Source organism: Equus przewalskii, chromosome 4 (assembly GCF_037783145.1).
Source record: "Equus przewalskii isolate Varuska chromosome 4, EquPr2, whole genome shotgun sequence".
NCBI lineage: Eukaryota > Metazoa > Chordata > Mammalia > Perissodactyla > Equidae > Equus > Equus przewalskii.
Window position 1 is genome coordinate 65,039,139 of NC_091834.1, and position 57,086 is coordinate 65,096,224.

General features: G+C 37.8%; 1 protein-coding gene across 1 annotated transcript; it reads right to left on the reverse strand.

Moving 5' to 3' along the window:
- Nucleotides 1-317: 317 nt before the first annotated feature.
- Nucleotides 318-55,934, reverse strand: TBX20 (T-box transcription factor 20). Its single transcript, XM_008523702.2, has 8 exons — nucleotides 55,227-55,934; nucleotides 51,605-51,863; nucleotides 50,344-50,508; nucleotides 46,400-46,508; nucleotides 42,345-42,503; nucleotides 33,077-33,153; nucleotides 6,534-6,646; nucleotides 318-5,259 (listed from the first exon to the last, which is right to left on the reverse strand). The coding sequence occupies exons 1-8, from the start codon at nucleotides 55,351-55,353 to the stop codon at nucleotides 4,919-4,921; spliced, it is 1,350 nt and encodes a 449-aa protein (XP_008521924.1). The 5' UTR covers nucleotides 55,354-55,934; the 3' UTR covers nucleotides 318-4,918.
- Nucleotides 55,935-57,086: the final 1,152 nt, after the last annotated feature.

Sequence of the window (57,086 nt, forward strand, 5' to 3'; positions counted from 1 at the left end):
ATGAGTGAAGGGGCCTGGGTGTAGGAAAATGGGAAACAGGAACTGGTGGGGACTTGAGAGCAATGTCTTCTCCAAAAGGCTTTCAGTGCCATTAAAGACAAAACCCAAAGCCTGTGTAGGAATCCAGTGGGCTGTGTCTGGCCTGGGGAGTGCCAGTTGTGACCCCTGATCTTACTAATCCTCTTCTTTTTTAGGCGGGGAAACAGGTACCAAAAGTCACGAAGCAGTGTGTAAGATAATGAAAGGTGTAAATGTGTGCATATATATCAAAAACACACCATTTTTAATGAAAGAAATTAATATCCACACATTTGTACTTCTGTACAATTTTGGGTAATATATAATTTTAAGCTGTTTACAAATAACATGTAATGCTTCAAATATTACATAATGTTGATAATACATTTCTAGCAGAAATAAATATATTGCACTTAAAAAGAACTTCATTAGATGTTACTTCATAGTATTAGGCTTATAACTTCTTTTCTCATAAAACATTTCCCATGCCCTTCCCCCCACCCCCCAACACACACACTTCATTACAGTGACTGTTCTCACGCAATTCATTAAGCAAATGACACAGCAAACAGTAGATGTGTGAGAGAGCCCACTAAGGAGGCCACATCCAATTTTATCCTTTAGGAAATAAAAGACCTTCTTCTAGGTTTCTGAAAATAAGAAAAAGCAACAACTAAATACAGTATTGCAATGTACCAGAAGTAAAATACAACAAATTGTATTTTTTGTCCAGGTGTATTATATCACCAAAATGTTTTTATTTTCTTATATCAAAGGAGGGGATTGGAATCCAGGGAGGAACAGAGAAAGAAGGGCCACAAAATACTTATGGATCATTTGCCTATCAAATATTTATAAATGAACTGTTCCATATTTAAGCATGCTGAAGAAAGATAAGTATTGCCATATTTTATAACTGGCATGGAATATGAAGAAAGGATTTTATGGTTTTCTAAAGGTTTAAGAGTTTGTAACCTTCTCTTTGCTTGTTTACATAAAATCCTTGCATTCTGAAATAATACAAAAACATATAAAATCCATCCTCCACCCAAGCCGGGCTCTATAAAGGAGCCAACTGAAAATCTTTTCTGCCCAGTGCTTTATTTCTGTCTAGTCTAGATTTAGGGTATATTATTGTTTTATTTGTAATAATTATCAATTCCATACACACTTAAAATGAAAACAGTTTTCTTTGCTTAGTCAATGGAAGATTGAGTAAAAAGAATGCTTTTCTTGCAACATGTGTCCCTGTATATTACATACTGAATTTTTTGAACTTTAGATGCTGAGTCATGGCTAAGCATGACTGCATATTTAATAGGGTGGTAAAGTCACTCCACCCATTTTATTTGAAGTTTATTTTTCTCAGTATATAATTCAGCTTAAATATAAGCAGGACAGCCTGAAAAGCTAAAATGAAATTCAGAAATGGGATAAATATCCTAACATCTCTCGGAAAAAATCACTGACATTATGGGAATGGGGATCCTTTTCTTTAAGAATTCTTTTGTCTTTGGCTTTTAGAGGGTTCCCTTTTTATTTTTTTGACGGGGGAATGTTGTGGCTGGAGAAGTACAATGACTGAGATGTGGATGGGGTGGGGGGGGCGGGGTCTTGGAATACCAATATAAGAAGTCAATGTAACTCCTATAGTATAACCCTACATAGGCTTTTGCTAGATGATAAGTATAAGAAAACTTAATATCTCCTACTCTGTGCCCTCCTACTAAGAATGGAGGTAGGCCTTCCAGATAATGTATCATTGTTATAAACTCAAAAGGACCAGCAATGCAATATAAATTCATTAATGTAGATCTTGTTACCTAACAATTTGTGATATGTTACACACAAGCTAGATATGTTTATGCTGCTAAGGGTGGACAGAAGAGAGAGGAAGATTTACTTTACTTTTAAAGTAAATTTCAAGCAAGTAAAAGAAATAATTGAACTTAGAATTATTGATAAATGTTTTAAAAATAAACCACATATGCAAAACCTATTAAGTTATGAATTAATTCTTTTGGGTTAGATAAAGCAGTTCTGGCAGCAGTGGCTCTTTTTAGCAGCACTGCATGTTAGCCGTGCTTTTTGATCCTGTAATACACCTGGGGGGAAACCCTGAACTTATTCCAAGTATATTATAACTCATACTCTTTATTATTCCATTGGCTTTCCCACTAATTATCTAGTTCTTGCAATTACTTTTGGTAGAATAGACTTTAGACTTTTAAATCTGAAATACCCAAGGAGTTACGTAAGAATCAACAACCAGAATAGCTCAGAAAGGCCCACGCAGGGTAAATATCTACTCCTGGTTCCCACGGCTAGAGTGACTCTGATCAGTTGAAGCTCCATATCACTTGTACTTTTTCTTTCTGGTTCAAATAATACCAAATACTTAAAAAATATATCCAATTTAGAATTTCAGGTGTGATTTTTCCAAGAGCACTCTTTGATACCTTAGTCTTTGCTTTTCTCTAACCACTCTACTTTTTTTTAGTTTTATATTGCTTAGTTACAAAATAAAAGTTATGAAGTCAAGAAATACTGGTGTAAAATCATATTTAACAAAAACATACAAACCTACTTTGAGACACACCAATTGGGGAAAATGTCAAAATAGTATTAAAATGTTCCTTTCATTCTCATTGGAAAGAAAACTGAGATACAGATTCACTTCAGCAGACCAGTAATTTACCAGGGTATTCAATAGCATCATGTAAAATTGCATCTACTTTTGTTATTCCTGCTTTAAGCAGAAGGACTCTGTACTAAAAGGAGCACTGGCAACAGGCCAACTATTAAATCAGCATCCTAAGGTCTATGGATACTTAAGCATTACTCATAACTGCTTTTTTAAAGAAAAGCACATCTGTGCTGTGTTGGAAAACAAACTACCTGTGGATACTATAGAATAACATGGAGAAAGATAGGAATTAGCCTACAGTGTCTGCCATAGGAGTTTGAGATGCTTGGTTAACATAGCCCATGCTTCTCCAGAAGTACCCTTTGGGATACAGGGGAGAAAGGCAAGTGCAGAATAATCCAACAACGGCATCATGTAGACAGGCTGTGCCATTATGCCTTGTTTCACAGGCTGGGCGTGCCGAAGAAAGGCATTTGATATGGAAAAGCCTACCATTAAAACAACCAAATAAAATCCCACTGGAGTCTGATATGATAAGCATATTGCATTTACTCCCAAACACACCTCTACTCTCAGCAGTGGTAGTTCCCATCTCTTTTAAGATTCAATACTTTTGCAGTCAGAACAGAGTAGAATGAATATTATATACAAAATTTAAATTAAATTAAAATAGAGTTTTGGGGAGCCTTGTGAAGAAGACAGGTTATATCCTGTAGCTAGAATACATTATATCTAAAGTTGAAGGACCATAAACTTCATTAAATTTCTGTTATTAGGGAAATAAACTTGCAAAATGCCAAATGTTCTACCCTGACTGTAAATGTTTAGATATATGTTGCCCAAAAATAATATACAGATTATATATAACTAAAATATCATTAATACTATACTAAACATTAAAGGAAGGCGTGAGAAGACAGCAAGAGCTGAAAATAAAGTGGATGACTGCTTTAGACTTATTTATAAGCACTGCCAATGTTTCAGCTGGGGAGTCACTGAATTAACATGAAATTTCATGTAATGGGCTAGAAAAGTGGTAAAGGAGTCACTGAATGTAACACAGTAAGAAAAAAGGACAAATCAGATATATGGACACATAACTTCTCATGAACATAGGTTAAATGATGGCTCTGTGGGCATTCAGAATGGTCATTCACAAATCCTTGTCAGTCAGTGGCAGCAGCTAATCTAAGAACAAAGCGGATTTATTGAAAAGGAGAATTTGGCCTGGTACATTTAAACATCCATGAGGTCTCCCAAAGCTGAAGTAAAACTGAAGGGGCCTTTGGCACCCGTGGCAGAGAAATTCCTTTCACAATAGGGCAACCATCTTTTTATTGCAGCTGTAAGTAGAAGAAAGCCTCTGCGTCACCATGTAGAGGCTTTACCTTCCTCAGTGAGTAAGTCAGTAGTGTATTTAGAATGCAGCCCAGAAAACTAAAACCTCAGTTTTGCCATATAACACACAAAACCTCTTGCTTCAAAATTGTATATAGAAGATTTTTCCTACATAAGTGACAAGTAGTCGCAAGAAAGAGAATTAGGAAGAAAGAAGACAAGCCTGTGAAAAAGAGCTTGTCAGGTACTGGCCCTTCAGTATTACAAAAAGAACTTTGTGAAGTCATTACCACCTATTCATCCACAAAATAGGATGTATGGGCATTATCTCAGCTCCTTCCCCAGCAAACTAACACAAAGGAAAACTAAACATGCTTAGGCTACAGCACTACAAATATTTCTCTATTGGCTCTCATTTTCTACAAGGAGAAATGGACTTAAGTTAGTCGTTATGCATTATGGTAAGTATGTTATACAGTATTGCCTCTTTGAAGGTTTTTTTAACCTGTGGAAAGCAGAAAGAAAATCTATACATGTTGATTTTATACATTACTGCATCAACACAGCATTTTTAATCACTAGGAATGATGCACCTTAAGATTCATCTGCCTTGTATTATTAAACTTTCTGGGTAAATTGATATCCTATTAATTGTAGGACTTTGGCTGCCTAAGAACTTTACACTGATTCTTTCTCGAACCCAAGAGCTGTCCCCCAACTACAGATGAATCCTGGTCCATGGTACATTCCCTCAGTGGCAGGTTTTACTGTGAGTCCAGCTCTCCTCTGTAATAGGTCCCATGTCTCCTGGAGAGCCCCTGCTCCAACACCCCACATCCCACCCACCCGACCCTGTCCTATATTTCCATACCCATTTGCACATTCTGGATTTGGATTCTCCTGTTTTTAGAAGAGTCATACAAATGGTGTCATCACAGCCGAGGAATGGCGCAGTCCTTGGATAGCAGCATAGGGCCCCTGCTGAAAGTAGTGATGGTACCGAGGCATGTGGAATGAGGGGAATGTTGGGCCACTGCCCTGCATGGAGCTGGCAATGGCTGATGGGGTCAGAGGCATCCCAAGTCGGCTATATGGTGGCAGAGAACCCTGTATGGGGTGAGGAATGGGTGTTGCTATGGATGCTGTGCTGGTGCCAAGAGCAGTCAGGGACTGTGGGTGCTGAAATCCAGGAAAACTGGATGAAGATGATACCCAGGAACTGAGAGACAAATTATCAGATGTTGTAAAGGCTGACCCTGAAAGGAAAAACAACTCATTAGGCTGGAAACTCTCTTTCAATGTGGAAATCAAGAATTACATTATCCGTAAGGATTAATTTATTTTTAAAAATATATAATAGATCTGCAATTTAAAAAGACAAACATGTCAACCACGAGGCAAATCTACCTTTCTAGATAAGAAGACATCATTTAAATCATATATGGAAGAGAGAATTTACTAAATAGAGAAAGACTTAACTTGTTAGGTGGCCTGTGTACCCCCAGAGAGCACTAGTACCCTGCCTGAAGGCAGTCACCTGATTCCCTTTAAAGGAGCTCCAAATTGCGGATATCTTTGCTAATCTCTGCAGCATCCCTGTAAGGAAGGCTGGACATACCAGCCTCAACAAAGCTACTCGGTTTCCAAAGCCATTGTGAGAACCCACAAGAGTGCTTTTCTTTTCCTTTTTTTTTTTTTTTAGCTTCCATAATTCTTTATTAAATATTTGACAAGTTGCAAAAGTTTTTTTTTACATCACAGCATCTGGAAGTTTAAACAAGAGTTGACACTGAACTTTCCAAATGTATAATTACTAGTAACTCATTTACATTAGTTATAAGAGATGTCCTATCTTTTGACTGATTATGCTATTCCATATTATGGACGTAAAAATATGACAGAGGGCTCTTTGCCCATTGGAACATCCCTGTGCCCAGGATTGGGCACCCTCTGGTCTCTTTTTCTCTGGACTCCCAGGTGCAGAGGGCTCCTCCCTGAGCCTTTATGACAAAGGAACTTTTCAGTACTGCCCTGTTCTCACCACTGGGGCCACCATCTCTACGTAATGCCCTTCACTAGAAGAATCTTCTTTTTAAAAGTGTTTTCTGTTTCAGTCATTGATCCTAATAAGATATTCCTGATGTAAGTGGAACAGATATATTCACTGACTTTCAGATTATAAAACTGAGGTTCAGAAAGACTAAGGAACTGCCCCCTAAGTCCAACAGCTCTTTGGTAGTGGATCACAGACAAGTAACTCCTGAGCCCTGACTCAGAGGCTTGATGTCCTTTTACTATAAAACAAACCCCAAGAAACCTTCAGTAGGCAGAATCACTTAAGACTCAAAGGCAAAATAATGAACTGTGTGAAAATCAGCCTCAGGGGCTGTGCTTTCCTGAAGAGGCTCCTGAAATACTTTTGGGGCAATGGGTACCCTGAGGATTAGAAGTCTCTTCTAATCCTGCCTGCCTTCATTCTCCTTTAGGTGCTCTTGCTCCCAGCAACTGCAAAATTCAGAAGCTGCCTTACCTCTGTTTTGTGTTGTCTGAACCTCATCCCCCAGCACATCCTCTTCTCCTCCATAAGTGCGAATGGGTGAGCGGGCATAGGAATGCTTTTGAATCAGGCTCTCCACACTTTCCCTAGGTTAGAGAACGACGCATCTTGAGTAAACTAAGAAGTTAAGTACTCAGAGATGGAGAGGGGTGTAAAAGGTAATTCACTAGTCAGTAAAACTATTTTCTCAGCCAAAAGACCACCACTTCAGGGAAAAATGACATTCGAAACATGTAACTTTATTCCATTGTAGACTCCTCAGAAAGGTGACCTCAGATGTACAAATACAAGCAAACATAACTGGATATGATGGGAACAATTCCCTGAAATCCTGCAAAATGAGGAACAAAGAGGTGGACAAGGAGCTACAACATCTGATCATAGGAATATAGAGTTTAATGATGTGAAAAATGAGTGTGTGATACAACATCTGATCATAGGAATATAGAGTTTAATGATGTGAAAAATGAGTGTGTGAATTAACTATGAGGAGCTGCAATGAATCTTCTGACTTCATCAGCTAATGAGTGCAAAACTACTCAACTGACACAAACTGTGTTGACTCAACATCTGATGAATGTTGGCAAAAAGTTCAAAATATCATTAGTCATAAAAAGATTCAATGTTCACTAACAAACCCAGTAAGTGCACAGAGTATATGACAATATGGGTAGTTTGAATAATGAACACTTTGAGATTCTTGTTACTTTAAGACTGAAAATTATAGAAAACTGTGAAGGACACATAAATGGCCATTACGGAATTTAGGTCCCCAAATAAATTTGTCCATCGTGTTTGTAGATGGTCTTTCTCTTGCAGCATAGCTTAAAAACTAAAGACTGTGGTTAACTTTAAAAACAAAAATTATTTTCGTATTGGCCACTTTGACCTCCGGCTATTAAAAAAAAAAAGCCAGCAAGAGTTTAGCCAAATAATTTTTTTGCCAAAAGAGCAAGTAACAGGTTAACTTACACAGTATACATCTCCAGAACAGCTGTGGCCTAAAGACGAATACGAATTAACCACCAAAGGACCAAAAAAAGATTAAAAACATTTGTGTTGAATGAAAGACAAAGCAAATACCAAATTTCATATTGAGAGGACAAGGAAAGCAAATAAAGTGTCACGATAACTTTCCAAAATGTAACACTTGTCAACATTTCACATAGATATACAGACTTTACCAGTGAAAAAATACTAATTCATAGTGAATTTGGTGTTCTAGAAAGCTTGTATGTTCACATAGATGAAAGCATTTTGTCATATTACATAGCATGCAAATGAGGACTTAAGGGTATGCCTAAAAGAAAAATAAATTCTAGAAACTATTCAAGTTACATCTTTGCTCCCAAAAGATTTTAAAATAAGCATATAGTACCACCTCATGTACTCAAAATTATTGGAATCAGACAAAATTCAGATCCAATGGATTAACATATAGATGTTAAAAAAATGAGACTATTCCATATTTATTGAAAAGGAATGATCTCCAAGACACAGTAAGTGAAAAAAGTTAAGTACAGAACAGTGTATAAAGATGCCCTTTTTGAATTTAAAACAAGGAGTATTTATGTTCATATATGCCTAATACTTCCAGAATGTTCCAGTTTCCAGAATAAGAAACTGCCTAAAATAGGTTGCCTCTGTAGAGTGGAACCAGAAATCTGAGGGATTGGAGCAGTGATTCCCAAACTTGTCTATACATATGAATCACCTGGGGAATCTTTAAAAAAAAATCCAACAACTACTATATTGAGGTACAGTTAACATACAGTAAGTGGCACATTTAAAATGTACAATTCGATCACTTTTGGCTTATGTGACTGGTGACACCATCACCATAAGTAAGATAACAAACATCTAATACCTCATGCCCCTCATGCTTCCTGGTCCCCATCTCAACAAACTTTCCCAAGGAAACCACTAGTATGATTTCTGTCCCTACCAATTAGTTTGCATTTACTAAAATTTTATAAAAATGAAATTCTATCTTATATATTCTTTATTATCTGGCTTCTTTCACTCAGCATAATTCCTTTGCGATTCATCTTGTTGGAGCACGTATCAATAGTTTATTCTTCCTTATTTTGAGTAGCATTCTACTGTATGAATATATTATAGTTTATCTATTCACCTATTGATGGAATATTTGCCTTCTTTCAAGTTTTTGACTGTTATACGTGAAGCTGCTATACATATTCATGTATACTTTTTGAAAAATAGACATATGCTTTCGCTTCTCTTGGAAAAATGCCTTAGAGTGGAATAACTGGATTGTATGGTAAATGTGTGTTTAATTTTTTAAGAAACTGCCAGATGATTTTCCAAAGCAATTGTACCATTTAGCATTCCCACCATCAGGGTATGAGAGTTCCACTTCCTCCACATTTTTGCCAACACTTGGTATGGCCAATCTTTCTAATTTTAGCTGTTCTAATATATATGTACTGGTATCTAATCATAGTTTTAATTTTCATTTCCCTAATGACTAAGATGTTGAGCATCTTTTTATGTGCTTATTAGCTTCTATATACCTATTTTAGTAAACTGTTCAAATATTTTGTTAATTTTTAAAAGTAGATTCTTTGTTTTCTTATTATTGAGTTTTGAGATTTCTTTATATATTCTGGGTACTGGTCCTTATAGGACATGTGATTTACAAATATTTTCTCCTGGCCTGTGGCTTGTCCTTTGATTCTCTTAACAGTATTTCTAAAAAGCAGAAGTTTTTAATTTTGATGAAGTGCAATTTATCCATTAGTAATTTTATGGATTATGCTTTTGGTTTCATATCTAAAAATCTTTGCCTACTCAGGACCAGAAAAGTTTTCTCTTAAAATTTTTTCTAGAACTTTTAGGTTTTACATTTAGGTCTATGATTCATCTTGAGTTAATTTCAAATATGTTATAAGGAATGAACTGATGTTCATTTTTTGCTATTGGATATCCAGTTATTCTAGCACTGTTTGTTGAGATTACCCCATTTCCACTGAATTATCATTGCATTTTTGTCAAAAGTCAATTGTCCATGTATGTGTGGGCCTACTTCCAGACCCTGTACTCTGTTCTATTGATCTATTAGTTGATCTTGACACCAAAATCACACTGTCCTGATTACTGAAGTTGCATAAAAGTTTTGAAATTAGGTAGTATTAGTACTTCATTTTATTTTTATTTTTCAAAGTTGTTTTGGCTATTCTAGTTCTTTTGCATTTCCACATGTAATTTAGAATTAGTTTGTCAATTTCTACAAAAAAGCCTACTGGTATTTTGATCAAGATTGTGTTAAATCAGTAGATCAATTTGTGGAGAATTGACATCTTAACAAAATTAAGTCTTTCTACCCTTGAACCAGTATATCCCTCCATTTAATTGTCTTCTTTAATTTCTCTGAGCAATGTTTTTGTAGTTTTAACTGTATAGGTCTTACATTTCTTTTGCCAGATTTATCCCTAAATATTTCATGTTATGGTAAATATTGCTTTTTAATTTCAATTTCTGATTGTTCATTGCTAGTACATCAAAATACAACTTATTTTTGTATATTGATTTTGTATCCTGTGACCTTGCTAAACATACTTATTTCTTCCGGTAGCTTTTTGTAGATTTGGATTTTCTACATAGATAATCAAGATGTCTATGAACAGAGATGGTTTTACTTCTTTCTTTCCAATCATGATGACTTTTAGTTATTTTTCCTGATTTATTGCAATGCCTAGAGCTATTTGTTAAATATTGAATTAACAGTGGTAAGAGTGGACATCCATGACTTGTTCTTTATCTTAGAGACAGCATTCAGTCTCTCACCATGAGATATAATATTATCTCTAGGGTTTTTTGTAGATGCCCTTTATCAGACTGGGAGATTCCCTTCTATTCCTAGTTTTATGAGTGTTTTTAAAGTTGAATTTTGTTAAATGCTCTTGCTGTATCTATTAAAATGATCATGTTATTTTCTTTTTTAGTTTCTTAATATGGTCAGTTGTATTATTTAAGTTTCAAATGTTAAACCAACCTTGCATTCCTGAGCTAAACTCTAGTCATGATATATTATCCTTCTCTTTGCATTAAGTTTCCTAAAATTTTGTTTAGAATTTTTCCATCTACATTCATGAGGGATGTTGGTCTAGAGTTTTCTTTTTTTGTAATGTCTTCTCTAGTTTTAGTATCAAGATAATACTGATCCCATATAATTAGTTGGAAAGTATTCCCTCCTTTTTAATTCTCTAAAAGAGTTGGGGTAAAATTGTTATTATTTCTTACTTAAATGTTTGGTACAATTCACCAATGAAGTCATCTGGGCCTGGAGTTTTCCTTGTGGAAAGGTTTGTAACTACAAATTAAAAGCTCTCAGATTATCTTTTTTTTTTTTAATGAAATTTTGGTAGTTTGTGTCTTTGGGGAATTTGTTTATTTGATCTAAATTGTTGAAATTATAAGCATAAATTTTCATAATATTCCCTTATTATCCTTCCTTTATTATATGTAGAATCTGTCGTTATATTACTCCTCACATTCCTGAAAATGGTAATTTGTGTTTCTTCTCCTTTCTTCATGATCAGTTTAGCTAGGGATTTGCCATTTTTATTAATCTTCTCTGCTTTTGGTCCCCCTAATTTTCTCTATTGTTTTCCTGTTTTCCATTCCATTGATTTCTGCTCTGATATTTATTATTTCCTTTCTTCTACTTACTTTGGGTTTCATTTGCTCTTTTCCTAGTTTCTTGAGATGGAAGCTGAGCTCATAGATTTGAGACCATTCTTCATTTCTAAAGTAGGTATATAGCATTATAAATTTCCCCTAATGTTTTAGCAGCATCCTGTAAGTTTTCGTATGTTTTATTTTCATTTTAATTTAGTTAAAAATATTTTCTAATTTCCTTTTTGATATCTTCCTTGCTCCATGGGTTATTTAGACATATGTTATTTAGTTTCCAAATATGTGGGAATTTTTCAGATATCTTCCTGTTATTGCTTTTTTATATAATTCCATTTTGGTCAGAGAACATACTCTGTATGACTTGAATACCTTTAAATTTATTAGGACTTGTTTTGTGGCACAGAGTATGGTCTATCTTAGTAAATGTTCTGTGTGCACTCGAAAGAAAGTATATTCTGCTGATGTTGGATAGAGTGGTTCATAAATGTCATTTGGGTCAAGGTGGTTGACAGTGTTGTTCAAATCTTCTGTATCTTTACTCATTTCCTGTCTACTTTTTCCCCAGCCTCTGGTAGTTTCCTCACATGCATGTGCTAATCAGGTCTCAGCTGAACACTCAAGAGGTACCCTCTGTAGATCTTCAGAATTCTCCTCTTCTGTAGTTTGTCCTGTGGATTCTCACTGTTTTTGTCTCATCAAATGCTCAGTTCTGATTGCTCAACTCAGAGAGTCAGCTAGGCTCTGCCTGTATTCTCCTTCCCTGTGCCATGGTCTAGATACTGTCTCAGACTATAAGCTGGGGCTGTCATACAGCTCACCTCATTTGGTTCCCATCCCTTGGGGATTATTGTCTTCTGTTTCCTGGTGTCCAATGTCATAAAAAATATTGTTTCATATATTTTGTGTTTCTTAGTTATTTAAGGCAAGAGGGTATACTTGCTTGTTGTTGCTTTACCTTTACCTGAAGCAAAGTCCCTCCTGGGAATCTTCTAAAAATTCCAAAACCTAGGCCACACCCACAGGCCAAGTAAATTACAAGCTCTGGGAGTGAGACACAGTGTTCCGTAATTGTTAAAGCTCTACAGATGATTCCAATGGGCAGGCAAGTTTAGGAATGGAGAAGAGGCATGTGATGGATACTTTTTACCAGGTACTCCTCTGTACCGTTTGAACTTTGGACATATTTATTATTTATTCAAAATTAATCACAAATTATAAAATATCATGAGAAATGATAACCTACCAATGAACAAAAGGAAAATAATTGCTGGTCTAACACTGATACTTTGGGAACTTACTATGATGAATTGATAAAAATTGTCATTATCATGCTGATGTTTATGTCAACATAGTAAATGCATTGGAGGCAGTGTGGTATATTGGAAATACCATGGGCTTTAAAGTCATTCGTCAAATGGATGAATGGATAGATGAGTAGGTAGACAACCTAGAACCATTTTCACATTCTAGTTTTGTTACTTCCTTAAGCTCTCTTCGTCTGTAAATTGGGGAGCATAATACCTGCCTCACAGGGCCATTCACTCAACCAAAAAGAAATATTTCTTGAGTACCTATTATGAACATGAACAGGCACTATGGAATTGTGGGGAGAGCAATAAACAAAACATAAAAATCTCTGCCTAATGGGGAAGAGGTTAGAGGGAAGAGAGAGACAATATGAAAAATGTGTAGCATATCAGATGGTCATGATAGTGCTATGGAAGAATAAAAATAAAGCAGGGTATAGTGATAAATGTAAATAGGAGGATTAAATGAGATAAGGCATTTGAATTGCCCAAAATAGTGTCTGGCACATAGGAGCTACTCAGTAAATATTACTGCCTTATAAACGTATATCTAGAGCAGGTAAAAATATTTTATTCTCTTAGATTATATTCTTTCCAATTTATTCTACCCATCTGAATAATCCTAATTCAGAGTAATGTGATCCAAATAAAAGAATTTTTCTTATAAATTGAATGCTAAAGTCAGGAGAGAATTTGACTAGAATGTTACTTGCAGCTCTATTATAAATTATACCTATCATAAAAGATAAAATATTAAGCTTTAGGGCATCTGTATCACTCATTTAAAAGTATAACCTATTTTTAAAAATCCCTTGAACAGACTTGTTGAATCCCTTAAGTTAGACTTGTTGAAATTAAAAGATTTTCTCATTTACTAAGAGACACCAGTAAATATATTAAATGTAGAAGTTAATGGAAAGGATAATTTGGCATGGCATTGACCCTAATTAGTCAATTTGCCAACTGTCATATATTTTAATCTTTACATGCCTGCTCTCTGGTAATGTTGGACCCCTGCAGCCTTAACAGTCAATGTCAAGTATTTAAGGACTTAATTCTCTACAGTATTAGAGAGTGACTATCTTTTTCAATAACTTGGGTCATTAAGAAGTAAATCAAGTGAGCTGAGCAACCCTTAATAAAATGACAACTATAAAATACATTCAAGTTGATGTCCTTTTAGGTCTGAGCCATGTGTCATACTGCTAATATTTAAAATGAACTTAGAAAAGAATTAGGTGTTATTTTCACATGAGGAAGGAACTCGCTTCAAATACCCTAGAAAATATTTTCTCTTTGTCTAGTCATAAAGGAGTGACCATCAATGGGCCCAAATTATGGATGATGTATTTCTAAAGTATATTTTTCTTCCCATCCTATGCACATAAACTGCCAGTCCAAGCATTTGAGTTCAAAAACAAAGTGTAGTATTTGCCTCTCTAGAAGTATCCTTATATAAAATGATTTAAACATGCTTCACATACACACACAAGAAAAATCATTTTCCAGATAACACAATGAATCACTGCCTTATGAAATATTTTGGTTTTCTATAAGAAGTACATTATATCCATTTTGTCCTTGGTACATCACTGGAATCATTACTTATTCTAGTCTCTAGGAGGGAGAAAAAAGGGATTTTATCAAAGTGATTTACTTGTCTCAGGCCTGCAAGTGAACTGAAAGCAATGGCAGTTCTTATATAAAGGACGGTATAATTGAATTATTGCCTTTTAAGTGATTGAAAACTGGTGCATATCAGGGCCATCTCTTCGAAGATGTTACAAAGAGTAGACAGCCTATGTTGTTTACTTTATGTCTAATCCCTGTTTCCAGCAGAATGAAAAGTGCAAAGAATTTGTTTAGCCTGGAAGCCAATTGCGAGGATTTCTACAGTACTGTACCCTGAAAAGTAAAGGATGACTCACCTAATTGGTTAAGTGATTTAGGTATCACAAGCTACAACAGTGCCTTGTAATGTTTAGTTCTGTTATATTCCAAAGCAAGAGACAGTAGTTTTGGTAGACTTACTTTGGATTTAATAGATAAATAAAGTGGGTACCATTAGTAAAGGTCAGCCTTTCTAATATGTAACACTAAATTATTTTTCAAGGCAAAGAGAGTATATTATTACCTTGGAAATCTTTAAAAGATTTCTTCTGACTACTACGTAACCATTAATTCCAAGAATAATATACATGTGAAAGGTACAATCATAGCCAGAAGGGTGGGCAAGGTAAAGAGTAGCTACAATGATTATGCTGATCCTGCCAAAATGTTCAGAATTATTTGAAGTCATTTGAACTATTTGTTCAAACCAACAAATATAAGATATTTGTTTGCTTATGTAAGATAAAACCAAAACCAACATACTCTATCAATATTGGAACCAATTGCCCTTCTTCTGTCTCTGAAACTAGAGTGCAAATTTCTCGATGCTCAAAAAGCAAAAACTTCCCTTTTCCCTCACATTCTCCCTTGCACAACCACTATACCTAATATATTCCTCTTTTACTGCACTTACTAGATTGATGTCAATTATATGTTCACATGACTGTCTCTCCTACTACACTGTTGGCTTCTGAACCAAGGAGAGAACAATGCTTTATCTAGGCAGTGGTTCTCAAACTTTAGTGTGTGTTGTGGACTGAATGTTTGTGTCTCCCCAAAATTCATATGTTGAAATCTTAACCCCCAATGTGATGATGTTAGGTGGTGGCATCTTTGGTAGACAATTAGGTCTTGAGAGTGGAGCCCTTAGGAATGGAGTTAGTACCCTGATTAGAAGAGACAGGAGAGCTCGTTTGGCTTTCTGCTGTTCAGTCATGTGAGGACACAGTAAGAAAATGTCTATGAACCAGCACCTTGATCTTGGACTTCCCAGCTTCCAGAACTGTCAGAAATAAACGTCTTTTGTTTAAGCCACTCAGTCTATGGCATTTTTGTTATAGCAGCCCAACAGACAAAGATACCGTGCATCAGAATTACCTGGAGGGCTTGTCAAAACACAAATTGTTAGCCCCACCCTAGAGTTTCTGATTTGGTAGGTCTGAGGTGTGGCGTAAGAATGTGGTTTCCAGTGTGTTTCCAGGTGATGCTGATGCTGCTGACCTGGAGGCCACACTTAGAGAGCTTATATTGGTGCCTGGCATATAATAAGTGCTCAATAAATGTTTATAGATAACAAAATTAAGTTATTGTTATTATTGAATATCAAGATCCTGTGCTCCTAAAGCTGGTTACATAATCATTTTAGATGAAACTGAGAATTTCAGTTGCTATAACTTGCCATGCTTCATTTAAACCATCCCACAATATACATGTCAGGGAGAAAGTTAAATAAAAATTAAATGTTCAATTTACATTCTAACTTTGTCTCCTAACTGTAGACCTGGAAAAAACTGTGTTCAGGGAGAAAATGTCAAGTCTATTAAAATCAAATCTAATTTATAGGAAACAAAATATTTTGGGGCCGGCCCCAGTGGTGCAGCAGTTAAGTTTGCACGTTCTGCTTCAGGGGCCCAGGGTTCGCTGGTTCGGATCCTGGGTGCGGACATGGCACCACTTGGCACGCCATGCTGTGGTAGGCATCCCACGTATAAAGTAGAAGATGGGTACGATGTTAGCTCAGGGCCAGGTGTCCTCAGCAAAAAGGAGGACTGGCAGTAGTTAGCTCAGGGTTAATCTTCCTCACAAAAATAAAAAATAAAATAAAAAATAAAATAAAGTTATTCTTGCTCATCAATTTGCTCATGTTTACATCATGTCTTACTGGGCCTTTGTAAATAACTCCTTGTCAAAATATTTTTCTAAAGATTTATGCAGATAATGTTATAAAAAACTGGAAAACAATATGTCAATATTTGTAGCTGCCACAAAGTACTTAATAAATTAAAACTCTAATAACTTTAGATAATACAATTTGAGATGTATTATAAATTATTAATTTTAATTTGAGAACTGAAATATATTATGCAATCCATTTTGGAAGAACAAAATAACTAATCTTTTGAAAAGCTTTTAGACTTTTTTATCTTTATTTATTTGACTTAATCCTACGCGTTTTTCTTTTCAGAAGTAATATATATTTCTGGTTTTATATTATCATTAGCAACTTATATAAGTAAACTATACCACTAAAAAGCCTAAACCTATTATGTTTAGTTTCCTAAGTCTTATGGCTGTGACAACGAGAACAGCCTCATGCAAAGTACAAATTACTCAGCCTCTAAATAAACTTGAGTAAATTGTGAGGCAGGGAACAAATATCCTTCAGCCACAGATAGAAGGAAAGACACAAGCAAGAAAAAAAGGAGGACAGTTTACAACTGTAAGTCAATTGTGAATAACTCTGCTGCTCTGTCAGATTTGCAGGTGTGTTTGACGCTGTTTTGTAAAATAAATGCTCCCTCTCAGAAGCTGTGGATCAGTGAGTAACATTTTAAGTGCAGAAACACAGCTTGCTAGTTAAAGGAATTTTGGGTGACTACTTCTATAATTTGAAAGAAATTTAGTTCTGTTAAAGCCATCTCTTCCTTTTTGTGGTTGTTAACAGCCTATTTTAATTTATTAAATTAACAGATTTTATTTTAAAAGCAGACTTTAATCCAGTTACCAAACAAAATTGCTTTCATTTTATGCATGCAGACTTATACTAAGTCTGTCTTCATTGGAGATTTTTAAAAAAGTTTCTTTCCTAAGAAGCTGTGCAGATTCCTTATCTGTATCTGGGCTTTGATTTACTTGTGGGCTGGGTTAGATGATCTTTGAGATTTATTATGAGTCTAATGGTTATGAATCTATAAGTATATAAACAAAAGTAAAAATTTAAAATAGCTTTTTGAAAAAGTCCAGTACTAGCTGCAAAGAACCCTGGGTTCTAAGCCCAAATCTTCTACTAATCATATAACCTGGGCAAATCACTTGCACTCTCTGGGCCCTAGTTGCCTCATTGGTTAATGACAGAGGTAAACTGGATGGCTTCCCAAATAATTCTAGCCTCAAAATAAATACTTTCTCCAAAGTGAAGTTTAAATTTCTTTTGGAAGTTTAAACACAAAATATCAGAGCATGCTTTAGTATGCATAATATAATTAAAAATATTTGTCTTATGCTTTAATCTGTATTGAAGAATAAACTATGTACCGATAATTAAAGATAGTCATTTTCATTTATACAAGATTGAGATATTGTATGTTGCTCAATAATCACAGAGATAAAATTCAATTTTGAACTCCTTGATTTCTGTCTCTTCATTCTGAGCAACATTGTCTTCCTGGGGCCTGTCGCTCCAAGCAGAGGTGATGCACATGTCCTCTGTCCTCCCCTATCTCAGAAGTCCTGGCCTGCTCTGGGGCTGTTACAGAATGTGGATCCAGGGGAACACTACAGGTCAATGGAAGCAAAGGCAGATCCAGAGGGCAGAGACTATTGTTATTAGCTATCTTTAGTATTTTTACTTTAGAGTAGCTCCCCTTTCATATAGTGGCTGCCCTTAACATCTAGGTTTTTTTTTTTAGCAGACTGTATTGAAATTATATTTCACTTTTACTTTATTATAGACACTGCAAAATCTATTTTGTAAGAGTCTCCAATACACTCAAATATAGTTGTATTTATGAAAGATTAAGGGAATTAGCAAACTAAATTATGAGCCATAACCATTTCACTATTCACTAGGCGGAAGTTTAATCTATTTATTTTCTCAGCCAGTACAGTTCCCCTCTCAATATATAGGTATTTTCCCTCCTGCCTAAATCTATTCTACTGGGTTTCTACTAAAGATAGGATATAAGAGTGATATGAGAACTTACGTTGCTGGCAATTTGGGTAACAACTATTAGATTGGATTGATCAGTTCATGACATGCATGACTTCTTCAGGAGCCCTGAATGTCAGAATTTTCTTTTTTCCAAAGCTAGCCAGAATGCTTAAGAGAAAGCTCAGATACCAGCAGATATCCTAAGCAGGGGAGGGTGAAGATGGAGAGGAGAGATGAACTAAGTGCCCGAAAGTATCCTGCAGAAAGTCTTATTCTGGACCAGACCTTAAGAAAAAAGTGATTAATATGTCCAAAATTCAAAGGTAGGGGAGGATTTTTAAAGAAATGCTTCTACTATAGGACATCTGGACAGAGTACTGAGCATGACATCCATTCAGCTCTCCCGCTGAGTCCACCCAAGTGGTGCAAGTGCCAGCTGTCTGGATAGGACCCATGATGTAGAGAAGGGAAATCCACATAATCCTCACATTTCATTTCACCCATGAATTTCCTCCTCTCTGCCTCTAAAGTTATGAGCAAAGCTTTGGGGAAACTCACTAGAATTTACTGTAGAGAGAGTCTTGGATTGTGCTCCAAGGATTACTCATTATAAGGAGTCATGAGGTACAAGAGGATCAAACGACTAATGTGGCAGAGCACTGATGCCACCTTCTTTCTGTCCCTTCACACAGAGAGGCGACAAGTTCACATAATCCTCCTCTGGGAACTGGGGATCCCCCTCTGCGCTTTCATCAGGGACAATAAGAACAAAGGAAAAAAGAAGGAAATCTTTTGGTCATTCCAGAAAAAAGACTAGCCTCTTATGTGGGAAAGAACATTAGATTGTCATCAGAGTTTGACAGCCACAGTTTATTCCAGGAGGCAATGAAGTAACAACATATTTAAGATACGGCAGGAAAGAAAATGTGAGGCAAGAATCGTATATCAAGTCAAACTGACTTTCGCAAATAAAGGCCACAGACAAACTGTCATGTTCATGCAAAAGACAAGGAATACTGGGCCCATGAGCCTTTCTTGAGGAATCTAGTAAAGAGTGAGCTTCAGACAATCAAAACAACTAGAGAGATGTTGACATAAGATATGTTAAAGAGCAGTAAATATGTATTTACTTGTAGAATGAAAACTAAACCACGGTTATAAGAATAGAGTATGCAATGACTATATATTCTGACAAGGTAGATGAAGCACAATTCTCAAAAGTGAGGGAGAATGGGGAGAGAAGATAAGAAGAATAAGGTTGTTGATTATATTTATTAATGGAGATTAAAGGGATATTACTTCAAATCAGATACTTAAAAAGGGGGAAAGGAGGAAGGAGAAAAAAGAAGTTACTAGTTAATTTCAATATTGCTTATAGTAGGGGAACCTAGAGAAAATTAGGAAGAGGAGGGGTAGGAGTTTTTAAAAGATGCTAGTGTAAAGGAAAACATTAGAACAAGAGTATGAACCTTGCTAGTTACCAAAAAAATAGTACAAAAAAAGATTGCTAACAAAATAGTCCACATAGTAAAAAACTATTTATAGAAAAGGCTTGCATATCTATTTAAATATAAACAAAACAATATGATACAAGTGAACCCAAACATATTAATATATACATTACATATATATTATATTCCCACATAGTACAGATTAATATAAATTGTATGTGAAAAAAACAAGGTGAGGAATTGTGAGAGTACGTTAAAATTTACTTAAAAAGAAGAATATATAGGGGCTGGCCCCGTGGCTGAGTGGTTAAGTTTGCGCGCTCTGCTGCAGGCAGCCCAGTGTTTCGTTGGTTCGAATCCTGGGCACGGACATGGCACTGCTCATCAAACCACGCTGAGGCAGCGTCCCACATGCCACAACTAGAAGGACCCACAACGAAGAATATACAACTATGTACTGGGGGGCTTTGGGGAGAAAAAGGAAAAAAATAAAAAAAGAAGAATATATAAACATGTATCCTCTTTTGTTAAAAAACACAATGGAAAGATAAACAATACTTTTTTAAATGGTTATCTGTAGGAAAGAGAAGAAATATGGTGGAGGGGATAAGGATAGAATCTTGACGCCTCTGAATAAGCCAGTGTTCTGTAGATTTGTCTTGAAAACATAAATCGGTTATTAAATAATTATATAAGAAAATTATATATTTTTTAAATTCCAAAAAATAGAAAATAAAATAAAACAAATGAGCCTAAATGTGTATCATTAGGCTAGTGGCATGACTACACAGGGGGATGATTCCAAGTGACTTTAAAACACTCTAGAATAAAATAAGGAAAAAAACCCCTAAAAACAAACGCTCTAGTAGAATCTTTAGTAGAATCTATGCTAAAGACAAAAAAAATCACAGAAAGATTGCTATTTTTAGTTGCCACCTGGTTAGAGATGCTGCTATGCATATTCTGAGACTGCTGTGCATCTGTAAAGCATGAGAGAAAGCAAATGAGTCGTGATGGAATATTCTGGCATTCCCACTGTCATTGAGCACTAGCCTCTCAGCATGAGAGAAGAGAGATACAGGTGTGAGGCCAAAGAGGTTAGTAAAAACCTTAACATCCTGAATTTAAATGGAAAGTATTAGTATGAACTCATGTAGGATTTTATCTTTAAAGCACGTGCACATTCGTGCACACACATCCTTGAAACTGAGAGTAGAGACTGTCTCTGGAGAGGGCAATTCTGAGGGGTGGAGGGTCATATTTTACTTATTTAATGTTTGAGTACTTGATTCTTACCCATTTCAGATATATTATTTTGCCATTTTAACATGCAAATCTGAGAAATATTAGAAAAAGTATTTTCTCATTCCTTAACAGTAAACAGAATGATGTTTTAGGAGTCTTTCTAACCCCTACTTTCCCAAATGCCTTTTATATGGTTCTCTAAAGGCCCTGCAAGTCTCTAATACTCTGAAAGAGAAAAAAATTACAACCTATTCTTCAATTATTCATAATAGCTGAGGCACAAGATTAGAAGATGAACAAAAATAACAGATCATGGAAATCTACAAGAATCTTGAAAAGTGTGCATCTCCAAGTTGTTACTTTGTCATCCTCGTTTTTCTTTCTTCTGGCTTGAACTACAGGTGTTAAAATGACCCTAAGAGCATGTCACAACTACCACTGTAAAGACAGGAAGAATAAAGTGTTGGCAGAGACCAGATCTTGCCACCTTTGTCAACTAGCATCACCACATGAGCCTCAAGATGAAATTTTGAGTTTCTTCGTTTTAATCCAGAAAGAGGAAAAATCATCCTTAGCAGCTAAAATTTCTGGATAGGAGTTTTTCTTGCTTCCAACATTTCCACAGCCCCTTAAAGCTCTAAGCCAGGGATCAGCAAACTTTTTCTGTGAAGGCCAGATAGTAAATATTTTAAGCTTTGCAGGCCTTATGGTCTCTGTCAGACATCCTTAGCTCTGTCATTGTAGCATGAAAGCAGCCACATACAAGACAGAAACTGAAAAAAGTGACTGTGCTCTAATAAAACTTTATTTATAGACAATAAAATTTAATTTCATATTATTTTTGCATATCACAAAATATTATTTTTATAATTCTTTCAATCATTTGAAAATGTAAAGACCATTCTTAGCCTGTGGGCTGTACTAAGCAGGTGGCAGACAGTAGTTTGCCAACACCTGCTCTAAGCTATTTACCTGATTAGGGATGGGCCCCAGTGAGCCGGCACCACTCCTAAGGAAGACCTTACTACCTCCGAAACTCCACCAGCCAGCTTAAAGCTATGTTAGAACCAAACACTTCTTTCTTTCCAGCACTGTAAGTCATTATGAAAGACCTAGAAATTATCCCCAAACTGTGAACCTCTTTAGCAGATCTGCCAAAACGCTTGCTGCTCCATAGCTTGGTGTAGATAAAACTTCTATAAATTCCCAGAATATTAGATTTACAACTTTCTTTCCTGAAGTTTCCTTCCTCATCTAAACTAATAGAGTGTCTTTGAGGTCTGAGCAAAAAGGCCTGATTCCCACTGGGCATGTGTCCAAATTTCATGTGTTTGAAAGTTTTATTCAATGCCAAGGGGGTTTAAACACATTTTATAGACTCTCGGTATGAATCCTGAACCAATATGGTGAGATAAGCTTATGTATGTAATTCTCTGCCCCACTGACATGACTGAGAAAAGAAGGGGAACTCAAGAAATTAGGGAGCGTGCCAACGACATACTTGGATATTTTAGACACAAACAGGAAAGGAGTGAGGGAAGCATCACCCAGCAGCCATTCATCAGTGTACAAGGAGGAAAGCTACCCAGGGAGGGAATAAAGGAAAAGGCCTCTGTCAGAGCTTCACCTAAATTCCACTATGGAACAGCAGAGATGAATGCTACAGGCAGATCTCTGAGCAGCTGATGGGGAGCAGATTCTCACACTGCAGGAGGCGAAGAGGAAGGAATCCCATTGCAGCACTCCAGCTAGCACACGGTGGTTTTGGTGCACTGAAGGGTGAGGGCCATGACCATGACTGGCTCTGGAGGAGGGCCACGAGGTGGCTTTGCTGGGCCTGGGGAGGGAGGAGCTGATTTCTAGCTGCCGAGGCAGACAGACAGGGTAGTTTAATCAATGCAAAGTTAAAACTCTCCCTCCAAGGCTCTCTCCAACCACATGCGACAACTCCCTACCCAAACAGAATAATTATAGTTCCACATTGGCAAAATTACAATAAATTTAAATTATTTTCCCTTCTTTGGACTGCACCTGAAAGATGTAACCAAGATCCACACGCTTTTATCCAAAATTAATCTCAGCTCCTAACACTAAACAGACTTCCCTTTCTATGGAGGAGCTGGAGAAAAATAGTTGAACATTATAAAACATTCAGCATTTCCAAAGAAGAAAACTAATTTTAAAGAGCACAAGAAGTGATCTCTTTTGAAACAGACTTGTTCCAAGAAACAGGGAGAAATATTTTAAGTCTAATTGGTATTTTCAAATTTTCAATGAGATTTAGGAAGACCCTGTATTAATAAAGCAAGGACCAGAGGCATGTAAAGGAAACAACTGGGAAATGAAAAAGCATACTTGAGAGTCCAGCCCGGTGGCTGAGTGGTTAAGTTAGTATGCTCTGCTTTAGCAGCCCGGGGTTTCACGGATTGGGATCCTGGGTGCAGGATCATCATGCCATCAAGGATCATCATGGCTCATCAAGCCATGCTGAGGCGGCATGCCACAGAGAGGAACTAGAAGGACCTACAACTAGAATATACAACTATGTACGGAGGGGCTTTGGGAGAAGAAGAAGAGCAAAAAAGATTGGCAACAGATGTTAGCTCACCGCTAATCTAAGAAAAAAAAAGAAGCTTGACAGTCATCATGGTAATAATAAGTATACTTGGAAATGACAAAATAATAACTACCAAATTTTAAAAGAACTCAATAAAGACCGTAAACAGAATACTGGATGCTACAGAAAACAAAATCACCAAAGGAGAAGACCCATGTAAGAAATTCTCCCAATATCAGAATAAAAAGTTAGAGAGATGAAAATTATTAAACAATAGGTAAGAGAAACAGGGAATAGACTCAGGAGATGTAACATATGGATAATAGGAGTTTTAGAAGGTCTGAATAGAGCAGAGCAATTACAAGCAAAAAAGTGGAGGAGGAGAAAAAGAAGAAGAAAATCTTCCTAAGCTGAATAATGACATGAGTTTTCAATTCACAGTGCTCAGTAATATTGTAAATACTAATGAAAAAAAAACCTACAACTGAACAAATATTGGTACAGTTTCTGAATTTCAAAGAAAACTGTCTAAAAGCATTTTATCCAGACAGAGAGGGAAAAAAGGGCAAGTTTCCAACAAAGGAAAGATAGTGAGTTTAGCATCAGCTTTTATTCCACAGTATTTAAAAACCAGATGACAAAGGAAGCTTGAAAGAGTTCTGAGAAAAAAGGCTGCGACCCTAATCAGGTTCGTACATAATGGCAACAGATCTTCTCAGATATGCAAAAACTCCTAAAGATGACCCACATATCCCTCCTCAACCAATTACTCAGCATTTATCAACAACTGAGAATAAAGTCAGAATACAATTCCAATAATTGGAGAGAGTATAAAAGAAATGAACAGTAAACAATGAAATGAGTATAACTAGAACTAAATTTAAATGATTGTGTTTGATATATTGTGATCCTTATGTTAACACTAAGAAAACTGAAACACTAAAAAATTGAAAAAGAAGACACATGAGTAAAAACATGGATTTAAAATCCCACAGATTTTAAACAAAAATTATAGGTTGGGAGGGTAGTACAAGGAAGCATCATATACTCAATATCTCCTATTGTACAAGAAAAGAAAATGTATAGTTTCATTTCTGACAAAAACAGAGAAATATCAGTTTTACAATTATGTCTTTTAGAATTTAAAAGCATAATTATTAAAAAGAAATATAAGGAACATTAGAGAAAGGACTTTGGTTTCAGACAAACTAAACTGGGCATGAAGCTCAGCTGTCCAAACCATATGAATTTGAATAATGTATTAATCTCTTTAAGCTTCAGCTCTCTCATCTACAAAATAGGGATAATAATGGTTCTTTATTATAGGATTATTTTGAAGACTAACCGAAATAAAGTGTGTAAAGTATATAGCCCTGCCTTACACATGGAAACTGTGGAATGTTAGCCATAATAAAATGGGGGAAAAAAGAAACTTGACAAATATAACAAAAAATACCAAAGTATACAAAAAAATACCAAATACAGTTATCACAGTTCTTGGAGATGGATTAAATTTTTCCATTAAAACACAAAGACCTTACGACAAAATTTTTAACAATACAGATACTCTTTATACTATTTTAAAAAGACATATTTTTTCACACAGCTAAGTGTTTACTATGTACCGGGCACTATTCAAGGTTCTGGGGAGATAGCAGGAAACAAAAGACGAAGTCTTGGACCATTCAGTCATTGGGGGCAGTGTATTCCAGGCAGAAGGGAAATAACTATAAAGGCCCTAAGGCTGAGATGGGTCTAGGCACGTTCAAAGAAAAGTGAGCAAGAGAAAGGCAGATGAGTTTAAAGAGATAACAGGTTGGGGGAGGGGGTGAGGAAGGACGGGATGGGACAGGGTCAGATTCTACAGGACGTTTCAGACCTTGCTGGACTTTGGATTTTACTGTGAATGAGAAGATGAGTCATTGGAGAGCTCTGAGTAAGAGTGATGTGGTCTGGACATCCTTTCTTTGACAAGATTATTCTGATTAGTGTACTGAAAATGGACTTAAGAGCAGTAAGAGTGGAGGTAGAAAGATCAATTAGAAAATTAATGTAATAATCTAGGAAAGAACAGTGGAGATGGTAAGTAGTTGGACTCCTCTGGATATAGTTTGAAGGATTAGCTGACTGTTTGGATGTGGGAAGTGAGAGAAAAAGAGGAGCCAAGGATGACCCCCAGTCTTTTGGCAGGAGCAATGGGAAGGATGCAGTTGTCAGCAGCTGGGATGGGAACAGTCAGGGAAGAAGAGGTGTAGAAGAGTGTAGCTGGGCATCCTGTTTTAGATGTGCGATATTTGAGGTGCCCTTAGCAGGAGAGGGAATAGCAAAGAAATAGCCAGTCAAATCTTTGACTGTAGAGAGACCAAAACCAGAGATGTAAATTTGATAGTAGTCAGCATATAATGGCATTTAAACACATGAAACTGGATCAAATCACTCAGGGAGGAGATGCAGACTGAGAAGAGAAGAGGTCCAAGGACTAAGGCCTGGAACACATCACTGTTTATAGATGGAGGACAAGAGGAAGAATAAGGGGGATGCAGAAAGAATGGCCATGAAGTCAATTAAAAACCAGAAGAGTAAGAGGTCTTAAAAGCCAAGAGGAAAGAATGAAGGAATGGACAACTGTGTCAAATCCTGTTGATAGGTCAAGTAAGATGAGCAGTAAGAACTGACCACTAGATTTAGCAATGGGGAGGTCACTGGTGACCTAGACAAGGTTAAATCAGTGGAGTAATGGGGGTGAAGGTCTAAAAGGCAGGGTGGAAGAGACAAAGGAAGAAAGGACCTGGAGAAGAGAACACATACAACTCTTTTTAAGGAGCTTTACTATAAGACGGAGCAGAAAACTGAGAGTCAGTAACTCAGAGACAAATGGGAACAAGAGAACATGGTCTTTTCCTTAACGAAAGAAATGTCAGGATATTTGTTTGATGATGCAAGAGAGAGGGGGATATACTGCTGTAGTGACAAAGATTTTCTAAAATTAAAAAGCAAATAAAGCAAAAATTTAAAAAGTATAGCAATATAAGATCAGATGAAGTAGAATTCAAGACAAAAAGCATTAAATGGGATAGAAGTTAATGTATATTTGGCTGATAAACCATGGAACAAACTAAGAAAGTAGTTAAAGAAGTATTCCCCAAAAGAATACTGCACACAGATGAATTTATGGGCAAGACTGTAAAATCTTCAGGTAAAGAATCACTTCTTTGCTATTTAAACTTATCCAGACAATAAAAAGAAGGAATATATTTCACTTCATTTGAACAAACTAGCAGAAACCTGATACCAAAAACAGACAGAGAAGGAAGAAGAAACAAAGTTAAATCTCTGTTATGAAGTTTGATACAAAAAGTCTTAAGTAAAATGAGTAAATTAAATACAGCAATGTATTACAAGAAAAACAGATAAATTCCAGATGGGATTTATTCCAGGAATACAAGGTTGGTTCAACATAGACAATATAACTATAATTAATCATATTGTTATTTAAAAGTAGAAAAATAATTAAAATTGTCTCAATAGATGTTAAATTATCATTTAATATAAATTGAATAACATTCAGGATAACAGAAAATTCTTAATTTAGTCATAGAAAGGTATTACCTCAATATGATAAATAATATCTATTTGAAACCAATAGCCAATGAAAACCATATATAATGATAAAACACTAGAGGCATTACTAAATAAGTCAAGAGCAGGAAAAAAAATGCTATCAACATTACTTTTCAGTAGTGTCCTGTGTATTTTAGTCAGTATAATAAAACAAGAAAAACACATTTTTAATGGCCTAACTATTAGAAAGGAAAAGATGAAATTATCATTGTTGCAAATGATATAGCAATCTAACTGGAAAACTCAAGAGACTAAAAGGGAAAATTATTAAAATTAATTTTTTTAAAGTTCAGTAAAATGGCAGAATGCCAAAAACATATAGGAATCAATAGCTTTTTACAGACTAAACTAGGTAGATTTCTAATTAAAAATTCTATTTCCAAAAGCAAGCCCTCTTCCCCGACAAAATCCTCTAGTACAGAGCTATCCAACAGAAAGGTCATGTGAGCCACATTTGTAGTTTTAAATAGTCTAGTCACTATGTTTAAAAAAACAGGTGAAATTTTAATATATTTTACAAAACCCAAAATATGTTCAAAATATTATTTCAACATCTAATTAATATTTTTAAACTATTATTGAGATATTTTCATACTAAGCCTTCAAAATCAATGTGGCTTTTTTTTTTCTACCTACAGCACATCTCAATATGGAATTGCCACATTTCAAGTCCTCACTAGCCATCTGTGGCCACTGGCTATTGAATTGGACAGTGTAGCTCTAGTAGATCTAGCTACGTGCCTAAGAAAATATGTGCAGGACTTACAAACTTGAAAATACCAAAACTTCTAAAGAACATAAGAAGAGGTTTCAGTAAAATGACGAAGACATGACATATTCCTGGAAGGAAGTCTCAATATTCTAAAGTATAAATTTCCTCCCTCAAATTATTGTATACATTCAACACAAGCCCAATCAAACTTCCAATGGCATTTTTTGGCAACTCTTGACGAAATGATTCCAAAGACTGGAAGCATAAATGTCTAAGAATATCAAGAAAATTTGAAAATGACAAGTAAAAACAGTCTGGAGTTTGGGGCTTACCCAGTGGCCTAGTGGTTAAGTTTGTGCACTCCGCTTCAGTGGCCTGGGGTTTGCCACTTTGGATCCTGGGTGCAGACCTAGCACTGCTCATCAAGCCACACTGTGGCAGTGTCCCAAATAAAATAGAGGAAGATTGGCAACAGATGTTTGCTCAGGGCCAATCTTCCTCACCAAAAAAAAAAAAAAGAGGTTTGGAGTTTGCCAGATCAGGTATCTATGTATTGTCAAATATTTACATATTTTATCAATTTATAAAAATTACAACAATACAATACTGGCAGATCAAAAAAGAAACTGTAAAAACTATTATAGGCAAGAAATTAGTATATGATAAAGGGGGAATTGTAAATAAGTGGGAAAGGGATATGTCCATAAATATATGATACTGGGGCCACTTATAAGAAATATACAGTGACATGTCTATTTCATATCTTACACCAAAATAAATACTACATGAATTAAAAATTTAAATAAAAAGCTAGAAAGCAATAAAGTGATAGAAAATTTTACATATTTACATATATACACTTTACATCTATACATAATTTTGGAGTAGGGAACGTCTGTTAAGATAGATATAAAGAAAGAAAACAATAGATTTGGTGATAAAATATTTATCAAAAACATAAATAAAAAGCTAATTTCAAACTGGTAAAATGATTCCAACATATGTGAACAATGAAAATACTAATACATAAATAGCTTTTGTAGAGCAATAAGAGACAGGATGAACAATCCAAAAGAAAAAAAAATGGGCTAAGGACATAAAGACGCAAATTTACAGAAGAAGATACAAATTTTCACCTATCAAATTGGCACAGATGAAAAGATGATGATCATGTTTGACAAGGGTGCAAAGAAATGGACACCCTTGACCAGGACCTGGACAGTCTCTCTTGAGGGAAACTTGACGGTATGTATGAAAAACCTCTAAAACATGTATATCTTTCCATTTATATGAGGTACCTAAACTAGGCAAATTCAGAGACAGAAATAGAATAAATATTACCAGGGGCTGTGGGGAGGAAGAATGGGGAGTTACTGTTTAATGGGTATGGATTTTCTGTGGGGGATGATGGAAACATTCTGGAAATGAATAACGGTGATGGTTGCACAACATTGTGAATTTACTTAATGCCACTAAAATGTACACTTAAAAGTGGTTAAAATGGTAAACTTTATGTTATGCATATTTTACCACAATTTTTAAAAATTCTTTTGCATGACTATAAACGTTTATTAAACCATTCTCCTACTCCTGAACACTTAAGTTTTTCCCAAATTTTTAACAAATAATAGTAACATTGTGATTAACAAAATATATGTCCTTTGACCCAGCATTTTTATTTGTTAGTATTTATCCTACGGTAATAATGAAGAATATTTGTAAAGATGATATACATTTTCCTCCTGCACTGTGTGTAATAACAAAAAGTGGAAAACCTAAATAACTAACATATAGGATTGGTCTAATAAATTATCGTACACAATGGAAAATTAGGCAGTCATTAAAATGTATACTACAGACATGTATCTATTGATATTAAGGGAAAAATGATTAAAAATAGTATGTGTGGTAAACTTTAAAGGAAGTAAATGTTTGTACATGCATAGGAAAGTATCTGAAAGAATATATAAGTTTTTGCCAGTGGTTATCTCTGAATGAATAGGATTTTGTAAATTTTTTATGGTCTTTTTCTTGTCAGTATTTTTCCTGCAATGAGCGTGAACTCTATTTGTAAAAAAGAAAAAAAAAAAAAACCTAACAAAAGAATCTTAATTTTGAAGAAAACATTTAAAACCTCTCCTAGCCATTTTTTTTTCTCCAAAGAAACACTGTGCCTTTGCTTACTGTACAAAGTGCTCCTCCCCCCCCAAAAAAAGAAAGAAAATGCCAACTGACAGACTGTCTGTAGATTATTTATTACAAGGGACCAGCAGATAATTCTTTCCCTGAACTAAATAACTATAAATTCGATTATATTCAGAAATGCCTTGGGGCTTTTGGTTTGCTTCTTAGCTGTAGGTATATGTGCAAAGTACTTCTTACTTTTGCTAATGAGATGGGTTTCCTTTTACGAATGAGGGAGATGCTGTCCCTGAAGAATAAGGCTACACATGAAGTATGTGAGACAGTCAAGCATCTGAATGGAACCCAGTAAAATGAGAGCAAGAAAACTGTAAAGCCTTATAGAGTATCCCCAAAGCTTGTGCGATCGTAGAAAGAATAATACTGCGAGTTTAGAGGTATAAGCGAGCAGATCCAACCATAAAGGCATTTTTGTTTGGGTGTCCCACACAGTAGCTGTAAATCTGGAACAGGAAACTTGAAATCATTAAGGTCACATATTTATAACATCATATTCAATTAGGTTAGAAAAGTGCAATTTCTGTCATCATGTCATAAAAAGATGTGTTTTTCTCTCAGATCTCTTATAAGGAAAAGCTCCCTATATTGTTACAGATAGGGCTGTTTTCAATCAGTTACAAGGAGCAATTCAATTACTAGATGGTTTAGTGCAGTAACTGACTCCAGACTAATTTAATTTCTTTAGGTCTCTAAAGATCAATTGATCTGATTTGTCCCATCCCCAAAGGCTGTTTAGGAAAAATTCAGACTTAAATACCTGGAAATGAAATCCAAAACCTTGGCCAATTTCACACTACTTAGGTCATCTTGCAAACTTTCAGCTAGTCACAAAGATGCTCTCTTGGCCCTCAGACCATTGAAAGCTACTTAGTTTCACGTAGATGTGAGTGCTCCCCACATCAGGATGCTTATTCAATAAGTGGAAAATGTGGCTGCATGCATTATCAAATCTGTCGCTGCAGAGGGCAGTCAGTCTGGGCACTTGTATCTCATGAGCACATGGGCAGCTAAAGGGCTATTTTTACTCCCGGAGTAGTTTATCAAGACTATGGAAAGTAGATTTAGATGGGGTAAAAACTATGCTCATCTAATTAGTTGAGGAACTTATAATTATTTTACATTTTTAGATTTATAAAGTGCTTTCATAAATGTCATCTTACTTGGTTCTCATAATAAACCTTTGAAGTGAGCAGGGTTATTTGCTCTATTTTCTACATGAGGAAACAGACTCAGAGGTTAGGTGACTTCTCCAGGATCACTCAGCCAGTAAATGGCAGAGCCAGGGCTCTAACCTATGACTTTGTCTCCCAGTATATCATGCTCACCCCCGATCTGAGACAGAAGATATGACATACACGATAAAAACACATCACTGCTGCCCCACTGAGCCACTGTCTTTATTCTTACTTGACGCCTGACTAAAACAGAGAAAAAATTCACTGATTATAATCCCACCTGCATAAACCCAGTCTGAATCAGTGCCTCGGGCACTCCAGAAAGAGGAGTTGAAAAAGTTCATGCCTAAATGAGAGGAGCCTTTGTAAATGGACTCATTTGTTACCCACACTGCTGATACCACATTCTCACCAACTTGGGTCTCACGGCCCATTTGCCCACCTATGTCCCCCCACCATGGGAGACACTTGCCTTCTCTCTGCATTTTGCAATGACTCTTCAACCACAAACTCAGGTTTCTTTCCCTGATCTCAACACCCCCAGCCACTTGTCAAGCTCTCCAACTAATCTTACTTTTCTACTCAAATCCCATAGTTCATGCCCAACTTTCAGCCTCTTCTGCTGCCTCTCTGCCTCCCCACCGAGCCTCTGTATCTGTTCCCCCAAATCAAATTCACTTCCATTTGGGAAGGCTAACGGAAGCATCACACACATGTTGCTAAAACATGTAATTATCCCTTAGTTTGAGTTGCCAGGACAGGTTGGGGAGAAGTGCTGAGATCAGGAGTTGTGACCATGTGGTAGGTAACAAAGAGTGTGACAGGAACGTGTAGCAATTGGTAGAGAAATCACACAAAGATTTGGAGATAAGATAAACCAGAGGGCTGGTGGCTAGGGTACCCCACCTGTCACTAAAGACATCAGGCCACATGAAAGAATAAGTACAGAAGATGAATATGGTCGGAGGATCTAATGTATAAATAACATGGTGACTATAGTTGATAACACTGTATTGTATAATTGAGATTTGCTAAGAGAATAGAAGTTAAATGTTCTCACCAAAAAAAATAAATAAATAAGTACAGAAAGTTACAAGTTACGTAGTGTGTTTAAGGGATACAAAAAAATCAGTTAGGTTGAAAAATGTTCTCTTTGAAAAACACGTTTTGACATTCATATTGGGCAAACTGTGGATCTCAATACAGTCTTTACTCATCCCATAGGCAGTCTCATACTGCATGAACCATTTTAATTAAGTAAAAAGTGAGGTAAGTTACAGGCACCTGATTGTCACTTGTCCTCTTAAAGGTCCTGATATCTCTCTTATTAAATATAAGCAGTCTAGGCTATAGGTGAAATATGTGCCTTGAATTAAATTACATCTACTTGTTTCAAAATTTGAAGCTACCCTTATATTCTTTGTGTTAGCAAATATATCCACTTCAGAAGGCAAAGGCTATCAAGATTTCATTTCTCTGCAGACTGCCACTAGAGACATGAAGCTTAATATCGTCAAGAGGACTGAATCTTTGATAACAAAGAAGCCTTATTTTTTTTACAGTTGAGTAAATGTCCTGACCAAAGAAATCACTCTACTCAGAGCGTACACATAGAATAGATCCAGTTGCAGCAACTGTCAAAGCTTAAGCTGTTGCATATCATATCATATATCAGGGTTTATAGCTGGAAGGAAAGGGGGTCAGAGAACTGGAGACTATATACAGTAAGATTATGGTTCTTTGGCGTCAAAAGGAGTGTGTTCTTACAAACTCACTCTTCTCTTTATCTTATCTGGACAAAAAAGTAAACAGAAAAGTCTCATTACCTCTCAATGTCAGTGAGCCTGGAGGAGTCCCGGAATCCTTTGGCAAAAGGGTTGCTATCTATTTTCAGCTTGGTTATCTAGAAAGGGAAGAAGAGGTAACAAAACAATATCATTTCCAAGGTCAAGGAAATAAAATCAGAAATCAAGAGTTTCATTGGATTGGTGGTTACCAGAGGGGAACGGGGGAGGAAGGAGGGCGAAAGGGGTGATTAGGCACACGTGGTGATGGATTGTAATTAGTCTTTGGGTGGTGAACATGATGTAATCTCCATAGAAATCGAAATGTAATGACATACACCTGAAATTTATATAATGTTATAAACCAATGTTACCACATTAAAAAAAAAAAGACAGGGTTCTTAGGCTCTTTAACGCATCAGAGGATGACAAATACAGCATATGTCCAGATTGGATTGATGCATTTAAAGGTGTCAGAGCCCAAATTGTGTTTCTGGCCCTGATGAGATAACAGTTTAAGAAATCAGGAAAACATTCCACTTTTAAACACATAAAGAATGTATCATAAATTGTATTATTGTTTCCAATTTTTCTCTGTCTTCCCTGTAAGAAGATTATAATCTTGTGCATTGTCATGGAACTTGAAGTAGGCCTTCTCTATGGGAGGAATATACTTCCCCATTCCTTTTATATCATGCTTGAACACGTGACTGGTTTTGGTTAGTGGAACGTGAGGGAAAGAAACACATGAGATGTCTTAGCAAAAGTTTTAAGAAACCTCCATTTTCCCTCTGTCCTTAGAATGGCATGTACCAAAGAGATACTGCTCCTTCAGCCTGGATTCTGGAATAAAGAATTCATTTGGAGCAGAAAAAAACAAAAGAAAGAACGAGTTTGTTCATTTTCTATCCTGGCACCCCAAGAATATCTTAATGTCTCTCAGCATCGTGAGAAAGGTTGACGGTGCTAGAGAAGTTCACAGGAGGGATGGATTGGGTGGGATGGTCGAGGAAGGCCTCAGAGAGAAGGAGGTATCTGAGGTCAGGTTAGCCCTGGAAAACAGGCTGGAGGTCAATGGGTACAGACAATCAGTGATGGGGGCCTTTCATGAACAGTGTGGCGTTGGTGTGAAGTATTTAAGAGAGTAGTGAAAGGCTAGGGTTTGACTGGGGAGTGGGAGAGCTGTCTAGAAGGCAGCACTGGTGGGGAACGGGGAATAAAAACATGAATATTGTCTCATGCTGACGTGGCAACATCATTTGTTAATACTATGGGCACATATATATACCATTATGGGTAAAAAGATAAAATGGCCAAATGGAAACAGCTTCGTGTTCAATACTATATTGAAATATGCAACATAAATACATGACATAAAGCTTTCAGAATATAAATTTACCCCTGTTCCCCTTTCCATCTGACTAAATTAGAATCAAATTAGTTGGTCTTTTGTTATCCTCCCTACAATGTTATTTATAGACTATATACCTACAGGAAAAAAACATTTCCTAATAAGAATCATAGTCTGAAATATTAAGTGTCTATGATGTGTTAGTCATAAATTCCCACAGTATTAATATTAATGTAGAAAGAACCATTAAATCAAATGTACTGCGCCTCTCAAGAATAATACATTAGGTTACAAAGCAAAAAAAATTAATGCTGATTAAAAGATACTTGACTTGTAAAATTCCTGAGTGTTAGAGCTGAAAGGGACGTAGAAGGACTAAGACAAAGCTAGTCAGTAGCTGAATTAGAACTACAAACACCTTTAAGGAGTCATAGTTCATTCGTATCAAAACGAGAACCCACGTTAATCTTTAGAGAGAGACACACACAAAATAATCTTAACCTGGGAAAACAAGTTACAGACTGAGGCATGTCCTCCTCTTTCAAAGTAGACAATAAACACAATCAAAATCAATAGTTTAAAATACTGTTTTGCCAAAAAGCAACTTTCCCTCTGATCAGAGTGTATCCACTGTTCATTTTAAACCATTAACACCTAAAGAATTGCTTTTTTCATTACAGAAGAAAGACTTTTTTTTCCTTTTCAAGTTTTCTTGATGTGAGCTAACCAATGTACGATCTGCAAAGAAGCTCTTTGCCTCGCTTCAGAGAGAACTTCCCACACTGTCCTGACCAGGGAGACTGCACTCCTCTGTCATCCACTGGCGAGTTATAAGGTTGATTGTTTGATAATATTAATTTTTAAGGACACCTGACAGTGCCTCAGAAACGCTCATTTTTAGCTCATGAACATTCACTCTAGAGCAGCCAAAAGGAAAAAAATTGCTAGTTTCCTTTTCAGCTTAGTTAGTGGAAAATGGTAAACAGGGAAGGAAATAAGCTGGATAAATAAAAACCTGTTCTTAATGGATAGCAACAGCTACTTAACTATGCGTATAAAGAAATACACAGGAGTCCGTGATGTTGCCTCTAAAGTATGGCCACCAAGATTTATAGAGAACATTCTCTCACACGGCTGGTGCTTTAACGGCCATGGATTTCTGAAGTGTGTTGTCTGTTTCAGTCATGCTTTCAGACTAAGATTTAGTTTTGAAGCTCAGTTTTCAGGACGAAGGAGAAAATTTTTATTTGTTTGAAATAAATTGTAAACATCTTCTAAAGCCGAAGCAATCAGTATGATCTAACATTATAAAACACCAACAAGGTTTTTAAATCCTCAAAGACAGGAGCTGTGTCTCTTTCCACTGAATAATTATAAGCTAAAATACTTCATATTTCTAAAGTGCTTTATAGTTTATGAAAACTCTTTCACAATAATTCATCAACAAATATTTAATGAGGATTGATTACTTATCATGCTCTATGCTAAATGTTGGACGGTACAGAGAAAAGAACACATAGTTCCTGCCCTAAGGGAGCTTAAAATTCCATGGAGTCGGCAGAGGGATACACAGCTGTCCAGAACTGGAAGTGATTTAAGTGCCACTAAAGAGTGTGGCACCACATTCACCACAGTGTTAGTGACATTAAGGGTGAAGCAAACCCAGATGAAGATTTCAAACTGAAAGTGTGAGGTAGAGCGATAAGTTAAGGCTTCTTTCAAGCTTAATTCCTATAAGCTCATTTATAAAATTAAAAAGTGAATAGACTTGCAGATGGATAAAATTTTCTGGAGACAATGGCAGATAATAGATCTGATGGAAAAACTAGTTTTGAAAGAAGCCCTTTTACAGCCATCTCTCTAAAATGTGAGCCATATCAAGCTTTGTTTGAGTCTTTACAAACTAAAAGGATGGAAAGTATTTGTTATAATGATTAATGAAGAATTTTTGATCCACTTTGTCCCTGAAAGAGATTTTGAAAATTGTATTCATTGTTCTTCATGCTTTCAAAAGGTAAAGACTGTTGGCTCAGAATGTGATCACTGTAGAGTTATGGTAGAGAATAAATAATCCCAACGGGTGTGTGCTGTTCAGTTGATGTGTCACCATATCTAATCTCACTGCCATGACTCTGAATGAGGAAGTGAATTAAATTCAACACAAGTTTTCAGATTTCTTTGGAATTTTCTTGCATTATTAGAATTTTCTACATCCAGTATCTTTTTAGTCTCTCTTTCATAATCTCCAGGAGTATCAATGGTAACATTTTTTTCTTTACATTTTGATGTAATTTCAAACTATAGGAAAGTTTCGAGACTAGTACAAGGTGCTCTCATAGATTTACCAATTGGTTACAGCAATGACTTGACTTTAATGTGCTAATTAGAGAAAGAGCTCAAAACAATAACCAGGTATTACTTTCTCTACGGACCATTTTTCAAATTCCAGGGGAAATAGTTGCTTTTGGAAGTTTGAGAAAAGAAACTGAATGGATCGCTTATTACTATAATTGTATGTGGGCCCTGGATTAACACTACAGTCTTGAACAGGTTTTATGGAGTATTGATTAGCAGCACAGGGACCTTCGGTTAAATTTCTTAATGAGCCCACCCTGCTCACTGTGATATCACTAGACTCTGAATCTAATGGGGTGTCAACAATAAGCACCCCAGAAATGTTTGCTGAACTTTGCTTCAAGAACAAGCAGTCAGGAATATGATTTCATCTTTTAACCAGTTATAGACTAAGTGAAACTCTTCTTGAGTTTACATAAAAAGCCTTTCATTGTGTTTGCTAATTTTAAGATGCAATAATTTTTAAATAGTAAAATTTTAACATTCTAGGTAATGATACGTTTTTAAAAGGACAGGCTTAGATTTTATTCCACAGATGTTTAAATAAAAATCAGCAGTTATATAGAAAGAAATTCATTTCTGGAGGTATAGTTTTACCTACCATTATGAAATTTGAGGTAACTGAAAAAGTTACACACTTGAGAATTGATAGAAGGACCTGAGTTATAGACTGTGATTTCAGTTGGACATCATTTCCTTGGGTCCTAATATAGAACACCTGCAGTGTAATGCTGCTTAACAATATCACCCATGTCAAAGGTAATATGAAAAGAAGGAGCCAAAAATAGTCAACTGCCAAACATAATTTGTAGAGAAATCCATGTGAAACCACAGGTATGGCTTTATAATTCAAAAACAAATTTTAAAAGCAGCAGTGTTTTTCATTTCGTGAGGCAAAAGGCATTAACCAGTAAGGACAGCAGTAGTTGCTGAAGAAATCCTGCCGTTTAGTGTGTTTCTGCATATATGCAAATCACTGACTAATTCAGGCTAAAATACACCCCTGTTTTTTCATATATTATCTTAATAATACAGAACATAATGCATTTCCTAACCAAAAAATTCACTCTGTCAACATCTCCTTTATCTATAAATAAATGTACGCATAACTGGAGGGCAGATTTTTGACACTGCCAGCTGTGCCCAAGAGACGGGGACCTTTTATGGGGGTTATTTTTCCATGTGATATCACTGGACTCTGAATCCAGCTGGGGTTCCCAGCCACAAGGTGAAATTGGCCCTCAGAGACCATTTCTCCAATTATCAGGAAAAGATCTGTCCAAAGGCATTTAAAAATGAAACCTGACCTGTACTTCAACTCTATGGCAATGGTCGGCCTGCTCAAAAACAATGTATGACCTTTAAATCTTAAATTATAAAATAGTTTGTTGAAAGTGTAATGTATTTAGCTTTTATCTAATAATGTAAAGAAATACATTCATTTCCTCGTGAAAACCAGAGGAAAAAATAGCAAAACTGCCCCATTTTCATTACTTATAAAGAAAACTACCAGCCACAATAAATGAGAAGCTTTTCCACAAATTCTATTGGAAGCTTTGATTTGGTTTTTAATAGAAGTAAAAATAATAGTCCTATCCAAAGTTTAAGAGAGATGAAGGTGATCCTAAATGTGAACTTTTAAATCTTCTTCCTCTCTTTTCTCTCTATTCTTTGTGAATGGAAAAATTCTAATATTTACACTATACTTAGTACATACTTTGTTTATTTCCGATATATTTATTTTATTACATGTTTGCTATAGGAAAACACGAACATGGTCTAGCAGTGAAAAACCAGTAGATGTGGGGAAACCTAGGGGGAGTCAGGATAAATTTTGAAACTCATATCAGAGTAATGAAAATACTAACCCCTAAACTAATTTATTCACCCCTGATTTATTCACATTTACTGAATGTAAATTCTGATTAGTCTTATGAGGTGTATATACCATTTGCAAAACTGACTTATTAGTATACCAAATCAAATCTTTGACTATTACTTGAATTTCAAATATATACATGGCATTGTGCTAGAGATTACAGCTTCAAAGGTGGATATATAGAAATAAACTCAGACATAGCAGCATCTATTGAGAAAATTAGTTCTAAATTTAATCACTTCTATTGTGGGTTATTTAGCAATGAAATGATATACTAACCGTATTAATCTTTATGATGCAATGAAGGATAGCTAAGCACAGGTAGCTGGATTTTGAGCCTATTTATAATCTGAATTAGATATAAACATTTGCAAGAGGAGCAACTAGTGTTTGGATATGTGTTCATTAGTATCTTAACCTATTTTAATTTAGCAACGTTTTCAGATTCCGTTTCCAAACCTTGTCAGTGTCAGTGGTCACTTCCTTAGCCCTGTAATCTAGCCTGATGCCACCAAAAAGAAGGAATTAAGACCCAGGAGATGGTTCTGTCACCAGATTTGTGACTGTGGGTGAGTCTATTAACCACTCTGAACCTCAGTTTCTTCGTGTACAAAACGGGGCTCATGGGGCCTTCTTCGGGCTATTAGTGTCAAAATTAAATGAGATACAGAGAAAAAACTTAGAGAGACTTTTCTAAATCATAAGTAATAAATCTAAGCCATCAACTTTAGTTGGATCCTAGTTCAGAGGGGAGACAAAAAAAGCTTATAAAAGACATTTCTTGGTCCATCCTGAAAATTTTAATAGGAACTGAAATATTAATTTTCTTAGCTATGATAAAGACACTGTGGTTACAAAAATAATATTCTTATTCTCAGTATAAACTTATAGAATTTTTTATAGGTAAAGCATCATGATGCATGCAGCTTCCTTTCAAATGATTGTGGGAAGAGGAAAAGTATGTATATTCATACAGATAGAGAACTGCGACAGAGGAGGTAAAGCAAAAAATGTTAATTCTTGAATCTAGGTAGAGAATACATGGGGTTCATTTTACCATTTCTGTAACTTTTGGATATTTGAAAATTTTATAAATAAAAATCTGAGTGGACAAGAAAAGAATTAAATGAGATAAGGTCATTAAGCATATGGCTCTGATGAGATGCAGCTGGTGCCAGTAGATCTTCTGACAGCCAGTTCAGGATAATTACCATCTCCTTACACTGGCTGCTGTGCAGTGTGAACAGCACCCTGCACACGGCAGGAAAGCAGTGAGCACTTGTTGAAAAGAAAAAAACTAAACATCAAGAGCTGAAGCCCTCTAAAAAGGATGTCTGTGGGTCCATCAGGGTCACAAGCTGAGAGGAGGTGAAGTTCCGCTCTCTTGGGGACACCAGGCACCTAAAGCTTAGAGTTAAGAACACTGACTTTTAAATCTAACCTCTTGGATTCGAATCTGTGATGGGAGCAGCAAGTTCACCTTGGATGAGTGAACTCTGCCTCAATTCTCCCAGCTGTAAAATGCAACATAAAAACACTGTCGTTGCCATCTTATAATATCACTGTGAAGATTAAATAAGACAACATACTTTAAATGGTGCCTTGCACATAGTGTGTACCCAAACATTAGCTGCTATTATAATTATGTAGATAATAACCTCCTATTCCAGTGTCCTGTGATATGAGAGGTCCTGCCAACACTTATTCAGGATTGCTCCTTCACCTATTAAACCAAATCTAAGGTGTAATACTCAGAAACTTCCCTTAATTTTGTTGTCTGTAATTTTCACTAAAAAACCTGATTTACCAATTCTTGCTTTGGTTCTCTTTACAGAGAATTCTGATAAAAACAATGAAGTTTCTGCAAGACAAGTTTTTATTTCATTCTCAAACATCAGCAGGGTTTCTTGTATTAGTATAAATCTAATGTAAAAGCTACAAATTCGATTAATGTAAAATGAATTGAATGTTTCAGGAATCTTTTCTGAACCTATAATATCTGCATTACATGCGTCGTCAAATAAATTAAAAATGGAATTGTTAGCGTCAATGTTCCAGATTCGCAGAGAAACAGCATTAGTGTTTTAGGCTTTTGTGGGCTTCAGTCTATACCCAAACTTTTAGCCTGGGCATTCTTTGCAAGTTTCCACTCTTGTGTTATCTTAGAGATAATTCAAAAGTTACAATACTTTGCTTTTACTTTAAGATGATGAGTATGATAACATTTGTGCATTCATTTATCTCACTAAGAAATACACTACTAACATTTTAAAATCCAAATAGTGACAGATCCTCTCCGGATATTCCAGAGACAGTCCACCAGTAACCACATGCCTTATTTATAGAGTGTGTTACAGTTTCCAAAGGCATGTTTACACACAGCATCTCATTTGATCCTCACAGCAATTCTCTAAGATGGTCTGGGCAGTTCTTAGCCCCATTTTACAGTCAAGGAAAATGGCAGCCACAGTGATGAAGTGAAATCTACTCAGAGTTGTACAGAAATTGTAGGTGCTTATGCCTTGCAGACGCACATCCACTCCGGCCATTTGCCCACATCCCTTCTCTGGGCTCCCATTTGTGTAGGGCTACCTGGGCTTTCAGCTTCATCTTCTTGTTTTCCCTGAGAAACTCGACACCGTATCTCCTCAGGCTGACCATCCCACTCTGGACTCTGAGCCATCTATCAGGCAGCACCTAACAGTCATTCACTCAGAACTCAAAATATAACAGCATCAAGACAAGAGGGAAGCAGTAGTCCTGGCTACCTCTAACTAATCAAATAAAAGCAAGATACAAAAACCTTAAGAGGCTTCAAACAACCAAATTTGTCAAGTAAACTCACAATGTGAGTTCCTTTTACTGAAGTATGTCAAAAGAAATTCTACTTCTGGTCCTTCCTGACTGTGGGAAAGTTACTTATCCTTTCTCAGCCTCAGCTTCCTCACTATAAAATGTTCCTATTACCTCCAGCCTTCAAGGCTATGCTGACCATGAAAGAAGAAAATATATGGGGAAATGTCTAACAGCACGCAGCCCTTAATAAGACTTTGATAAATATTTGTTGAATTGGACTAAACTTTATGAATGAAGAAATGCATAAATTGTAAATGTCATGTACAAGAGAGTAGAAAGTACATAATTCAATATTTTAAATTAGATATCTTGATGTTAATTAAATACACAACTGCTTATATACTATACTTTATTATCTAAAGACATCTAAAATCATTCTACTAGAATTATCTTACTCTCAATTACACCTGAATAATCCTCACAAAATATCTGAAGTATCAGTAGTCTGAGCAGTTGGCTAGACTATGTGTGCTAATTTAGCAGAAAAACTGAACTTCTAAATTTTATGAAGCAATGAGTGTAGGGTTATGTATGGCATAAGGTTCTACCAAGAGGAGGAAAAGGAAGCAGGTAATTTTCTCGAGAAGAAAATTTGAGAAGACTGATTGGGGCAGGTTTGGCTGGGAGAGTGGCAGTGAACAACCTGATAGCAGCATTCAGATTCTAGATAAGATAGTGTAGTGCAGACGTGCATAACCTTGAGCCATGGTCACTCAACACACTTAGAGGTCCTGGGGCTGACACTCCATAGCTCGCTCCAAAGTGAACTTCTATTTTGAGTACTGGGATAGCCCTTCTCTCCAAGAAAACGAAAGAACCTCCTAAATCCTTATCTTATATAGGAAATAAATGGTGAACAGTGCACTCACCAGTTGATTCTGGTAGGCAGTGACTGCCGTAAAAACTGTCTCTGGAAAGATGAATGTTCTGAATTCTTCAGACTTCAGATTGAGCAATGAGGCCGTGTGGTCTTTCTTCTTAATGATGTGTACCCGCGGCTGGTACTTATGCATTGAGTTCAAAATTATCTACAACAAAGAGATGGGAAGTACTGAATTTTAAGTAATTATATTACTCAGGCCAAATTACAGTGAGGCAAAGAAAGAACCATAAAATCTACAGTTTCTAATTCAGTTTTAAGATTAGGATCTACCCTTCCCATTCTTAAGGCAAATCATTTTCACAAGATACTGCAGAGTCATCGTTGTGAATCACATTTTACCAAAACAACTACAGATAATACAGATTGTTTCAAGTGTCCTTTCTAAAATGATGGAGGGAAAGTCATCTGGAGGATAAGTTTATTATTTTTTTTTAAATCAAGTTTTTAAAATATTTTTTGTTTGTTAGTCTGGCTAGACCAAAGGATGGATGTCTAAATTTTCTCAAGTAAGAAATTATATATTCTAGGAGGACAGATTATTATTTATTGGGGAGGAAATAAAACAGTTTAGAAAGGCAGTGTGGTATTAGACAGACCTTGGTTAGAATACTGAATCAGCTACTTTCTAGCTCTTTAATCTTGGGCTAAGTGATCTCACCTCACCAACCTCACTTTCTCAAATGCAAAAACTGTATTAACCTCATAGGGGTTGTGGTGAGGATTAGATGATGTAATCCTTGTAATCACATAGCAAATAGGAAGTGCTCAGTAAATATGAACTGTATTATTATTATTATTGTTATTATTTCTGACAGTTTCATTGATTTCTGACTTCCAGTTATAAACTAAACATGAATGATAGTGATGGCCATCTTCCATTCCATAGCTAATAAAAGTTGCCCAATACATAGAAATCATAAACATACCCTGGTTAAACAAGGCAGTATTCTTCATGTGTCTTTTAAATAAAATATAATAATTTGCCATTATGAAATCTGAGCAATGAAATTTACTTTCAGATATAAAAAGTTTTCCACATCGTCTGTGTTCCCCCCACCCCACCCCACCCCAGGTAGCTACCTTAATCTGCAAAACTGGGTATGTCTTTCCTGGGATAACAGGGCTCACATTGTATGCTCTTCACCCCAAGGGCCTAGCAGAGAGCTTGGCCCTCAGGGGAGGTGTTGGATAAATACTGTGGCAGGACCAAAGTCAATGGCACACAGCAGCCGAAGGATTGTTACAACTAACGGCTCCCTTGTTTTCTTGGCTAACATGGGTGTGGCACTTGAGTGCTCCTGCTGGTTGACTTTAGGAGAGTTAAATACTAGTCACTGTGGGATAATTGAGGTAGCATCAGTCTCTCTCTGTGCTGAGATGTAAGCCAACTTAAAGTTACAAGGCATTAACTGGAATTGAATTTTGAACATGCCATCTTTTTATGATCCCAAACCTGAATAGGATAACTGAAACAAATAAGAGCTTCAAATGAATCAAAATAAACTTCAAAAAAGTCACCTCTTTTTAAAATGTGTTTATTCCAAGGAGTTCAAGATATCTATGCTCAGTCATAAAACTGGAATAAACTCAAAATGACAAAAGCAAACATTTGCCTCCTAATACTGATGTAAGAAAAAACCTGAGCATTCATTACATGTTCTACTAAGACAGAAAGAATTTTCAAATTTTTGAGACACACAATGGAAAAAGCCCTACGCTTTAAATAAGATCCCCTCTCCCCTACTTACACCACCCCAAGGTCAATTTCCTTAGGGAAAGGGTGCCGGACAGACTCAGACCCCAGACCAAGTATCAGACCCCAGGGCTCCTTGACTCTGCTCAAGCCCTCATGGGGCTAAGGAATGCTAATAGAAATGTGGACTCCACTTCATCAAAGAAATAAATTCCTGGAAATAAGAAATTGTCCTGTTATAAAACTAAAACTGCATCTATAAAAGGGGCTGCTTTAGAACTAATTCAAAGAACTTGGCTAAACAACACAGGATCTAAAAATCTTTCCTTGTAGTTTTCAGAACACACTATTTCTGATGACAAAGGATTATATTAAGTAATAAAATTTTAAAGCTAAAATGGATATTAGCAGCCATTTAAGACTAAACAATTTGTCAAGGCCTAATCTTGGCGTACTCAGACTAGAATCCAGAGCTCCCGAAATACAGCTTAGTGCTCTTCCCACCCATGAAGCTGATGCAAGAAGGAAAACCTCACTTCTGGGCAGCTGATCTCAAAATGAACTCTCAAGTCTTTTTAGAAAGACTCAAACAGTTCTTCTAAAAGCTTCACATATAGAAAATAGCAGAACTATAAAAAATTTCATTTCTCCCTGCAAACATTTCAATGGAGCCCAAGAAATTTTACTATAAATGACATTAAGAATGATAGTTGCCCTACAGAAAATGTCTCTCAGAAACTTCATACATTTTAGTCTGAAAAAAAAAATCTGTCAATGGAAACATCTTTAAAAAAAGAAAACAAGAAAAGGAGAATTATGCCAACATCCTTAAACATAAAGGTCAATTACCTTTTCCAATACATAAAATACAGAAACCTGTTAACCTACTTCCAACATCCCAACAGTGCCACCAGCAGAGTCATGAGTTAACCTGATTACTCTGACTCAGTCGTGATAAATGAGGTCTCCTGAGGGGAATGGATGGAGGCAACGCCTGAAGCCATTTATTTGGTTCCAGGTTCAATCCTACCATTTGAGACCATGTCTAGAACTCTCTAACTTATTATCTACTTATAACCATCTTTTTTGAGAAAAGTTTTGGAACTTTTCTTCTAAATTGCATAAATCCAATAAAACTAAAACCTTATGTAACAAGAGCCTTAATAAAGGAGATAAGAGAGATAATTATATCAGAACAACTAAACCAAAGAAAGAACCTATGAAAATACCAATGTGCCTTCTGGCAATTGAGGCAAATAAACAATATTCTCATCAAAAAGAAGTATGCAAGTCTATCTAAAGTTTTCTTAGTATAAAATCTAAAACAAAATTTTTATGTAAATCTTTATTTAAGAGCATGGACTAACATCGCAGATAGTTCCTTAAAAGCAATCTAATCAAATGTGTAAAGGCCTGAGCCAAAAAAGGTTACTTGTTCTATTATCTATTGAGAAGAGCTCAGAATTCCAATTTCTCTTTTTTCTACATTTTGATGAACTCCTTATTGACACAAAATCATTGTTTTAAAATAATAGTTACCATTTGTTTTTGTTTTTTTTTTAAAGATTGGCACCTGAGCTAACAACTGTTCCCAATCTTCTTTTTTTTTCTCTTTGTTTCCCTTCTTCTCCCCAAAGCCCCCCAGTACACAGTTGTATATTCTAGTTGTAGGCCTTTCTGGTTGTGCTCTGTGGGACCCGCCTCAACATGGCTCGATGAACGGTGCCATGTCGTGCCCAGGATCCAAACCAGCAAAACCTTGGGCAAAACTACTCCGCCACAGGGCCAGCCCCTGTTTTGTTTTTAATTGCAATACTTCTCTGTGCTTTAATATACATGAGACTCTCTACCAAGGGGATATATAATGAGTAAACAACACTCTCCCAAATCTATTTGAACATAAAACCCTTCTGTTCTATTGCCTCTCACTGAAGGTGTTCTATAGAGCACACTTTGGGAAACCTCCATAGGATGCCTCAGCCCCATTTCCCTCTATTCTGTGTTATCTGATATACCACTGACGGAAATTAGATGTTTAACCCGAGAATGGGCGGTAGTAGCCTTTGTTTAGTTGGTGCAGGTAGTAGAGCAGTTGCAGAAGTCTTAGGAAATCCATGGTGCTGAAGGTCCCTGACCCTTTTGCCTAGAAATGGCACAGAGCATCCCTGTAAATGACCTCTTGACAACACAGTCAGGGTTCCCAGTGAGACACGTGAATGTTCTCCTAGAATGACTCAGAGATGGAGGGTAAGAGAGGGAGAGGAGGAAGAGACTTAGAGGGAGGAAGTTTTATGTGACTTCTCCATTCCATCCCAGGGAATCCCCATAGTCCAAGGCACTGCACTTACATGGCCATGTTGATCCAGTTCATTGTTGGTGAGTTTCACCTTTTCAAAAGACACCATCTGTTTGAGTAGCTGCTCACCAGTAAAAGGAGAGTCTGGGTGTACATACAGCCTAAGAAAATTATGAGAGAATTTTATTGAGACATTTTATAAAAACTGTTCTCTGTGGGTTATGAAATATTCTGACTCTAAAGGAACACAAAAGCCTCATATAAAACAGTGAATTTTATTTGCCGCATATAATCTCAAATTTAATAATACAGCAATACCAAAATAACTCTAAAACATCTAAATGTGTTTCTTCATATACCAATGATCTAAAAGGGGTAAGACTTAATAGCTTTTCTATTATCTGCTGAGCAAGCCATTTTTTAAAGGTGGGGTTTTTTTTTCTATCTATCTAATCAACTACTGGTCTGCTTCTGTCAAATATAAAATCTTGTTGTAGTTATTTTCAAAAGTAAGGCTAGGTTATACTAACTGCATAATGAGGTCCTAGTATAAGCATTGCTAAAAGCAATGAAAGAATTTAAAAGAGGAAACAAGTCTGGAGAATCCATTCATTTAAACTAGAAGGTGACTCAGTTTAAAGTTGAGTTCTTTATAAATACAAGATAGAGTAATTTTACTACAGGGACCTGGGGAACTTTTAGTAGTCCAGAGATCATCGTCTGTTGCTCCTCCTGGTACCTTACATACTATACTTTCATCATCTAGTTAATTGCTCAGTAAATAAGAGTAAAAACAAGCTGGGTAAGCTTCTAATTATTCAATATATTTATGTGTAAACAGCCTAAGCAAAAAAAAAAAGGTTTGGAGGGGAAAAAAATGTATCTATCATTTATGGATCGGTTGCAATGTGCAAGGCAATCTTTTATTCACTCACAGTTAAATGCAGCCATTTGTTCTATCTATGAGTATCACACTAAGCACAACTCTGGGTAAATCCCCATCCTGGTATCCAGTCTACAAAAGCTTTTCTGAAGTCAGGGGATATTATAGAACTAATGAGAGGGGAAGGGAATATCCTTGATTTAATAGGACAAACTCCTTTATCCACGTAACAGGTTATTTATATCTAAATTTTGTATAGCATCCTTATAACTATAATTAAACATAAATATTATGGTTGGGGCAAAGGCAAGGAAAAAAGTCACAAAACCCTTGCTTGTAAAGAACAAGAAGTCTGTGCCATGATTTCTCATGCAGAGGATTAAGAATAGAAGAAGTGGGTGCACGTGCTGAAACTCACAAAGCCCACCAGAAGCACAGCACAAAACAGGCTGACAGCACGAAGGATTCTTACCAGATCCATACAAGAACTTGAAAGGCTTTAGGTGTTTGTGTGTCTGCCCGTTAGCTTGATTTTTTTTTTTTAGGAAGAGTGCTGAAAATTGCCTTTCAATTGACATCCTCTTTTTTTTTTTTTAAAGATTGGCACCTGAGCTAACAACTGTGGCCAATCTTTTTTTTATTCTGCTTTATCTCCCCAAATCCCCCAGGTACATAGTTGTATATCCTAGTTGCAGGTCCTTCTGGTTCTGGCATGTGGGACGCCGCCTCACTGTGGCCTGACGAGCGGTGCCATGTCTGTGCCCAGGATCCGAACCAGTGAAAGCCTGGGCCACCGCAGCGGAGCACGTGAACTTAACCACTCTGCCACAGGGCCGGCCCCAACAATTGACATATTCTTTGATGACACAACCATAGTAGCTTTTCAAGTGTCACCCTTCTAAGGCTTACTTCATAGGTGTAGTTGTTTTACTGATCAGCACCACCTCCTACCCACCCCACCAAGAAAGGTTCAAAATTATTTAAAGTCCTAAAAGCTGATGAAATGTTCCTCCTTTAAGTATTAATTCGCCATGTGTAATCACATTAATAATGATTAATATATTTAAATATCAATTACTTTAAAGAAGAAATGTCCCATATGAAATATAACTATTTTAAATTATGTATAATGTCTTGCCCATTATTATGATCAAATGATATTGTCAAGTATTATTTATTCTGATTACAAACAACTGACTGATGAACTTCAGTCTGAAATACAATGCTTCAAAGAACTAGAACCACAAGGAATTTCCACCATCAGTACAAAAGGATCACCTCCCAAGGTCCTCACCTTTCCCTTATGGAGCTAGAAAATATATAGCACTATTTCTTTTAATAATAATAAAGAAGAGTTGCTTAAATTATCTAGAATATTTCTATCCTATAATGCACTAAAATTTTTTATCTAATCAATATAAATAAGCTGAACTAGGATGAATGAAAAAGCATACAGGAAGCCCCTCCTCTCTCTCTCAAGTCCCCTGGGACTTAAAATTCCAGCAATAGCTTAAACATGCTTCGGTTAAGATAGTGTATTGGTACGTGCTTTCCTTCTCCGACCAGAACAGATTAGTAACATAAACAAGGCATGTCATATTTCCAAAGTCCTGCGCGCCTGCACCAGTTCTTCATACCTTCAGATAGGAAGAAGACGTATGCTAAATAAGAGTGATTAACTTCTTAGAGGAAAGCCTTTGGGGGAAAAAAAAGTTTGCTTGTAAAAATGGTTAGGAATCTGCTAAAATATCCCCTTCTCTCTCTCTCTCTCTTTCTCTTGTTTAAAACAATATTGTAAAATTTGGAAGGAAGCTCAAGAGTAACGTGAATCAGCTATTTAATAGTACACTAGAGAACTCTAATTCTATTCATTTTAATATCTACTGTAAACTGGTGAATCTTGCTCAATTAAAAAAAGTTAACAATTTTTAAAGAATCTCTTAGTCCTAACTGTATTTAATATACTGATTGGGAGGGTTGGGAAGATGTCCTTCCTAGTAGCTTGTGGGAATGGAAATCTCTGAGAGGCTTCTTTTAATCTCTTCTCTAGTGTATTTAGCACAGTGTAAGCTTAATAGTGTGATCAACTACTGAGGAAGCTTAATATGCTGTCTGAACTGTATGTGTAAATTGTGTCAATTTTGTGCCCTAAGGCTCCAGACTAGATACGAAGAACCAGCCATAAATTCAAAGTTCCTAAATCTGTACATTTAAATAAATTCTTAGCTCTGATATGAATTTTTCAATCAACATCAAAAATTAGTCATAAAACAACTTAAAAGCTGTGATGCTTGATTTTAGCACCCAAATGTAAAGTCAGCTAATATTCTTTGTTTGTACTAAAGTATACAGAAAGATTCCTGTAACCTCAGCTATTACTATTCACATAAGCAAATACGAGCTCTTTTTTCCCCCAGAATGCTCATTTGGGCAAAGCAGCTATAATAGAGGTTGGCATGTGATTTTTCAAACAGGATTCTCCTAGAAAAACATTATTACCAATGAATAGCACAAATATAAACATATATGATCCCTAATATATTAAGTAAGTAATGTTTCAAATAAAAGAATATTAACCTGATGTTGAATTACATTCATCCACTAAACTTATTATGGAGAGGGGGGAAAAAGAGTTTGCATTTTTTGCTTAAAATCTCGGAGCCCTTTACTGGTCAAAATCAACCACATTTTACCAAAATGTCTATTATGTGCAGATATAACCACATTGTTAACAAATATTTACTATAAGCAACCACTTTACTAAAATGCACTCTTCTAAAAAGGATTTATAAGTAGCCAACGAGAAATCATGGGTGCTACACGACATGGGTCCAGATTTCTAACGAATATTCCAATGGAAATTTAAGGAAATGAATTGTGGGGAAAGATAAAATTAAACACTGAGTTCTGTCTACGCACAAACTCTGCCTTTTTCAGAGACTAACCCATGTGCTGTGTAGTCAATCCGGGAGTGTCCAGGCTTAGAACGCTGTCTTACCAGAGCTCATGGGTTTAAAACCAGACCTGCTCAAAACTCAAACCACCAGGGCCGGAGACGTTCTCCAGCAGGGTTAATATGCATCTTGCTCGAGCGGAAAAGTGGAGGCACAAACCTGGCTGGAAGCGGCGGGTCCGCCTTGCCAGCCACCAGCCAGGAGGACCGGTGGTAGGCGTAGCGGTATCTCTTGTTGTCCACGGGGACGATGTCCATCAGGACTATGTACTTGGCCTCAGGATCCACGCCCGAAAACGACACCCGGATGGTAGGAAACATCCTCCTGACACAGGGAGACAAAGAGAATCGGCCCTGGCTCAAACTGCCTAATAAGCTGACCCGACTTAGGGAGGGAGGAAGAGGGTCCGACTCCCTCCCCAACCGACCCCCAACCCCTTTTTGTTTCCAGTAAAGCGACAGTGAATATGGAGACCGATCTCCCAAGCCTAAATAATTTTAAGTGTCACCTTTAGAGGAGTCCTCATTGCTAGGTGAAAAGTTTTGTTTTATTTTTTTAATACCCGAGTGTTTGTGATCAGAGAAAATCCTATGCTACGTCATCAAGCCCATTAGGCTCCCGGATCCGAAGTCTCCGAAGCTGACCAAGACACGCAACCCCTCGTTTTGCAGCCAGAAAACTTGCTCCTGCCATAGAAGGCGAGAGCGGGCTTCTCAGAGTTGGGGTTCGGGAGACCGTGGGAGTATGTCCCAGAGTCCCGAGAGCTGGAGCGACCAGGCGCCGGGGGCCACCGACCTCCGGAGCCTTTGCCCCAAGCCCGGGAGCCGCCGCACCGGCACCCGTGGCTTCCCGCTAGCCCCGAGCCTGCCCGGCCTTGGCGCCAAGGGGCCGACCGCCCGCACTCTGGCCCCCGGGGCGGGTGGTCGTTTCAAATTTCATTTTTCCGCCCAGGTTTTAATTTTAGTGTTTAATGGGAGCTGGTGGCTTCTGCAAATTGAGGCCGATAAAAGGGAAGCTTCCTGCCTCCTTCGCAGCACCCAGCAGCCGGCCCTGCGCCCCGGGGGCGCGAGTTTCTGCTTCCCTTCCGATGCAGACTCTGTTCCCGCCACCCCACCCCCACCCCCCCCCCTCGGCTCTCCTGGGCTGCAGGGAGCGCAGATCCCTAGGCCCTAGGCCCTGTGCCCTTCTCCTCAGGCCAGGGTGGGGATTCTCATGACCAGATCCCGAGAAAGCAAACGCTTGGACATGTGTCTCAGCAGCTCTTTCCAAAAGCAAATCCGTGGAAAGAAGCCCTCCTTAAGGGAAGCTTTCTCTCCATGCTCAGGACCAAGTGTGTTTCGCCCTGTTCCTGGAAATGGCCACCCAGGGCGCCATTCCCATCTTCTCACTCCTCACCCGCAAAAGGCCAAGGCCTCAGTACCTGCCGGACTTGGTGATGATCATCTCCGTGCCCAGCTCGTGGAATTTGTCCCAGAGCTCCTTGGTCTCCAGGCTGCAGGTGATTTTGGCCATCTCCTCACTGGGGATGATGGGGGTAGTGGGGATGAGTGGCTCAGTACACAGAGAGGAGGAGGATGGGCTGCTCCTGCCTCCACCGCTGCCACCAAACTCCCCGTGAGCATCCAGGCTGGTCAGCTCCCCCAGGGGCTGCGCACAGGATGACTTCTCCACAAATTGTTCTGCAGGTGAAGAGAACGGAGAATGACAGCTAATGCAGTCAAGCAAAAATACAGGGAGGAGAACAGCACAACTAAAATAGGTACCTGGATTTGACTTTGGAAAAGTTAAGCTCAGAAACTCCAGGAAGGTAGCGATAATGCATCACTACACAGGCATGAGATTCCCATGGAGTGACATGCCCAGTGCTTTCTTACTAAACGAGTGAGTTCTAGAACCATGGTTTATCACCACCATTACTGAAACCCACTTTGGAGAATAAAAATGTGGGGAGTGGACAAAGAGAAAAGTGGTGATCAGGAAGGATAAAAAGCAAGTATTGCTATTGCTATCCCTCCCAAATTCTAGACTTCACCGTGTGTGAGATCTAGCCCAGTCCTGCCTCTCTGACAACCAGGAGAGACTTTTCTCCAGGGAAACCAAGGGAGTGAAGAGATCAGCACCTTCCTCACTTTAAGAGGAACTTTCCCTTCTCTCCTGGAGCCTTCTCTTCATAAGAGAAAATGACAAGGGGGCAGGGGGAAAAAGTGGGGATGTGGTTAAAAAAAAATGTTATTTCACTTCTCTGCCTGGTTCTCAGTTTCCTAAGCTTTAACATGTTTGATTAGGGCATTTTTACAATATCCCTCCCAGCCTGAGATAAGACTCTAGCACATAACTTGTTAAGCCACAGGAGAGCACTCTCTGGGAGGTTTTTGGAACATGCTTGAAACAATTGGCTTGAGGGACAATATGTGTAACTTTTTGTCCCTCTCTCTATAAGGTCCTGGAAGTGAGGAAAACAACCCCAAACCCAGAATAGCAGAGCATTAAAGTAGGAAGAACACTTTGCCATCCACCATAAGGCTGGAATACCACTGCCTATGAAGCAAACATTCTCCTCCACAGTTGATAAGGGCTTGAGACTACACCAGTCACTTTGATGGAATACAGGGGGACTTTTGTAATTGTCCCAATTATCTTGCATCCCTTAAAAAAGAAACTACTTGAATCTGCAATGTGAAACTGATCTCCAAACAACCCTGTTCTAAGTGCCCTCAAGGAACTGAAACAAGTTGTAAATGTAGATATGTACATATATATGATGTGTATATCATATAAAATGTTTTCTTTCCCATATTTCTCTTTAACTTGGGGCAGGCAAGCAGGAAATAGATAATTTTTACCTTTTCTTCTCTTATGATAAAAATCCAATTCATGGAAATGTTTTAAATTAAGAATAATCGAATTAATTATCTTATCCTTATATTTTCAAATTCAAAGAAAGAGAACCATGCCATGGCAAAATCTTATTTCTACTAATATTTTCAGAAACACATTCACATAATGTCTTTATAGGGAATTAACAAAAAGCCTGAGAAATTTTCTTATTTTCTGACAATTGAAAAAGGCAAACTGCCTAAGCCCCAGACTAACCAGTGCATCAGGGTTGGGAAGTGCAAGACGAAGAGAATGATATAGAAATGCTCTACTACAGTGTTATATGTCAATTATATCTCAATAAGAAAAAATTTTTTTTTAAAGAAATGCCCTACTGGTGTGAGGCAGTTCTTCTAAATAGACTTAATGTATTTAAATGGGCCATCATGAGGCACTTTCAACCCCCACCCTACAATTGCTTCAACATCTCACTAGTGTTTCAAGGTACCATATTCTGTCCTAACAGAACCTTTAGGTGTTTCTCTTGCTGCCGTCCTTGGCCTATAGTCACCAACTGCTCTGTTGAACTGGCCCATGAAAGAGACAAGAATGCCTTCTGGTTCTTTCAGAGCCTGTCTCTGAGCCTCATGGAGGGACACATTTTACAGACTGTGTGTGTGTGTGTAGGGGTGGGTGCTGTGAGCTGGGAATGGCTTTATAGTTTAGAACTTAGATAGAAGGTGGTTTTTCTTAGGAAAATAAATAGAGAAAGAAGCAACGTTGAAATGACAGTGGAGCTGAAGCTGGCAGGTTTCCCAGTCTGCCGTTTGTACTTCTGTCAGGAATTTTAACCTGAAATCCTCTGGCTACCAAACTGTGATGGAGGTGTCTGTAAAGAATTTGGAGGCCCCCTAAATAGGAGTGGATAATTTGGGGAAGTCCCACAAAGAGAACTTTGAAATTGGTGGCTGATTTTTTTTCTAAACAGTTGGGGTTTGTTTCATTGGTTGTTCCCATTTCTTTGGCAGGTTTAAATTTAGATGGGAGAGTAGGTGGGAGGAACAGGGGAAGGGAGTGGAAACCGTGGTGTGTCAGAGAGACTTTTTGACATTATGTTTTCTGGAGATCTTCTGATTTCCTTTTCCTTGGTTATAAGTTGCTATAGGCATTTTAGTTCTCTCTTCTCTATCCAGAGACTAACACTTCATCTTTCATATTATTATTGTTTTGGATGTGAGATGTTAAAGTGTTGGGAAGGACAGGAAGAAGGAAGGAAAAAATTGGGGAGAGTTAAAGAAGTATTACCCTAAGTTTGCTATTTGATTCTTTCACTGTTTTAGGGCTACCAGATGACCAGGATGTGGGACAATTATTTCCCAAGGACCCAAGAGGTGATGATGAGAACACTTCTTTCTCCCTCAGTTGTAAAGAGACTTTGAAACACTTCTCTCCAGCAGTTTCTTTCCCACACAATTCACTCACTCATGCTAAGGGGAACATAATCCCTTTTCTTTACTCTGAGTCTAGTATCTTCTATAAATGGTAAAGGTTGTTAAATAAACAGTATAGCTAAAAGTTGAGGAATTTGGGAAATGGTTACTGGCTAATGTTTTTGCCAACCTCCACTGAAAATGACGGCAGTTATAAAACGTTGTCTTACAGATAAGTCTAGAGCTTCTGTGAAGAAAACGGTTCATGTGGGAAGAACCGGCTTATTCTACAGCACTTGACAGTGGTTTTAAGGAGCTAACTCTGTTTAGTCTATTCAAGTCAGAGGAAAAACAAAATTAAACTAGTTTTTTGCGAAGTTGCTTAAAGTCCCCTTGGTTTCAAAAGCACAAACAGGTGTTACACGCACCGTAAATCCTGTTGAGTTGTTAAAAGGGTTTTATTATTTATCCTTGAGAGTTTTTATCCCAGAAAAGTTACACACACACACCCATATGTCCGACTTGACGTGGGGATTCCAGACAAATAGGTAGGGAGAGCAACTATCGCATACATGAGACCCGAAACCGGTTGTATTTGACGGACTGAGAAGTCCCCAAAGAAAACTTGGGCGGAAAAGAAAAGAAATCTCCTACGGCCTGAGGGTCAGAAGCTGCCCCAAGCCAGGAAAGGCGGCCACCCTCGAGAGCCTCCCGCAGCCAGGGAACAGAGGCACAAACGGATGAGCAGCACCCCAGTCCCCTGCCCAACGCGGAAAGTCAGGCAGCCCGACTTACCCAGGGGTTTGATGGTGTTCTCCGTGGCCTCCTTCTCCTTGGAGCCGCCGCTCGACATGAGCGCAGCGATGGAGAAGGCGTTGGCCCGGGAGGAGAGCTGGGGCTTGGGCGACGCCGTGAACTCCATGGCACCCAAAGCGCGGTCCGGGCCAGGGACGGGGCCTGCCGAACTGCTGTCCAGCTTCCCCAAGGGAGACAAAGACCGAAACACAGCGCAAAGTTTCCAAGTGCAATCACAGCGGAGCTGGAGACTCCAGATGAGTCAGTCCCAACCTCCCAAGAGCTCCACACTGGCCTCTCCTCTCCCCCACCGCAAAGCCCTCGAGCCGCAGCGACTTCGAACTAGCCGGAGAGGACGGCAGACCAACCACGGGCTCAACCGGGTGCGCAAGCACCGGGGCGCTCCGCAGGACCACAGGCAGCGCCGCCGGAAGCTGGAGACGAGCATCAGACGCGCAAAACCCAGGGGTTCCACAGCACCCCCTCCGCGTCCTTCCTCCTTCCCCGCGCTGGGGACAGCCGAAGCAGCCCAAGCTGCAGGGAGGTGGCGACCAGCCAAGCGCCGCCAAGAGGGGGCGGACACCAAGGAGCCCGAGCGAGGGCGTGCAGAGCACCCCCGGCGCGGCGCGGAGGACACTGCGCCTGGGCGCTCAAAGCCCTGCGCCTTAATTTGCTGGCGGCGGCGATGCCGGCGGCCCGCAGCCAGTCAGCAGCGCCCCACGTCACCGCTTCCTGATTCCGCTGCCGAGGGCGGGGCCGCGGGGAGGGCGCTCCTCGGGCTCGGCGCCCGAACCGCCTCTAACAGCGGCCCGCCGCGAACCTGGCACCCGTTACGTGAAAGGGGTGCCACCGTCAGACTGGCGCAGCCGCCACCGACGCCCCCTGCCTGGTCTCGCAGTCCCAAGGCAGGAGGGAGGTGCGCACGGTCCGGAGGGCACATTTTTGTTCCGGCCTAAGATCCAGGATCGCGGAGTGGCCCAGTGCGGGAACCTAGACCAGAGGAAGCCTCGGGGAGTTTTTGCTGCTTCTATTCTTTTTCTAACCGGTGCTCAAAGTTCCAAAAGAAAGTTGGGAAGCTCTAAGTAGAGCGGAAACCGGCTCCGCAGCGCCGGCGACAACGGGCCAGATCCCATTTGCAGGGCAGTCCCCAGGGCTGAATCCCTGCCCTCTTTGGGCTCCAAAGTCTGTTCGCTTGACAATGGGGCTGGAGAGACGCAGCCCTGGAAAAGATACGCTACGGGAGGGCTGCGAGCATTTGGCAAAGGATGCTGCTCTCAGAACCACGACTACTGCTGCACACTGGGGCGCCTCCGGTCCGGGGTTCTCATTTCGAGACGGACTCTAGAAAATGGGGCCTCGACTGAAGGGCAGGCGAGGGGTAGGCGCGGGCTCAGTATTGGGGGCGCGGCACCCTGCGGGGACCACGCGACGCGCAATGGGAGGGTGCCAGCCTGACAGCCGCCTCACAGCCGCCAGGCTTGACTAAACCCGAACCTTCTGCTTCGCAAACTCGGCTGTGGCTAGGACTTCCCATGGCCGTGGGGGGGTCGTCCTGTTGGCCTTGTTCAGCTTGAATAACTCAAATTCTCCGAATTCGCAGGGTAATCCGCTTCACTTGGAGCCGTGTAAACTCAGGCAGACACACACACTCAAGCTGTACATGTAAATATTTGCGCTCCTTTCCAGCCAGTCGGTCTGGCGATTAGGACCCTCTTGGTGGATCTTAAAAGAAAAAAAACAGCCCCCATTTCCCACCAGTCTTTTTCTCCCTTCACTGCACCCCCTCCCCCAGCTCCTGAAATAAACTTATGGGAAAAAAGTAAAAGTCAAAAGTTGAGAAGGTTTATATAAGTACAATGA

Bases quoted from the DNA above. Each gene is read 5' to 3' on its own strand.
- TBX20 (XM_008523702.2), bottom strand. From the start codon at position 55,353: ATGGAGTTCACGGCGTCGCCCAAGCCCCAGCTCTCCTCCCGGGCCAAC. The intron at 46,509-50,343 runs GTTTGTGCCTCC...TAATTTTCTTAG, and splicing joins GACCCGCCGCTTCCAGCCAG to GCTGTATGTACACCCAGACT. The intron at 42,504-46,399 runs GTAAGTGCAGTG...TCTTTGTTGTAG, and splicing joins AACTGGATCAACATGGCCAT to ATAATTTTGAACTCAATGCA.